Here is a 68794-nt window from a genome sequence, read left to right as displayed (position 1 = left end):
AGCTCCTCCAGTTCCAAGCCCTGCCACGGGCAGGGACACCTTCCCCTAGAGCAGCTTGCTCCAAGCCCCTGTGTCCAACCTGGCCTTGAACACTGCCAGGGATGGGGCAGCCACAGCTTCTCTGGGCACCCTGTGCCAGCGCCTCAGCACCCTCACAGGGAAGAGCTCCTGCCTAAGAGCTCATCTCAGTCTCCCCTCTGGCAGGTTCAAGCCATTCCCCTTGGCCTGACACCATTACTGAGCCAGTCGCAGCTTTAGCTGGTATTGCCAAGCTTGGCTTTAGCTATTGGCTTTGCAAGAGGTCTCCAATGCTCCCTGTGGGTGCCTGAGAAGTGTGGTTGTTTCTCATTTCCCCACCTCGGCCCTGGTGAAACCCATCTGCACCTCTCACACCAGCTCTGAGGTCTGGTGCTCCTCTCTCTGTAACCTGCCACATCTGTGTCTCAGTAGGTTCCCAGTCCCTGGCCAGGCTGCTTGTCCTGAGGCAGCCCCAGCTGCAGACACTGGTGGAAGGACAATGAACTTTAAGGTGAGCGGAGCTTGCAATTGGCCCAGTACAAAGAGGGGGAGGCTTTTTTTGGTGGGGGGGGTGCTGCTAAAGGGGAGGCTGCTCCACTCAGACCCTGCCTCTACCCTTGGCTGTGGCCAGCTGAGCACTCTCATTTCTATTTTAACCTCCCCTTCTCCCTGTGCCCAGCAGGTTCTCTATTCTCATGCACGTGGTTCCTCAGTGCAGTGCCAGGTTCTTGTAGGGTCCCATCACATGTCACATTCTGCATGCAGTAACTTGAGTTAAAAGCAACTTGAAGTTGGGCACATGAGCAGGACATGTGAAAAGGAACAGCCCTGTCCCCTCCATGGAAGTAGCACATTTCTTGGGTAGCCCTTGGCAGCTGCAATGGATGGACCACTGTGCAACAGCAGCATTCAGAGTAAGCATTCACTCAAAGGTGTCTTCAGAAAGACACTGAAGGATGAAGCTTTGGCTCTCCAGGCTCATAGTTCACTTGCTTGCAGGCAGGATGAGGTGGCATAGATGAGTGCTGCCCACCCACCATGTTGCCATCACCCATGTCCCCCTCTTAATTTGACTGCGCCAAGGAGCAGTTGTATCAGTCAGGCCCCTCCAGCCACGTTAATCCTTCCAGGTTGCTGGAAGGAAACTCTAAAACCATGTTCCCTCTGAATCTCAGAAGAGCTCCAAGCCAGACCAGGGCAGGTTCCTGCTCCTGGTTAACTCCACACAAGTATATTAAAAGCTTTTCTGGCTCTTGTGTTGCTCCTTCTGAGGGGCCGGGAGAGCCCAAAGAAGAGAGCAAGCAGCACCAACCTGCCCACAGCAGCTGCCAGGAAGCGTTTGCTCGCCCGCTGCTTGGGGCCAGCGGCTTCTTGTGGCTGGGGAGAGGTGAGAGGAGCAGGTGACCGTCAGCAGACGTGAAGGAAGCTGATGAGCAGGAGCCCTTCTCTCTTCCCCCTCCCACACTGCTGCAGCCCCTGAGTGTCTCCCACCTCTTCCCAGAGCTTACCAGGAGCGGTCTCATGGTGCTGTCAGCTCCCTCAGCACTGAGGGGCACATCCCCTCAGGGCCCACTGGCATGTGCTGTGCTGCTCCTGACCTCATCCCGTCCCACTGATGTGGGTGCTCTCTGAAGGCCAGTCTTGCTGGTAAAATCCAATGTGAAGACACTGGGTGCCTTGACCGCGTCCTTTGTCAACTGGTCTCCCCCCTCCATTCAGCACTAGCTTCAAAGGATGATGTTCAGCCACCTGGGATGGGTGAAAATGTGGAGGAATAAACAATAACAAGCAGCAGAACCGGGGTGACACTTGAGGTCTCAGATACAAAGCTACACTTATCCAGAGAGGGAGATTGCTCTAAGTGCAGCCAGAGAAAGGGCCTGATCTCCACCAGCACTGAGCCATTTGCAGCCACAGGGAAAACCACACTGACTTCTAAGAGCTCCAAAGAGCAAAGAAGGGGCAGGGACGGGGCAAGCTCTGCAAGGAGCTGCTCAGAGAAGGCAGTGACAGAGCAGAGGCAGCTGGTATGGCTGCAGCGTGGGTTAAACACACAGGTGAGGGCACAGTGTAGGTGAAGGAGACATCTTTAGTGGGGGCCTGGGGTGGGGGGGGGCAGAGAAGTGGAGAAGACAAGGTAGAAGCAGGAGGGACCAGAGAGCACTGTGGAGCACATGGGGCCAGCCTGGGCTCCTCTCACCTCTTCCATCCAGATTAAGCCCTGCAGGTTCCTCCCTGCTTCGTGCACAGGGAGGTGAGAGCCCGGCTGCAGCTGTGCGAGAGCTGCTGCTCCCCAGGCTGAACCACAGCCCCAAGTGCAGCATTCTGAGATCATGGTGCTCCCAACGCTGCCAGCTGGAGCACAGGTTGGCCCAGCCCCTGTCCAGCAGGATCTCAACAGCGTCCAGTTCCCCTGGGAATTTCACCACCTCCCGGGGGAGATGATTCAATGGCTGATAGTTCTCATGGTGAAACATGTTCCTCTTGTGTCCAGTTGGGATCTCCCCAGGAGGAAGCTGTGCCCGTTGATGCAGAGGGTTGACCAATGTACAGGGGGGTTGTACAAGGGGGTTGTACAAGGGGGTTAGAGGAATTCACTTGCTTAAACAAAGGTATTGTCTGCACCTATCATGCCTACTAATCAGAACAAAGGCACTAGCTATTGATAAGGAAAAGCAGACACCTGGTTCTATTGACAAGGAAAAGCAGATGTCTGATTCTACTGATAAGCAGTTATTGATAAGGAAAAGCAGACCCCTGAATCTACTGATAAGGGGGAGAAGCAGATGGTTTATGGCTGGGACACCAACCAAACCCTAAGGCCATACATAAGGACTAAAAGGTGAAAAGTTCAAGAAGAGGAAGACTCATTGACTTCATCTTGAGGACCCCTGCCCACAAGAGGAAGACTCATTTACTTCATCTTGAGACCCCTGCCCATGACCAGAGGGAGCACTGCACAGGTGCAAAGGACCTTCTAGCTCATTGTAATACAAAGCGGGGATAGGACATGAATATGTATAGGCGTATGGTGCAACCTTATAAATGTAGTGGGAAACAACACTGAGGCACGCATGACTTTGAGGAATTATCCCCGTGCGTCTCAGTGCTGAATAAAAGCGTACCTACTTTACAGCTTCAGCGAGTCGTGGAGTCAATCTGCACATCACCCATCACCCCTCTCCATCGCAGTATGTGCCAAGAGCAACTGTGGTCAGGACGTGCCCAAGGCTCTCACCCTTCCATAGCATGCAGGGTACATACTGCCTGGCTTTCCCTGAAAGCCAGACAGAAACAGAACTCCATGTGTGCCCTCCCTGCATTTTTAAAGATGCCTGAAAATCCTGCTGCTGCTGAGGGAGATGCAGCCCTTTAAACTGGAATTACGTGGCTCAGCTGCCTTCCACACGTGCATCCCCCCCTTCTGAGCAAGTGGCATTTTGTGCCAGAACTCCACTGCACAGAAAGCCCCTGCTCCTTGTGCTACAATGGGGACATTTCAGAACAACAGAGGAGCTGTTGCCCTGGGATTGTGAATTCAAGCGAACTGCATTACTCAGCAATTACTTACAAACATACGGACAACTTCTCAGGACAAAGGATCTTCATGTATCCTTTTAATGACAAGACTTTGGGTAATGAACCCGGGACTCATGATTAAAATCCATGCAATGTTCTCTGTTACCCTGTAACTAAGGGGAGTCCGTGGCAGCAAGCTCCCACTGATTTGCTTTCAGCATCTTTCTTTTCCTTCAGTGACTGTATTCCCAGGAAGTCTCAAGGAGAAGCTGAAACCAGCTCATCCTTCAAATTCAAGAGGGACTTTCCAGGCAAACTAATGCATTCCCGTTGCTCTAAATCATTTCCAGCCAAGGCTTAGCATGGGTAGCTGCTGGAGGGGGAGCCCTGGGGGTGCAGCATCAGCAACAAAGACATCCTCTCTGCTTGGAGGCACAGTGATGCTCTGCAAGGCTCCTGCTCGAGGCAGCTCCACAGTCACAGCAGGAGGTGGGAGGTCCAGTGACTGGTTCTGGTGGATCAGGATGCCTTGATGCGTGCATACATGACCTCTGGTGTCAGCCTCACCTGCAGCTGGTCAACGCTGCCTCCAATTTGGAAGCAAATGCTCACTACATCCTCCACGTCCATGAGACTCCTCCACCATGTGAGACTCCTTCACATGCAAGGCCTAGAGAAGTACAAAGAAAACACCAAAGGTGGGACTTCTCCAGAGGTCGTATTGGGATCAAGAGGGGTCCAGAGCTGCTGATCATCAGCACGCAACAAAGAGCTGGCAGAGGCAGCAGCTGCGTAAAGCCCAGATGGCTTTACCCACCATAGTGGTGGGGGAGCATTGGTTCCAGCACCAATGGGTGCAAAACTGGCTCAGCCCATCAGGTACACCCAGCCCTGAGGGAGTGCACACGAATGCATGAGACTGGGAAGCAGGGAGGGATGAGCTCTTAGGCAGGAGCTCTCCCCTGTGAGGGTGCTGAGGCGCTGGCACAGGGTGCCCAGAGAAGCTGTGGCTGCCCCATCCCTGGCAGTGCTCAAGGCCAGGTTGGACACAGGGGGTTGGAGCAAGCTGCTCCAGTGGAAGGGGTCCCTGCCCGTGGCAGGGGTTGGAGCTGGAGGAGCTTTAAGATCCCTTTCAACACAAACCACCCTGGGGTTTGATGCTTTATAGGGGATCCAAGCTCTGGCAGCAAAGGGGTCTGCCTCTCCAGGGCTTGCAGGGAGCTGGCTGTGAACCACGGCAGTGCCCCAGAGAAGGCTGAGAGATGAACTCTGATCACTCAACACTCAGTGTTATCTGTCCCCTGGCACTGCACTGCACTGCACCATTTCACAGCCAGGTTTGCTCCTCTGGCCACCTACACCAGAAGGAGCTCCCAGTCCCTGTGCTCCAACAGGAAGTGGGAAGGCAAAAGCAAACCCCACTCCTGCTCTTCATCTACCAGCTGATGGAGCAGCAGCCTCCACCATGACCCTGCTGGCACTGAAGCCAGGGCAAGTCCCCAAGGGCACATGTCATGGGAATGGCAGTCTTGGGGCCACCACTGAGCTGTCACTGTCACCCAGCCAAGGAGCCCCACCAGCATCACCCCTCCACTGGGCTGCTCCCGGCAGCACAGCCCATCCCATGGGATCCCCAGCCCAGCCCAGCCTCACCAAGGAGCGGCAGGATGGAGCTGAGGCTCTGCCAGCGCCGGCCGGACGACAGCATCTCTGGGTCACAGCAGAGGAGCTGAAGCTGGGGCTGATGGTCACCACGGCTCCGCTCAGTGCCAGGGCTGTCAGCTCAGCCAGGGAGGAAGCTGGCGACTCCTCCTCGGGCCCCGGTGCAGCACAGGGGTTCACTGTGGGCCCAGGTTTTCTTCCTGCCTCAGCTCACAGACTGCTCCAGCTGCTGGTGGTGGGACCTGGGCAAGAGGGGGAGTGTCTGGGACCCTTCTGTGATCCTGTTTTAGAGCCTCGAGTGACGCCAGGGCAGAAGGTGAGAGCACCAGGGCTCAGCGCTGCTAAAGCAGCATCACCCAGCAACAGCAGGGGAAGCCTCCCCCCAGCTCTGAGATGGGGACCTTGAGCACCCGCAGCAAAGGCAGGACAAGGCTCATTGGGAAATGGAAGATGAAGGATTTAAGCTTTCCTCCAGCTCCAGCAGGGCTTGAGAAGCCCTGAGAGAACTGTGATAAGGATTTGCAAAGCACCAAGAGTAACAAACAGGGATTAAAAGTGTACAAATGCTAAAATGCGACTATGTAAGCAATGCCCACGACACCGTGAAGCACCAACCTTCATGGCAGAGCCCATCACCTACAGGGGAACACAACACGTCCCAGCTCTCACCCCATCCTTCCTGCCCACCAGCATGGCCAAGGCCATCACTGTCAGCCCAATTACTGCTGCCCCCACTCACATCGCCTGCACTTGCCTGGGTGATGTGTCCTGGCTGGGTCTGCACCTGGAGGTGACACTGTCAGTGAGCAGCAGCAGCAGGAACGTGCTCTCAGGGAAGAGCTTTGCATGGCCAAAATCAATCCTCATCTTTCCTCCAGCTCAGGGGAACCACACATTTCTCTAATACCTAAAGGCAAACAGCCAGTGAGGTGCTTGCTTTCATGAAAGCACAGCACAAGAGAACTCTTCCCAGCAGGAAATGCCTCCTTTCACATGCCCAGGAATAGCCCCAGGGCATGGGTGCTGCAGAGAGCCCTCTTTGAACACCCTCTTCTCAGCATTTGGTCCCCAGCCCTGTGCTCAGATCCTCCTGGACTTACTGGGGAGGACTGGGATGGAGCAAGTGGCCATCTCCGTGGGAAGTGCCTGCGCCTCCTGGCCCAGGGCATGGTCACAGGGGTGGAAGCTGCTGGTCACAAACCTCTGCAGGGCCCAGGAAGGAGCTGGGAGCCAGCACCAGGCATCTTCCTCTCTCAGGATGCAGACTTGCAGCTCAGGGTGGGCAGAACAACCCCTGGACACCTCCATGGCTCCATAGGATTGTCCCTGCTCAGGGAAAGCTGAAAGTCTCAAAAACCACCCAGTTTTGGAGAAGGACAAATTGGAAAGAGGAAAGTTCCTTCCTTTTAGCCTGGAAACAGCCAGCAATCAAAGATAACAATGGTACCTTCGCCTATGAGGATCATGTAAATGGGACAGGCAGCAGGCTCCTGCTGGCTTCCTCCTCACAAATCCCCCACCCCGTCAGAGAGCCCAGTGAGTTCTCACTGCTCCCAAAGACACCCCTTCCCAACGCCCTCACCTCCCATTCCTTTTGTGCACAGCCCCTGTGCTTCTCTTCCCCATGGAAAGCCTCCAGTGGGACCCAAGTGCTAACATGGAGGACTGAGGTGGGGGATGCACCAGTGCAGCCCTGTGACCTGCAGGTGAGCTGGGGGCTCTGGGGTACACTGTGGGGGGAACAGGAAGCTCTGAGGTGTACTGGGGGCAAATGGGGTTCCTGGTGTGACCAGCAGGTAAATGGGGGGGCTCCGGTTTCACCACATTGAGCACTCTGAGAGCACCGAGAGCTGAATGAGGGGCTGTGCTGCACAGCCAAGACGGAGGGGACTGATCCCAAGGGCACCCGGAGGACACAAAACACCAGTGCTGGGTCTCAACTGGATGGGCCCTAAGGTCCCCTCTTCCCAAATCAGGCCGGGATGCAAAGGGGCACCGCTAATCCTAAACCCACGTCGAGAGGGACGATTCCTTGCCTCTTCTGCCACCTTGTGGCCGACAGAAGAACGAACGATGAGAATGCAACCGAGCCGCCTTGGTTACTGCTCCTCACGTTTATTCCACGTTGATGGGCAATACAGTTTCAAGCTCCTGATTGCTTGAAATGGGTATTTTGTTAAGATGATCACATTATAAATAATTTATCTAGAGACTTGGGGCTTAGCTTTGGAAAAGGCCTTAAACACACCCATTGGATCACTAGGGAAGGGGAAGGAGAAGGAAGCAGTTCATCATTTATTGGCTGAAATAACTCGATTATGAAACCTGATCCAGTAGCATTACAGCAGAGAGCCTGTTCCCTGACACGCACAGCAAGTGCTTGGCTCGCCAGGCACTGACTGCCAAAAAGCCCTGGTCCTCCAGATAAAGCTGCACAAGAAGAATTTAGCCCTCATGGGAAGCAGGGGGAGATGAAGCTCAGGATTTAAACAAAGCCCTCTCCACTCCATGGTTTATTGCTACATTAGAGTAACACCGATGAGGAAATGTGTTTCTTCTACATTCGCCATAAGCAATTCCCCCCAGAGAGGTTACTCAGGCCCCCGGAGGAATGTGCTGGCCTGGCGTTGGCTCTTAAGAGGAGGCTGATGTCTGAAGAGCACAGCCCTTGGCAGCAGCAGGGTGAGCAGTGACAGCCACCACGTTCCCAGGCAGGAAGGCACCTACGTCACCATGACCTGTCACCAACACACCTGTGCCAGCCCCAGCTCAGGGCAGCGGCAGGTAAAGCTGACGTCCACAGTATTCCCCACATCCTGGAGGCACAGGGAGGCAAAAAGAGCTCAGGAACCCTTGGTATCACCAAATAATTTGTGAGAGGACCCCACCACTCCAGGCGTTCAAATACTGATCCTTTGGTTCAGAACACAGAGATGGTTTGCTGTCACCACCACACTCCCAGCCATGGTTTCACCCAGCAGCACAGGGGAAAGCCACCCCCGGAGCACCAGAGTGGGACTGTGTATGGAACCACTGGGGTTTGCTACTTCCACACCATCAATGAAGATGTGTGAAACTCCCCAGCTACGTTGTGCCGGTGAAACTGGCACTCAAGGAGGAACTGCCAAAGCCAGTAACAGACTGGATGCTGCAGGCTGCTCGGGGAATTCACTGCCTCAGCCTAGAGCAATACTCAATTCCTGCCTGTGCCTGAGGCTGCTGTTCACAGCAATGGGAACCCATCCTGGAGAGATGAACCTGACAGAACCAGCTCACTTTGGGCTGCTGTTACCTGCCAACATGGCTCGTGTTTCCGCCCCTCACTCCCCTCCCCTCTGATCCACAGCTCCCTGCCAAGCCTTCCCTGGGAAGCTCCTGGTGCCTGCGGCAGTGGGAAATACTGTGGAAGTCAGCCTCAGGCAGCTCAGGCCACACTTGCAGGAGTCTCTCAGCGCTAGAATCCATACAGTCAGTGTTTAGATTAAATGAAGGCAGCAAATGTAGCACTTGTACCCTGGACACAAGAGCACCCTGCTTGCACAGGAGGGCCAGGGGTGAAAGGGACTAGCCCTGGTTTAAGGTCTAGTATAGAAGAGCAGACACCTCCAAAGACACAAATCCTAAAATCCCCTCTTTATCCCCTCTTAAATACCCACGTTTCTAGCATTCCAGTGTTTCTAGTAACAACAGGATTTGCCTTTGTTCTTTACACTGCATCCCTTTGATGTGCCAGACCAGTTTATCCCCCAGCTAGCCGGAGCTGAAAGGCACCTCTGTGTTCACTGCCTCCATACGCAGGAGGATCTGGGGAAACCACCCCCCAGACTGGTCATCCCCATCCAGCAGCTGGTGAAATGACAACCTTACACAAAGCCCTTCTTCAGGAAAGGAGCAGGCACAGGTGGAGAAAATCCTGTGGCTGCTGAGCCTTCGCCCTCAATTCAAACACAAGAACACACACGTGGCATTACTGGAAGTCAAGGAAACACGAGACCTACATCCCTCATGTAACACAGCTCTCCTTCCCAACATGCAGCTCTTGCTACTTCTGTTCCTTCTAACCTAAAGCTCTTCAGAAAAACCCTCCCAAGAGGGGGTTCTCCCTTTGCAGGCCACCTCTCCACCAGCACAGCTTGTATCAGTCACTGCTCTCGGGGTACGTGGTACGTTTAAGAAGCCGCTGAAATTTGCCAACAGCCCTCAGTTTGAGTAGTGGCATGTTCACATCAAACGGGGGCCGGATTTTCCTTTTCTCTAGAAGGGAAGAAGTCCAGACTGGGGTGAGACAAAGCCCCAAAGATTTCCACTGTGCTCTGCTGAAGAAAACAACCCAAAAACCTGGAACTACAGCTGGCAGTAGGCTGAACAGCAGGAATAAATGCAAAGAGTCCAAATCCTGAAGGCACTTGGTTGGAGGAGCACTTCCCATGGAGCAATTAGCCCTTTCTGGGCAGAGCCAAGACAGTCTGAGGGGCTGGAGCAACCAGGCTGGGTGCAGACAGCAAGAGGTGGCTGTGCTCAAAGGCAGAAAGAACAAGGTCCCACAGAGCTCCCACAAGTTTCTTTGGCTTGCTCCCTCTCCTGAGCAGGCACCGGGAATGGCTCAGAGAGGGTGGAGGGGTTTGAGGTATGTGCAACATCATCGGGGTGACACCAGCAGGTCCCCGTGCACGTGGCCGGGCTAAGCCTGGAGTCCCAGCAGGCGCGCGGTGTTGAGCACATCGTCCCTCGTCAGGTAGCAGCCGCAGAGCTGGCGGTACCCGGTGAACGCCTCCCGCCCGTGCAGGACACGCCAGTTGTCTATGAACAGGGCCTGCAGGAGCAGAGAGGAGGCCATCAGCAGGGCAGCCACCATGGCCAGGACCCTCTGGCAGGACAGCTCTGAAAGCTGGAGGTCCCTCAAGACTGGAAGAGCAGGGGAGGGTTTGCCAGGGGGGGCATGAGCACTCCTGCTCCCCACTGTCACACAGCACGAGAACACAGCCAGATGTTTCATGTGATCTAGCACAGCTGCTCTACCTGAAGCAGCAGTTCTGCTCTGCCGCTCACCAGGAGTTAAAACATGAAGGCTAGCAAAGCACAGGGATGCATGCTGGGCTGTTTCTTGGCTTTTCTACTGGAGAGCCTGGGCAATAGTTCATCAGAAGCAAAGGGGCCATCTCCTGCCTCTAGAGCATCACTTCCCCCCGGCATCCTCAGGAACACAAGGGTTGGGGGGCTCTAAGATCATCCTTTTCCCCCCTGGACCCTTTCATTTCTGGGGCCCTGGGCTCAAGCTGAATCTAGCCCCTGAAGGAATAAAACCCCTTCAAGCAGACACAGCTGAAGGAAGAAGCTATGCACTGCAACACCTTCAGGTCTGCAACTGTGGCTCCAGCTCTTCAAGCTCCTCCAATGCTGAACCCAGCATCAGCCTTTCAGAGCACAGGGCAGAGCTTTTTCCTTCCAATACCAAGGTGTGCTAAGGCATCTCAGCTGCTTCTGGGACACTGCCCAGGTCTCCTGTGAGTCACTGGCAATGTGAGGGTTCAAAGATAAACCTCAGAGCAGAAGTAAATTCTGCTTCCTACACCTGTGTATTTCAATCACACTGGAAGTTTCTTCTGGAAGAAGCTAGAGGTCGAACACCAGGTGTTCCCAGCCCCTCTGCTTCCGAGGATCCTCACTGCAGCCACTGAGAAGATCTTTCTCCTCTCCTCTAACCTAGGCAGGGTTTCAACTAAACATTTCTGCCTTACCTGGAAGCTCATATTCTGTTAGAACAGGAGGAACACATCCCCCCCACAAGAGATGCCAGTACTGTAATACAGGCCACCTTAGAAGAGCTGCGAAGCAAGCTGCAGTATGTGGAGCTTGCCTGAAGCAGCCACCTCAGTGGCAGCAAGCACATCCAAAGGACCTTGCTTCCCTCCCTGCACAAAACCCAGGCCAGTCTCCCAGCTCCAAGCCCTACCTTGCCTGGCTTCAGTTTGACCCAGAGCTCATTCTCTGGTCTCCGGAGCTCAGTGGTGAGAGTGCGGTGAGCAGCGTACCAGCGGTGCACAACGTCGTACGGCACCGTGTTGATGACAGCACGATCGTAGTTGTTGTATCTACAAGCAAAGAAGAGGTCAGAGACTGCCCACGTGGCTCCAGGAGCACAGCCAGGTATTCCCACAGGGAACCGCAGGAGCCTGGGGGACTAGGCAGCGTTTAAGGGACTCCAGAGAGAGGACATGAGAGGTTACACTGCAAGTGCAGGACTGTCAGGACAATACCCAGCACTGGGAGCAAGGAGTATGCTACCAAGTGTAAAACTGTTCTTGCTGGTGTACTATGGAAGGATTTGCCACAGCAAAGGGCAAGGCCACAGGCTGTCAGAGTAAGAGTGCAAAGCAGTGCTGGACAGGCTCCTGCACTCAGCCAGGCTGGAGTTGCAGCAAGCAGCCCAAATTTCCTTTGGAAATCCACACTCTGCCTGTATGCCAGGCTGCTTCCTAGAGGCTTTTTCAAAGAAGGGCTGAATCCTACTGCCTCTCAAATGAAAGGAGATGGGGGCATGGAGCTGAAGTGAGGATGAGAGGAGTGAAAAGCCAGAGCTCAGCACTGACACCCATCCTTGTATAGGTGGTTCTGACACCTTCTCTAAAGCAGCAGTGCACAGCCCAGGAGGAAACACGGGCTGCTCCTGTGGCTTCACCACTGCCCCTCAGATATAGATTGCTTATTCATAGAACCACAGGCTGGTTTGGGTTGGAAAGGACCTTCAATTTCATCCAGTTCCAAGCCCTGTCCCAGGCAGGGACACCTCCCATTAGGTGTCAGTTCAGGATACCTCCTGAAAACCTTCCCTGGTCTATCACAATCCCCTCTCCTTCCCATTAGCAAGAGGCCTCACATGGGTGTTACCTGATGAGATAAAGCTCGTTGTTCCAGGGGTAGACATTGAGAACTGGCCCAATTCCAATCATGTGGTTGTGGCAGTCTCCCACATTCTCGACATACTCGTGCTTCAGCGGGACCTTGGTGAGCAACTCAAATTGGTCTGGGGCGCACTGGAGAACCCGCTCTGCCGCATAGAAACCATCCACCAGCAGCGTCCGCCCACCCGTGCCCTCGTGCTTCAGGCAGTGGAACACTTGGATGCTGCATGGGCAAGAGAAACCAGAGCATGAAGACACTTGGGCTGCCTGTCCCATGGCCAGAAGGTGCTCCCCATCAGGCGCAGGTGCATGCAACCACCCTTCTGGTTTCACTGAGGCCTGCCAGGGAATGGAGACAGACCAGCAGTTAACAGCTCTGCCTGCCACCTCTTAAGGCCTAATCTACACCATCTCAGAACAAGAGGACAGTAAAGAAATGCTGGTTGTACTGTTGAAGTTGTCAAGAAGTATGAGGGTGTCCAGGGTGGCTCTCATTCAAAGGCACATACATTATTGTCTCCCATAAGGCAACACATTAAAGGCCCTTTGGAAAGCCTGGAGGAGTCCCCAGCGAGCATCTTACCTACAGGCACATCCCTCCCTAGTGGGAAACCATCCAACTCAGCTCCTGTCCTACCATTACTGCTCGGAAGCTTCTCTTCCCCTCTGTCCAAGCAAGGCAGGCATTGCGCTGTTAGAAGCAAACACCCAGGAGCTGCCTCCAGCCACCTTCCCTTGTTAGAAAATGAACTGTTACCTTCTGCTCTCCCTTCAGGGCCTCTGAACCCAGTTCCACAGCAGGCGATGGGGCAGCACCTCCCAGCTGCACACTCACCAGCACCTTTTCACCTGGGTGCTCTATTCACCCTTTATAAAGTCAGTGCAGGAGCACTGGAGCAAAGGCCACTCTGTGCCTCCAAGGCAACAACCTCCTCCTGCAGCTCAGGGCTCTGAAGAAGCCTCTTCTCTGGGCAGGCTCTTTGGCACCTGAGGAGCTGGATAATGTTGCAGTCTTTCCCATAGCTTGGGGGTTTTCTATCTACCCTTTGTAATAACTTAAGCTGAGACTTGTCAGGTCTCAGCCAAAGCAGCAGGGAGGAAGCACATTGAAATGAACACATCTTTCTTGAAAAACGCCTCATTTCGCTTAGAAGCAGGTCAAAGACTCAAGCGGTTTGGAAGCAAGTCTTGAAGAGGCTGGGAAGAAAGGATTTCTGGCAGAGATGATGGCTCAGGAAAGCCAGAAATTCATGCTCTTCCTGCACAACTCTGGCTTTGCAGAACTACAGGCACTAATGGTTAGCCCTATCAATTAAGCCCATGTTGCCTTTGCTTGATGCACTTCAGCCGGCTGCAGATGGAAGGTTCCCTACCTGAAGGGAACCCTTCCAAGTGGAAAAGAAAGATACAAAAAGAGATAATGAGCTCTATAGTTCTGGCACCGAGCAGTTACATCAAAGCCCCTTTGAAGGCTGAAGTTCTGATCTTATCTGATGTTGGGGAAGATTTTGTGAGCTCCTAAACCAAGTCAGCCAAGCAGGTCACACCAGGCAGGTCACTGCAAACCATGGCCTCTGCACTCAGCTGTTAACTAACAGAGAAGCCAACTACATCCAGTGTGGGGCAGGACCTGTGCTCTGTGCTCTGTATACTTCAGCTGCGCAGCGCACAGTCAAATCCGCTGACTTCGCTCCTGACATCGAGCTGATTCCCAAAAGCTTCCTGCCCAGCAGGGCACAGACAGGGCTCGGCTGCTCTGAGATCCACCTGCAGTCAACAGATCTCCCCCCTTGGTCCCCCTCTGCTTTTCCAGCTCCGCACTGCAGACCTTTCCCATTCAGGTGTTTAGCAAGTTACAGCCTCACTTGGGAAGAGCTGATCCTGCCCCGGGGCAGGAGGTGTGGACTGGGTGACTTCTCTTTGTAGCCTCATTTGCAGGAGATCACAGTACCTCCACACATCTCCCCTAGGCTATTTCCCCTCTTGACTGAGATAAAAACAGATAAAACCACTACTTAGGTTAGAAATTAAGCCTAAAGTCTCTTGCACTTCCCCCTGAGCCATGATCTGCTGCCTTTGCACCTCCAGCTGGATATCAAACTCACACCCTAGAGGCTGTACCAGAAGAGCAGTTTGCAAATCAGCATTTGTGAACCAATGCTACAGCTATAAAATGCTTTTTAAAGCACAGAGCGGTGTGAGCTGGGGGAGCCTGGCTTCTGCCTACCTGCAGGGCTGCACCCCTGCCAAAATGCAGCCCCCAACCTGCATAAACTGGTGCAGAGCAAGGTGAGCAGGGCCTCTGAGGTATCTCTCCACGGTGTGCCAAGGGGAGCTGCTCTCCCTCCTCTCCCGAAGCTCCTTGGCCCACATAGCTGGCCCGGTGAGGGTGAGGAGGGTTCGCCCCACTTGACAGGGGTAAGGCAAAGCAAACTTTTGCAGCAGCAGCTTTGTGCAACAGCTCAGGAGGGGTACTTGCTGCAGGGGAAGCTGTGCTTTGCCAGATGCACCCAAAAGACACCTCAACCCAGCTGCTCACCCCCACGAATGCTGTGTGGCACCTCAGAGACTGAGAATACTGGGAGAGAAGCTTCAGGGTAGCACAGGAACGACCACAGAGTTGAGCCGCCTTTGGGACTACAAGGACTACTTGAACCACAGCAATACCAAGCTGCAGTCACTAACAGCCAAGTCCTTCACTGCCTGCATTCTGGAATCCCCAGAAGTCCCAAGCATAGGGAAAAGTGACCTACAGACTCCCCCCTACTGCACAGGGATCAGACAGGACCTGGAATTGCTGAGTGACCAGCACAAGTACATCCCAGCATCAGCACTGGAGACAACACAGCCCCAGAAGAAGCACTCACCCACAGGGCTCCTGGAAGTAGGTTGTGTCTGTGTGACGATCCAGTGCCAGCTTGGTGTAGGCAGTGTCTCCCCGGGAGAAGTCCGAGGTGAAGTACCACATCCTGCCATAAATGGTCTCCCTGCAAAAGGGACGGGCAGTTATAGCATGGGCTGAGGGAGCAGGGGGTGGGAAAGCAGGTCCTCTCCTGCTTTGAGGTCACTCCCCTCTAGCCTCTGTACAGAAGAAATGAAAGCAGAACAACATTCACATTGCTTCTTGTGCCTCCTCCAGTGTTCAACTTGTCACTCTCCTCCCCAGCAGACTGATGGCAACCGTCAAACCAAGGAAGCCCCTGAGCGGCACGAGGAGCTGCCAGGGCACAACCAGCCTGTCTGCAGCCAACAAACACCAAACCCACTTCTGTTCTCAGGATCTTGCGTTTTCAGCCATCTTCCCCCCTACAACATGCACAGGAGACAGACAGAGGACAAACAGTGCTCAGGTACTAAGGGGGAGGGTACCTGGAGCAAAAAGCTGCCTGGATATTCCTTGGAACCCCTCATTTCTATTTATTTCTACTCATTAGAAGCAATCCCTCCTCTCCCAGCAGCATAAGGCAAGTTAAAGGGTTTATGCAGCTTGGACAAGAGCTGAAACACAAACCCTGTCCTGCCATGCTGTTGGGCTGTTTGAAACACAGCAGAAACATTTCTCACTGTTTTTCTTTGGTGAGAGCTACAAACTGGTTCTGATCTCCCTGGCTCCCATGGCCAGGGCTGCCCTCCTAACCTTCCAAGCCATAACAGGAAATGCCTCTCTTTGCAAAGCTCTGCTCTTCCCAGACAGGCCACTTCCTCCAGTTCCTCCTCTCTGCGCACAGCCCCACTGTCACAAAAGTTACCACATGCTCCCGAGGCAGCTCCACAGCCTCATGATCCAGACTCTCACCTAGGAAGGGGCAGATCCCACAGTGCAACACTCCAGCTCGGATCAAGCACAGTGGCCAGAGGCTGCGGAAGACCCAGACCTTTGCTTTGCAAACCAGGCCACAGGCAGGACGCACAGGACAAGGCAGCAGCACCTTCCCAAAGAACTGAGCAGTCTGCCCTTCCCAGCTCCTGACAAAGCTGTCAGTGCCATTCCCAGGGCAGCCCCTGTTACCTGATCAAGCTGATCCTTTCTGCCACCATTTCTGTGTCCTCTTTGGTGGGTGCAACGTTCTCCACAAAAGCGATGCCATAAAGCAGGAAGTTCTGCAGGAATTCCTTCAGCCCTGCATCTGTCTCCAGGAAGCTCCGGCAGTCCACGGAGGGCACCTGGGCCTGGCGGTAGATGTCAGCATTCCAGAGGATGCGCGGGTGCATCACCTGCTGCTTCTGCCCCTCATAGCTGTTCTTCACCAGCCACTCCAGCCCATAGCGCGTCACGTGCCCATCCGGCCCTGAAGGGAGGACCAGAGTCACAGTCACCACCAGTGCCTGCCACAGCCCCAGGGCACGATCAGCACAACCACCACTCTCAGACAGTCCTCACCCTAATTTTGCCTGGTGACAGACTCTTTGCACCCTGATGCCACCCACACTAATGTCTGGTTCAGGCTACAAGTCCTGAAAGCATCATTGCTGCTGCAAGGAGCCAAATTCAGAGCCAAGGGCCTCAACTTCAGTGGTTCTGGTTTCTACTGACAGAACTCCATGAGGAAGTTGAGCACTGAAGACCAGCCCGTAACTAAGGGTAAGTTACAACAGAAGGGAGAGAGCAACTGAGAAGAAAGGACAGAAAATGCGAGTTCTGACCAGGGATACCAGCTCAAACAGCAGGGAAAAGGAACCCAACCATTTCTTGACCAGTCTGTTCACTCCCTGCATTGCTGCTGGGTTCAAACCAACCTGTGAAACACCAGACACTGAAGATACATCTCTACCCAAAAAGGACTGGCAAGGAGGGGGAGGAAAACACAGCACACATTTAAGACCAAGACACGATACAGCAACAGCAACTGTTTAAAATCTGCTTAGGGCCAGATCTCTTCCCAAAACAGCTACTGATTTAGAGACAAGGCTGCCCTCTCCCAGCACACCTAAGACAAGGATCCACCACTGAGCCTCCCTCCAAGCATGGCTGGTGGCCCAGAAACCATGGAACAGGCGCTTTGCTACCTACAGGTGAGGAAGAGCGTGGTCTCATCCACTCGCACAGCCTTAGGTTTGATGGCCAGGTCCACGCTGGCTGTGTCCAGGCTGCGCTGGTTGGTCTTGGCATTGTAGCAGGAGGCGGAGCGGCAGTGGTCCCGCAGCCACACGAAGTCCAACCGCATCAGCGTGTTGGCGTACCTGAGCTCTGCAGAGGAGGCCGGGCTCAGAGCTGCACTGGTGCCAACAGGCAGAACCACCACCCAGAACTGAGCCCAGACGTTAGGATCCCAATGACAGGGGATGCACAGCTGGTTTGTCACACTAAGCAGTGTCTTCATGGAAGGTCTGGCTGTCACTGAGCTCACCATGGGCTCCCTCCTTACCTAGCTCACCCTGCAGCAGGAAGGAGTAGAGCTAACATGCTGCTCACATAATTACCTCTTTCATTTCTCTTCAAGTAGTAAATTCAGAGCTGTACATAACCTAGCTGCAGACCCCAGTACAGTAATACAGGTAACAGTCAAACAAATAATCACCCCAACATCCACGCTACACAAAGATTACAAACCCCACCAAGAACTTGAGGCAAGGCCTTGATATCCATTTAGTGTTAAAGCCTCTCCTCCTTGCTCCATTCCAGGACAGCTGGGGAATGCTCAAAGCCCTTCAGAAGGGGGAGCCAGCAGAGAAAAGAGGAGAGCGCTTCCTGCTCTAGTCCCACTCAGCTTTGAATCCAAGTATCCAAGGTCACTTTGCAATGGGAAAGGAACAATATCATTTCTTGGGGCCACTGTGTTGGATAAAGGAACAAGTAATTCCCCTTGCTTCTGAGTGACCCAAGTACCAACATCTAACTGGCCTCAGGAGACAGAGGCTGGACCAGACCAAACAGGTCCTGGGGAAACCTGTGCCTCAGTTGCCAAGTGACCTCCAAACCCAGGACAAAAGTCAGTCCTGCCTTTGGGAATTCCCGGGGGAACATGGAGACCAGCGTGCACCCCTCTAGCACAGCCCATTTCAGAAGAGCACAGGTAACTGAAATCACTCTCAGGGACTGCCTGGGAGCAGGGACACGGGAGCCAGCACATACCGAGGTGGTCGTGGTGTAACTGCCAGGCACACTTGAGGGACTCCGGCACCGTGTGGTGGCAGCGAGTGGCAGCAGCGAGGACGGGCCTGGTGTCACCGGGCGGCCACAGCAAGGCAGGGCTGGAGCTGCCACACAGCCGGAGAAGCCCCACCAGCCTCTGACGCCACATCCTGAGCTGCTGGGAGAGACAGGACAGAACTGGTGACACTGGTGACACACACAAGGACACACACACGGGGGTTGCTGCTGCTGCCCAGCCTGGCCCCCAGCCCTGCATCCCCACACCAAGCACTGGCAGCACTCTGGGAAAGCCGGACTCATCCCCACAGTCATCACTGATGGACACAAGAGGTGAGAGAGAGCACAAGCACTGAGGAGGGGAGAAGCGAGTGGGATCAAAGAAAAGGCTGAAGAGGGCTGGGAGGCCCATTTTCAGGCTCTTCTCTCTTGTTGGCATCCTGCTGTTTCTGGGATAAGGGCAGGAGAGGAGCAGGAGGGAAGACGGTGCTGCACGTGAGCCCTGCTTGCCCCCAGCTCCTGCCCATCATTCACTGACAGCAACGAACTGTCAGGAGCTCAGGGAGCTTTCTTACCAACCTCAGCCCATCCAATGCAGCAGCACCAGACACAGGGTGTCTCCTGCTTTGTGACTTCCACAAATCACAGCAGAAAACAGTCCTGGGAAACAAGTGAATGCCCAGGATTTATCAGGCAAAGCAACTCCAGAAGGGACTGCAACATGTTGCCAAAGCCTCATCTGCTGCAGGTCTCAGCCTCGCTCGGGCCTCCCCACTTTGAATTCCCCATTCCTGGGCAGAACTACAGAGCTATGGGACAGAGAGAAAAGTGACCTTGGGTAGAGGCACAGGAACTGGGGGAATCCAGGGATTAGGTCAGTTGTAGAAGAGCATCAAAACACTGAGGAGGAGGACAAGGAGGATCTCTGCTGCTGCTGAAGGACACCACCAGCATGGAAGAGAGTCCAACCAGGGTTAATCTTAGCCTGGAGATCATGGGACCATTTCTCAGAGGGAGATCTGTAACGACTCCTCAGTTAAAGGGCAAAACCTTCCAAGCATTAAGATGTGAAGCCACACAGAGCACTCTGTCCTGGTTATCCATTCCTGGAGGGCAGGTCTCAATCCAGCAGGATTTAACAGCACTTTGGTCTCAAATGCACAGAAATGTGGCACCACTGGGGAGACACAGACTCGAGGAGCTTTTCTTATTGAAGACTTGTGATTTTCCTCCATGCTTTCTCAACACTGGAGCTGTGGCTGCCCCACCTACTTCTCCGCTCCAGAGCTGAAGATTGCAGAGCTCTCGAAGTTGGCAGTAACAATAAAATCAGCTATCCCACGTTCTCAGACAACAACTCACTGGGCAGGAACAAACTAAACCAGAGGCAGCGCTGGGGGAAAAGCCTGGAAACAGTTTTCTACCAGAACATGGTCTGAGGTGGGGACGTGCCCCCGGGGCTCCCGGCCTCGAGTCACCAGCAGCTTCAGCGCTGCCCAAAGATTCCAACTTGGAAGTGCCGGACCCGCAGCTGCCAAAATGCAACCCTGGCTCCTGGCAGCTGCAGGAATCAGCCACCAAGTCACGGACATGGACCTTTGAGATCATCAAGCCCAACATTAACCCAGTGCTGCGGAGGCCACCGCTAAACCCTGTCCCCAGGTGCCACATCTACACATCTGTTTAACCCCTGCAGGGATGGTGACTCCACCACTGCCCTGGGCAGCCTGTTCCAGGCTTGACAACCCCCTTAGTGAACAAACTGCTCCTAATCTCCAGTCTAACCCTGCCCTGGTGCAACCTGAAGCTGTTTCCTCTTGTTCTGTCACTTGTTTCTTGTGAGAAGAGACCAAACACTGCTGTGAAGCCCATGAAACTCCTTAGAGATGCTGACTGAGCAGCAACACCCTGAAAGACTCCCGGATTCTTGCTACAGACAGAGGAACTGGGGCACCAGAGAGCTTACACAGCCCAAGGCAGAGTTACCAGGCACCTGAAGACACACCACAGCACTTGCTCTTCCCTTTGGTGGTCTCCAGACAGGCAGAAGACAAGGTTTTGTAGAACAGCCAATGCTCAGTCCTGGAAGAACACTTTCCAGCACACACACTGAAAATTCAATACAGGGAAAGGAACTCTCCACTTCTGATGTGCAAGCTCAACCAAGTGAAGAAAAGCCACAGCTAGAGAAAAGCAGAACTTGACTATGATGTGTATTGGCTTTAGAACTTAAAGAAACGACTTAAGTCCCTGAACCAAGCACTACGGCTCACAAAGCATCAGCCTGTTCTTTAGGATGCACAGGAGGGGAGGCTCTGCCCAGGTTCTGGTATCAAGAAATGCCAACAGGGAAAGGAAAAGAGCAGCCACCCTGTTTGCCCATGCCTGGTGTCCTCACACAGGACCCAGAGTTCACCTCCAAATCCCTTTCGCAAGTGGCCTCTGCCCGGGCCAGCTCAGCCCTGGTTCTATCTTTCTGCACATGTTCCTTTTATCTCATCTTCTCCCAGTATCAAAACTCACCAGAGAACACACAGGGGCAATGGTGAGTGACCCAGATACTGAACCTCATCACTGAGACCTCCTGCTCCTCTGCTGTCCTTGCTGGAAACAGGCACCACCATCAGAGAACAGAGAAGCCTTGAATGAAAAGCTCCCAAGAGATCCTAAACCTGAGAGGAGCTGCAGCAACCCCTATGATCATAGAGGGTTTACCTTCTGCCTTTGTGTTCAGTCAGAGCCAAGAGCTCTCCTGGCTGGAATCAGGTATGGGAACAGCCAGCTCTTCCCCTCACCTTTATGCTTTTATCACCTTTATCCTGCCCCAGAGCCCACCAGGCAGTGGATGAAAGCCAGGAACAGGATCAGAGCCCCCGTGAGCAGGAGGAAACATTCCAATGTGTTGTGAGCTGAGGAGTTCCCTTGAGAGGGAGGCCAAGAGACAGGTTGTGATGGGAGGAGGAAGGGAGGCCTCAGGAGGGGCTCATGTCCAGGGGACTTCCTGCCTGCCCTTCAGCAGCATCCCACTGCTGCCACAAGTGCTGGGTCCTCAAGCTCTGCTAAACCCCACAATTCCCCCTGTGAGCAAAGGAAAACACTGAGCTGGAAAACCCAGGAACCAGCTGGTTCAGCAATGCCAACACACATGGAAGGAGAAGCCCCACACCTCTGTGGTCTGGGGCCAGCTTGTAGCCAAAGCCTGCCAGGAACCAGGCAGCTGGTGCTGGGGACGCTGCTCTGAGGCCCGACCTGTGCTTGTGCTATGAACAGACCTGACCTGTGGCAGCACAGCCAGCCTGGCTTCCACACTCCTTCAGCATCCCAGAAAGAATTCCCTGTTTCTCACTGAGCATTCCTGAGCGCTCAGCTGCTGACACTCACGCACCCTTGTCCACGGCCGGAGCCTTTGGCTAAAGCAAAGGGTTCTGATCCACCAGCAGCATGAGATTTCAGCAGCACAACAGCCTTGGGCTTCTGAGAGAGAGAGAGAAGGGAAATCCACCGTTTTATGGAGGCAGCCTGAGGAATAGCATGCAACCGTCAGGCAGGGCAGCTCGGAAAAGACCTTTAAGATCCTCAGCCTGAACAGATCCCAGCACTGCCGAGGCCACGGCTGACACCAGCGAGCGCCGCTACTGCAGCAACGGGGAAAGCAGCTGAAAAGCGGAGCGCTGCAGGGGCTGGGACAGAGCTGCTGCCCCGGGAGGAGCAAAGGGGCCGAGCCAGGGGCTGAGCCCCGCGCTGGGAAGCAGCTCCTGGGCAGCCACCGCGTTAGGGCTGAGCGCTCAGGACCCAGAGACCCCTCCAGCCCTCCCCCGCGGGCACCGCTCGGAAACTCAGAAGCCCTTAAAGGCACCCCAGACCCGGCAGCTCCATCCACAGCGGCTGCGCTGCTCTGGCAGCCAAGGGAAGAACCTGCTCGCCCCACGCTCAGCAGCGAGCGCCGGCTCCAGACCCCGTTTCCCACCGCTTCCCGCAGCCTCCTGCTCCGAGCTCCTCCGCTGCCTCCAGCGAAGCCTTCGTGGGCGCAGCCGAACGCGAGCAACCTACGCGTCGTTTCCAGCCCCACAAAGAGCCGGCTCTCGGGACACCTCCCCCGGACACCTCCCGCAGCTCGCTCCTGTTCGCGGCCGCGGCCACTGCCCCCGCCCGGCCCGGCCCGGCCCCGCCCCGCCCCGCCGGGGTTGTCTTTGCTGCGGGCGGGAGCGCACGGGCTCTGCCGGAGCTGCCGCGGCCGAAAGCTCCGGTCCGTGCCCGGCTGTTACCTGCCGTTACCTGCGCTGCGGCGGGGAGAGGTGGAGTGAGGCCGCGGCGGGGACGAGCTCCGGCCCCTGCGGCGGCTGCGAGCCCCGGGTGCGACACGCGCGGCTACCCGACACGAGCCGCGGAAGGCCGCGGGGCTGGGCCGGAGCGGGCCCGCCCCGGGGAGGAGCCGCCACGGATCACGAGCGGCATCGCCCGCCGGAAGAGGAGCGTTGGGCACCAGAGACAGGGGAGCCGAGCGCGGCAGCTGCCGCCGGGCCCGCCCGGGACAGTTACGCGCTGCAAAACACCGCCCGGCAGCCGTAGAGAGCGGGGCGGCGTGTAACATAGAGTGGAGGCCAGAGCGACTGCCGAGAACAAAAAGGAGGCTAGAGCGTCCTGGAAACCAGAAGCACCCCGTGTAGCAGAGACTCAGGCCTGTGGCCACAGCATCGCACATGTAAGATACAGCGGCCTCCAGAGCGCTCGTTGTACCAGAGAGGCAGGCCTGTGGCTAGAGCGTCCCACGTGTACGTCAGAACAGCGGCTAGAGTGCCCCGTCTACCACAGAGATGCAAACCTCTGGCTACAGCGTCGCAGCTGTACCATAGAGAGGTGGCTATAGCACTTCTTGTACCATAGAGATTTAGGCCTATAGCCAGAGCGCCGCACATGTACCATAGAGGGCAGGCTAGAGCATCCCGTCTACCATATAGACGCAGGCCTGTGGCCAGAGTGGCGCATGTGCACCATAGAGAGGAGGCTAGAATGGCAGACATAGCATAGAGACTCAGGCGTGTGGCCAGAGCGTCGCACGTCTACCACAGAGAGGTGGCTAGAGTGGCAGACACACCACAGAGATGCTGGCCTGCGGCCAGATACCACAGAGAGCCGGCCCTAGAGCCGCACGTACCTCCGAGCCGGGCGCTGTGCTGGCAGCGCGGTGTCTCCGCGGTGTCTCCGCTCGGGGCCGCTCTGTCCCGCGGGATCGTGTCGCCACTGCCCGGGGGTGTTTCCATAGCGAGGAGCACTGCCCCCTGCTCACCTGCGGGCGGCGCACGCGCACTGCGCCGGGCAGGGCCGGGCGGTGCTTCCCGGCCGCCGGTCCCCAGCTCGGGCGGAGCCGCTCGCCCCGCCCCGCCCCGCCCCGCGCCGCCCCGCGCCGCCCTTCCTTACCTGTCCGCTGCTTCTCCGCCGCTCTCTGCCGGCCGAGTTCCTGGCGCTGAGGAGCAGGCCGCGCTTTTGGGCTGTAACGGCTGGGTCCATCCAGAGGCACCGGACCCGTTCGTGCCGCGGGGCTGAGGCGCGGCGCTCCCTGCCCCGGTCCGAGCCAGCGGCAGCTCCGCTGCCGCTCCAGCACCCTCGGGGCCCGTTGCCTTTGGGCGCCGACCCCTCGGGGCCGCAGCGGGAGCGGTGGTGCGGGCCCGAGCGCGGCGGTGCCACCCCTTGGAGTGTGGAGCGTGGTCTTAGAACCCCGGACTGGTTCGGGTTGAAGGGATTTTAAAGCTCCTCAAGTTCAACCCCTGCCACAGGCAGGGACACCTTCCACTAGAGCAGCTTGCTCCAAGCCCCTGTGTCCAGCCTGGCCTTGAGCACTGGCAGGGGTGGGGTCTGTGGGGCTCACTAGGGTTTATGGCCTGTGCCCCGCTTTCGGGGCTGGGGCAGACAGCCCTCATCTTCCAGCGCCCGGCGCGTTTTGCTCGCACCCGCAGCCTGGCTCAGCACGGAGGAGCCCGTGTGCTGGGGAAGAGCCGGGATCGCGGCGGTTTAAACAAGCAGCTGCCGCTCAGTGCTCCTCCCGTGCCCGGGGGTGGTGGGGACGGGGTCCCGCACCCGGCTGGAGGAGCGGCATCAGCACATGCCCGGCAGCGGCTGCCCGGGAGGATCCCGTGCCCGTGTCCCCGGCCCGGGGTCTCGTCGGGGCCGGTTCCGGGGCCGGGGGGCGCTCGCTCCGCACACGCGGGGTTCTCTCTTCCTGCGGCTCCTGCTCGGGCAGAGAGCGGGAGATGTTCCCACAGGGAATCCGCAGAAACCCCTCCCTGTGAGGGTGCTGAGGCGCTGGCACAGGGTGCCCAGGGAAGCTGTGGCTGCCCCATCCCTGGCAGTGCTCAAGGCCAGGTTGGACACAGGGGCTTGGAGCAAGCTGCTCTAGTGGAAGGGGTCCCTGCCCATGGCAGGGGTTGGAGCTGGAGGAGCTTTAAGGTCCCTTCCAACCCAAACCAGGCTGGGATTCTGTGAACATCGGAGGAAAATCCAGAGGATCTAAATCCTGGAGTGGCTCTGATCCTCGCTGTGGCTGTGCACAGCTTGATCTAAGGGCTGTTGAAGCTGGGGGACCTGTGCTGGGTGCCCATGGTGCTGCTGGCTCTATTGCTGGCTTCCCTGCTCCAGTGTTACTCTTCCCTGAGGCCACGCTCCCACTCCCAAGTATTCGTCACCTCCCCATGGAAACACAAATGCTTCTTTATGTCACTTGTTTAATTATTATATTTTAAATTTTTAATTCCCCCTCTGTCTCTTTTTTCTCTGGTTACTCAAAAGAAGGAAAGAAGCAAGCCCGGACTCAGATGTTTGTTTGCTGTGTCCTGGCCGCTGCTCCCTTGGTCGCACTCCAGTGGCCGATCCACTGGCAGGGAGTGGGAGCAGGAGCACAGCAGAGCCTGGGAAAGGCCGGGACCCACTTCCCTCTCCCTTGCGTCACCGTGAGCCCAGTCTGGAGCCACAGCTGCTCCGCTCCAGCGCTGCCCTCAGAGCAGCAGCATCTGCCCCTGTCCCAGCTCGTGGGGACACCTGCATCGAGCCACAGCCTGGGTTGGGTTGGAGGGGCCTTAAAGCTCCTCCAGCTCCAATGCCTGCCATGGGCAGGGACCCCTTCCACTGGAGCAGCTTGCTCCAAGCCCCTGTGTCCAACCTGGCCTTGAGCACTGCCAGGGATGGGGCAGCCACAGCTTCTCTGGGCACCTTGTGCCAGCCCCTGGAGCATTTGTTCCCAGTGGCCTTTGGCTTACAGCAAATTCCCTCATCTGTTCCAGCATCTCAGTGTTGTGGGAAGCAAGAGTGAATTGCTCAAATGATGCATAACACCCCTGTGGGCACCTGGGTCCAGTGAGAAGAGCACGAGTGGCCAAGGAGGAGGATCTGTCTGCCCATTCCTCAGCACAATGTCTCCTGCCTTTTCACAGTCCCAGTGCCAATTGGTTGGCTCTAGCTCTGGCTCCCTTCTCCCAGCCCTGGGTGTTTGGCACAGCCTTCCCATGATCTGGGCAGACTCCCCTGTGGAGTTGAGTGCTGGAGTTGGGTGCGTGGGGGGTCCCTGGGCTCTGCTTGATGCCATGTCCCTCCCAGCACCCTGCATGCAGCAGCCCAGTGCGTCCAATATTGAGGCGCTGGATCATCGCCCTCCCTCCAGTCTGCTCAGTGATGCCACCCCATGAACATGCTTTGGATCATGGTCTTGGATCACCTCCTCCTCTGGCCATTCCTGGGGGGTCTTCCCCATGTCCCACAGCATGGAAGCAGAAAGGATCCTTCCCAATTCACTGCAGACTGAGATTAAGCCATTGCACTGATCAGAAGAGGTGAACTGAGTCAGGAACTGTGAGCTGGTGTCCATGAATGTGTGCTTGGGGATGTCCTCCAAGAAGGGAGGAAGTGGCCAGTGTGGGCAAGACAAGCCCTTCCTTTGGCTTCTTCATTTGCTGTAGGGCAGCGGGGGCTGTCCCAGCCTCCTCTCCCACCCTCCACTCCTGGGAATGATAAAATCTCCAGCCTCATATTACCTTCCCCTGGGAAAATGGGAATGGGGTGTCCCTGGAGGGACAGACACCCTGTGCTGGGGCAGGGATGGGGCAGCATCTACACCTTCCCCTGCCCTCCATGGGCACAGGGGCAGGTGAGCCTGGACACAGCCAACGCCTCCCCCCTGTGCTGGGTGAACGCTCCTCCTGCCCAGGGCAGCAATCTGGGAAGGGGGAGAGGAGAGTGGCTCCCTGGGATGAGCGGGAGGAGGTGGGTGATTCAGGTGGGAGACACACAGAGACTGGCCCATTCAACCCAGGACCTCAGTGGCTCCATGAGTCTGAGCTGAGGGCTAGAGTCTCACTGCGACCCATGTCTCATATCCCCCGCTCTGCCCCATCCTCCTTCATGGAGCAGGAATTCTGGAGCTCTGCCTGCCCCGAGCCCGTCCCCCTTGGGCATCCCTGGGGTCTCCCCTCAGCTCCTCCCTGCCCCAGGGATACCCTTCACCCCAGGGTCAGTGCTTTGGCTGCTGCACAGCCCCTTTCCCCTTCCAACCCGATTTTCCCACTGCCTGCAGCACAGCATGGCCCTGCCCCAGCCTTTCCGTGGCCCCTTGGGTCCTGCTTGGAGCAGAGGAATGTGGCTCAGCAGTCTGGGGGCTCTTTGTCTCAGTGAGTGACCCTGGAGGGGTGTTGGGGTCAGGATGCTTGGCACAAAGACACTGGGGTTGTCCCCATCTAGGCAAGCCCCTGTGCTCAGCCTACCCTGGCAGGGAAGCATGGACCAGCAGCATCTGTGGGGAGCATCCGTGGACTGCCGGGACATACCTGGCCACTCTGGGAATCACAGAACCCCAGCCTGGTTTGGGTTGAAGGGAGCTTAAAGCTCATCCAGTTCCAAACCCTGCCACGGGCAGGGACCCCTTCAACTGGAGCAGCTTGCTCCAAGCCCCTGTGTCCAACCTGGCCTTGAGCACTGCCAGGGATGGGGCAGCCACAGCTTCTCTGGGCACCCTGTGCCAGCGCCTCAGCACCCTCACAGGGAAGAGCTTCTGCCTAAGAGCTCAGCTCAGTCTCCCCTCTGGGCAGGTTCAAGCCATTCCCCTTGTGCTGCCCCTACAGGCCCTTGTCCCAAGCCCCTCTCCAGGTTTCTTGTCAGCTCTTTTAGGGGACCACGGCAAGGAATGGATGAGGGTTTGTGAGACCTGCAGCAGAGCATCTTCTCACCACTGGTCTGAGCATCACCCCCCCACCCTGCTGGCTCAGTCTGGGGAAACCCACTGGCTGTGCTGGAGCTGGGACCACACATGGAGTCCCTCCACCTCCAAGGCATCGCTTGCACCTTGGGGGCTTCATTTTGGGCATGTCTCCTGTGCCATGCACTGGGTGGCCGTGCAGAGCAAGCACTAATGGGGAGGTGGGATGTGCTGGGAGCAGTGAGGGGTGTTGGGGGGCTGCAGCCGTGGGGCAGAGCCTCTGCCTCAGCTGAGGAAGACAAGGAGGTGAGAGAAGGTCAGGGAAGTTTTAGCCTGGCCCAAAGCGCTGGGGCAGGAGGAGCTGAGCTCCACGTAACCACTGTTATTTAATTTGTTTTTTCTAAATAAAAAAAAGGAAGGAAGTTAATAAATAATGTAAAGTGGAGAATGCATTAATGAAAGAGAGAACGAGGGAGAGAGGGGGAGAGAGGAAGGGACAGGGCAGAGGGAGAGCGCGGGGCGGGGGAGAGATATTCCTGCCTGTATCGATTAGATATGATTACTTTAGCCCTATCAAATATTCATACTACATTCCACAAGAGGTCATTGTGTGTACTTCTCCAATTTGGCTCTGCCTTGACGCAGAGAGCAGGCTCTGAGTGGGAATAGGCTTGTGCAGACAGCTCCAGCCCCGGCTGCAGGGATGTCACCCACTGGGCTGGTGGCAGGATCTGGGTGGGATGTTGGGGCTGAGAATAAGTGGGGTGCTGAAGGGGACGTAGGGGGACGCTGAGCCCTGCGGGTCCTTTGCAAAGCCCCTGAGGGTTGTGGACTGTGTGCGGACACAGGAACCGCTGCTGAGATGGAGCCATGAGCACACGCGTGTTCCAGACGCCGCTCCTCCCTCAGGAGCATCCTACTCCCCTCTGGGCACTGCAGCGGTGTCACTGTCCCCTTCCTGCTCGAGGCTGTTCCTTACCCTGGAGCACCTGAATGGGGGGTTTTGACAGGGCCATCCCTTTGCCAGCTGGGAAGGGGTCAGCCCAGGCCACAGAGCCAGGCAGGAGATGGATGAGGTGCCATATGGAGGGCAGGCAGGAGCATGGGTCGGGTCCACACTGCAGTGTCCATCTCCCAGGTCTCCTCACACCCTGCTGCATCCCCATCCCCTGCAGCCCGCCTTCCCAAAGCCACCCGTGGTGGTTCTTTGTCTGGAGGCAAAGCCCCTTGGAACTGCTGTTCCATATGAGGCACTTCCCTTGCCCGTGCCTCAGTTTCCCCATCCCACCTCCAGCTCCCTGCAGCCCAAGCGAGGCACCGCTGTGGTCCCCATGAGCCAGCGCTGCTTCTCCCCTTACATTAATAACAACTTTAGAGCAGGGTGGCAGGAAATGCATTTCCAGTTCATCTGCTGCAGCTATTAGATTACCAGGAAATGGCTGCCTGGCCGCCGGCCAGCGCCTCCGAAGGGCCGGCGCGGGGCCGAGGGGAAGGCAGACGGAGCCCGTGGTGCTGGTGGGCACTGGGCTGAGCCGGTGAGACCGGTCCCGATCATCCTGCGTGTCCCCGTGGTGGGCCAGGCTGTGCCCCGCAGGGGTGCCCCGCAGGGGATGCTCCCAGATGCTCCATTCCCGACTGCTCTGGGAGCTGGGATGAGCCGGGAAGGAATCTATGGTTGAACCTCGCCTCCATTCTAAGAGCAGCAGAGCTCAGACTGGCTGCACCCTCTGCTGGGACTCAGCTGTGCTGGGACCAGAAAAGGGAAGATTTGGGACTGGGACATGGAGGGTGCATGCACAGAATGCGGCAGGGCTCTGCAGAGGCTGGTTATTCCGACTGGGCTGGAGTCAGGAGGAGCACGGGATGGAGGTAAATGTGTGTTGTCTCTCAAGTGCTGGGGGCATCTGCAGATGGGGCAGCTTTGTGCTGTACCCGTCCCGTCCCCCCCCCCCCCAAGCTGGGCATTGAGTACCAAAGCCTTTAGCGATGCCCGGGGCTGTGCTGGCTGGTTCTGCCCCTCACCCTTCCTGGGGTGCTGTGGGTGGTTGCCCCCTCCTTTGGGGGCACTCCAAGGAGCAGCCAGGAACGGGTTGGGCTCCAGGGGGATGCTCGAGGCTCCCTGCCTGTGCTGGCAGCAGCTCGGGGGCCTCAAGCTCTTGCTCTTTGCTTGGTCACCCCAAGCCCTGGAGCTGTGTGCAGGGTCAGGTGCCAAAGGGGAGACTGAGCTGAGCTCTTAGGCAGAAGCTCTTCCCTGTGAGGGTGCTGAGGCGCTGGCACAGGGTGCCCAGAGAAGCTGTGGCTGCCCCATCCCTGGCAGTGCTCAAGGCCAGGTTGGACACAGGGGCTTGGAGCAAGCTGCTCCAGTGGAAGGGGTCCCTGCCCGTGGCAGGGGTTGGAAGTGGAGGAGCTTTAAGGTCCCTTCCAACACAAACCAGGCTGGGACCCTCTGATACTGTGCTTGGCTCAGAGGGCACATTGCCCCTCTACTCCCCCACCTCTGCCATGGTGACATCTGCTCCGGCCCCTGCAGGCTGGGAAATGAGGGATGGCGAAGTGGGGAATCAAGGGGGGATGGAAGGGGATGGAGCAAAGTGTGGGGCGAAAGCAAGGTCTGAGCCTTGCTGGGGTTTGTTAAAGTTTAATAGAGAAGAAACCCTGCTTTGCGTGGAGGGGACCGGCTATTTTTAGCTGTGGGTAGGATGTCAGCTCTGAAAATAGCCTGCTACCAGATCCTAATGAAACCCTCTCTCTGGCTCTCACCCGGAGCGAGTTTGGAGGGGGAGGATCACTGTCACACCGAGGAGCTCCTGACATTCACAAGGACTCACCTTAGGCTTTTATTTATTTATTTCATTTCTTCCCCTCCTCCCCCCTGGTTTCTCCCATTTTTCGTGGCTCTGCCTTACGCTGAGCAGAGGAGTCACCAGCCAAAAAAGTGGCTGTGGGGGTGGTGCTGCTTAGCTACGGCCACATCCCGGCAGCATGTGATCAGATTGGCAATTTAATACAGAGCCTTTTATCCCTGCACACCCGCTCCAGTTAAAGTGACATTGAAACGGGAACCCAAACTGCCCATGGGGAGAGCTGACCCCTCCCCATCCGCCACCTCCATCCCCAGGGAATGGGTGATGCTCAGTGCACATGAGAGGGCTCGGGCGGGGGAAGGTGGTACCCAGGCAGGAGAGGATGCTCGGGTCAGGTACATTTGTTGCTGGGGGCATGGACTGGTTGGACTGTGAGGAGCTGAGCAGGAGAACACATGGTGGAGCTCAGGCTGGGACCTCTCTGGGAAGCCCAAGGAAGACATGGAACAGCAGTTGGTGACTGCTCCCAGGAAAGATCAGGGTGGTGGAGAAGCATCCCAGGGAGCATGGAGTATGGAAGCCAGGGAGAGAGATGGTTCTGAGGGTCTGGGGACAGAAGAGAGTGGTGGGAGCATCCCATCTCATTGTGCTGGGGGTTGGAGGTGCTCTACAGACAAAGGCTGGATGAAAAACCTTGTGTCCCATGGACTTAGGGTCAGGCCTGGCAAGAGGGACAGGTGCTCCACGGGCTTTCTGGGTGCAAACCCTTTGATACTTGGTTCCATGGTGGGTGCTGCAGTGTGGTTTGTGTGGGGAAATACACATCCCTACCCATGGCACCCTGCACAGACCCCAGGCTTTGGCTCACCAAAGGCAGCCTGCTCCTAATGGGAAGGAGAAGCTTTCAGCTCTGTGCCCTCTGCCTCCCAAAGGAAGGACTCCAGGCAGCTGGATGGCTGTGATGGATCCATCACCAGAGCTGTCTTCCTGTTCAAGGCCAGGCTGGATGGGGCCTGGAGCAAGCTGCTCCAGTGGAAGGTGTCCCTGTCTGTGGCAGGGGGCTGGAACAATATGAGCTGTAAGATCCCTTCAACCCAAACCAGCCTGTAGTTCTATGAAACACATTAATGGCAGGCCCTCAGTGCCCCATCCATCTTTATCTCCCTGCTCTAGTTCCCCAGGAGCTCAGGGCTGAGGTCTCCGCCTCATGTTTGGGGCCACACTTGCTGCTTGAGTCACACCTTTGCTCTGGTTCCTCTGCTGGGACATTGATGTGGGTTTGGGGAGGGCATCTTGCAGGGATAAACGTGTTTTGTCAAAGAAGAGCTGCCGCAGGAGCACAGGGAGCCTGTGGGTGCTCCTCAGCTTTGCCCAACGTCTGGTGCTCACTGTACTCAATGGGACATGGAGAATGAAGTGAAACCCGGTTTGATGTGCCCATCCATCGTGTTTACCGTGCTGGGGCAGCAGCTCAGCCCCTGTGCTGGATGCTGTCCCCCTCCTGGCTCGCGTGGGGCCGGAGCCATCTGCACCAGTGAGTCAGCAGGACCCACTTAACACTTCTCCAGCAGGATCTCCTCCTCCTGACAGAATGGGCAGCTCCTGGCAAGCTCCGTCAGCGTGTTACAATCTCAGCTCATTAAAGGGAAGCATCCTGAGCTCTTTATTGATGTTTTATGCTGCCTGGCTCCATCTTCAGAGAAACAACTCACACTGCAGTCAATGACTACACCTCCGCGGAGCTGCAGGCTGAGTGAGGAGCTCAGGATCTGGCTCAGGGCTGGGCTCAGCTCCCATTGCTGAAAGGCTGCAGGGCTGCAAACTGTGGTGTTCTACACCAAAGCAGCCAAGAGACACCCGGGGGCTGGGTTCCCCTTTCCAGGCAAGGTTCAAAAGGAAAACACAAGGGGTGACTTTTTTCCTCCGTGCTTCCTTATCCCTATTTGTTGGGCAGAGGAATTGCCTGGTACAGAAGGGAAATAATGTTTTCTTTCCCCCATTGCTGTTGTGTGTTCAGCTGGAGCCTGCTTGGGTGGATGTGTCTGGCCTCCTCTGTACCTGGGATGTGCTGGGATTCACACATCCCTCTACCTTGGGAGAATCACAGCCTTTATAAGTTCCCCAGTGCTTGCTGTTGCTGGTGGCACTGTCTGGCTTCAAGTGGCTTTTACATAATACAGACTGTCAGGCCAGATGAGCACCATGGTCCCCTCTGGCCCTCAAATGTGTGAATCTAAAAATTAGAGAGCACCAGCACCTCATTGCTTCTGGCTGATTGAATCAGGGGAATCACATGTTCTCTTTATCCTCCCCTTTTCTCTCTCCCCTGCCTGCATCATCTTTAACTGAAGGTGAATGCTCCCTCATCCAGTGCCCGGGGTTGACAGCATCGGAAGGAGCAGACATCTCCAGCCTCATGCTGGGATATTCTCCTCCCCATCCGCCGTGGTTCACTGGTGGGATCAGGGGTGCTCGGGCTTGGAGATGGCTGGAAAACAGTGCTGAGCTCTCCTGGTTGCTTAAAAAAGCAACGGAAGTTCTCCAGGCTCCAGAGTGAGCTCTTCTGGGTTTGTGAATGTGTGTGTGTATCTAGAGAAACACATGCTGAGGAGGGGAAGGAAGGTGGTGACTCCCCAGATGGCTTCTGCAGTGTTGGGGATGTGCAGGAGGAGAGGAAGGAGCAGGGCAGGGAGGAAGCGGTGGGGATTGCCAGGGATGAGGGTTCCCCAAGGCAGAGATCTGCAACAGGCAGGTGGGAGATGTGCAACAGGAGCTGGGAACACCAGGATGCTCTGCCCTCCCAGTACCTGTATCTCAGTGCTATCAGCAGCCCCAGGCAGATGTGCTGACAGCCCCTAAAGTGAGGGCAGAGAGTGGGACCCCTGGGAGCTGCTATGGATGGGACCCCAGGGGTGCTTGAGGGGTTAAGAAGTGGTGGATTCACACTGGGAAGAGGAGTGGAACAGGTTCAAAAGGCCAGTCCAGAGGAGCTGGCTCAGGTGGAGGTGGCTGGGAAGGGGCAGAGGCAGGATGGATGCCTGGAGGTGTCCCAGAGCTGCGGAAGGATGTTAAATCCCTGCTTAGGGCTGGATGATCACTCCTGCAGGGAGAGGTTATCAGGAATCTCATGTAGCCTCATGCCTTCCTTCAACATATACAGCTGTGCAGGACACCACATCCCTCTTCCAACAGCCCCAAACCCTCCAAACACGGGCTGGAGGCTCCATCCCAGACCCTTCCTTTGGGAGCGTCTCTGAACTTTTCTGCTTTGCAAATGCATTCAGGTTTCCAGCCCTCCTCCTCAGGGATGCTGCGGTCAATAACTCACCAGGAGGCTGCTATTCTCCCTCTGCTTCCCACCCTCCCACTTGTCTCAGTATCTCTGCATTCATGCCTTTCTGGCCCTCCCTCGGCAGCGGGTGAGGAATAAAGCAGCGGCGGCTGAGCACGACGCAGGCTGCGCCGGGGATGCTGTGAGCCCACCGAGGGAAGCCTGAATCACCGGCACCTCAAGGTGGGAGTGATGAATCTGGGCTGGGAATTGGGCTGGGATAAGGGGAGGACGTCACACATGGGTTTTGGGAGTCAGGTGCTCGTAGCCAGCTGGCAGCCACTGGGAATTGGGCAACTCGGCTCCTTTCTGCACCTTTAAAGATGAATCTGAAAGCGATGGGGAGAAGAGGAGGGGCTCGTGGGAGCACAGAGATGCGGCATGAAGGCTCTGGGCTGTAGCTGAGGCTGAGGCATGCTCTCAGGGATGTGTTCCTCTTGGAGAAACTGCTGGAGGAGCATCTGTGGTGGGATCCAAGGGAGAGGGATTGCTTCCCAGTCCAGAAATGCCTAAAAGATGAGCCTGGAAGGGCTCCGCTGGGCACTGTGCAGGAGAGCGGAGTTGCTGGCCCCTGCTGGGGACGCCTCCAGTGCTTCTGCTGGCACCGGCTGGGAGGGAGCTGCTGAGCCCAGTGGGATCGTCCTGGTTTGTACCCAGCCGGTGGAGCAAAAAGTGGCAGAACTGGTTTTGTCAACCTTGCTCAGGCTCCTCATCCGTTCCCTGCCCTCATGTACCCAGCCCCAGTGCTGCCCATCGGCAACCAACATTGACAATGGATGGCCAGGCCCTGAGGAGCCAGATCCTGTGCTGGGGGGGACTTGCTGGGGTGGGTGAGGGCTTGGATGGCTTCAGCTTCGCTTCTCAAGGCAGGTTCTGAACCTGTCCTGATCTGGTAACATTGCTTTGGTCACCCAGTGAATGCTGCCAGAAAGGATGGGTGACCAACCTGGAAATGCTGCCGGAAGTGAGGGTGGGAGCTTGAGTGGAGTCCATGCCAATGTACAGTGTCATCAAGGAGAGGCCTTGAGTCTTTGGGATCGTCAGACCAGGTCCCATTTATTTATGGATGGGGCTGAGGGAGGTCACAAGGATCCCTGGTGCTCCCAAGCAGCGGTTGTTGCCTTAGAGAAGAGAGAAAGCAGTGGAAGGTGGGAGTGCACAGCAGCACAGAGAGATGTCTGGATCAGAATATCCAGGTCCAGTTTGGACCTTGAGTCCAGGGAGTTTGTTTCTGGGAGAACGGGATGCGTGTGGGATGGTTCTGTGGGTCTCAGTGCAGAACAGCCCCTTTTCCACCTCAGCTTCCATCAGAGGAGGTGCTTCTGGTGTAAGTCAGGCTGTCTGGTCTCATGGGGGGGTGGGCAACATCTGAGTTCCCACTGATGTCTCTGGAGATGCTTGGGAAGGGTGAGAGGTGATGGTGGCTGCACCCATTTCCCACCCACGTGTGGATCAAATGATTTCTCAAGGTGACAGCTCCCAACAGCAGATGCTGACCCTGGGCACCCAAACCTGCTCCCCACACCCCTGCCCACCCCATCGGGCTGGACCAAGCTTCAATGCCCACGAAGCCTCCTGAGCCAGCGCTGGTCCCACGGGTGTCCCCAGGGGCCAGGGGGTGGCGGGTCCGGGGTGGGGGGAAGCGGAGCCCGAGGCAGACGGAAATGTTTAAATAGTGCCTGCAGGCTCCGCGCTGTTCCCGGCTCCGCTCAGCCATTATCTGGGGAGCGGATGCCGGGGCTCTGTGGGACTGCTAATGGGCCGGTGCCATTCCAGCGGGATGACGCCACTTAGGTAAGCGCTAAGAGCTCCGGCTCCGGGAAGGCAGCGGCGGAGCGAGGGAGAGATGTGGATCCCTCCCTCCGTCCCGTCCTCCGCGCTCCCCCGTTCGCAGCCGGCGCTGGGGACGAGCCAGAGCCGCCCGCCCGGGCTCTGCCGGCCCCGATCCCGGTGCCCGTGGAGCGGAGCTCGGCGCGGCGGAGGGGCCCCGAGCCCCCAGCCCTGAGCAGCCCCGTGGCTGCCCCGGCAGCGCTCGGCGCTCCGCTGGGGCATGGACCGGCGGCGGCCCCGGCGGCGGCAGCGGGGTGAGTTCGCCCGCGCGGACACGCGTGGGGCTGGGCACGGGCGGCCTGCGGTGGGCGCTGGAGCGGACACGAGTGGGGCTGTGGGGGTGAGGGGCAGGTGGGGGCACGGGGCACGAGTGGGGTGTCCGTGCTGGGGCTGGCAGCGAGCGTGGGTCGGAGTCACGCGTGGGTCGAGCGGAGAGCGGGGCTGGGGCGTCCCGAGCGCGAGTGGGGTGCGGGCACGGCGGAGACGGTGGTCCGGGGGCGGCGGGGGCTGCGTGAAAGGAGGGGCTGCTGGGGGCTGCGGGTCCGACTCCTGCGAGAGGTGGGCTGTGCTGAGCGGGGCTGTGCTGTGCGGGGCTGTGCTGAGCGGGGCTGTGCTGTGCGGGGCTGTGCTGTGCGGGGCTGTGCTGAGCGGGGCTGTGCTGAGCGGGGCTGTGCTGTGCGGGGCTGTGCTGAGCGGGGCTGTGCTGTGCGGGGCTGTGCTGAGCGGGGCTGTGCTGTGCGGGGCTGTGCTGTGCGGGGCTGTGCTGTGCGGGGCTGTGCTGAGCGGGGCTGTGCTGTGCGGGGCTGTGCTGAGCGGGGCTGTGCTGAGCTGGGCTGTGCTGAGCGGGGCTGTGCTGTGCGGGGCTGTGCTGAGCGGGGCTGTGCTGTGCGGGGCTGTGCTGAGCGGGGCTGTGCTGTGCGGGGCTGTGCTGTGCGGGGCTGTGCTGAGCGGGGCTGTGCTGAGCGGGGCTGTGCTGAGCTGGGCTGTGCTGTGCGGGGCTGCTCGGGGGGGCTGTGGGGCCCCCATACGGAGGGGCTGGGCGCGGGGGTTGCCGCCGGATACGACCCACGCATGGGCTGCTGCAAACCGGGGCTGGGGCATCATCCTCCTGCCACCACCCCGCTGCTCCCCGCAGCGCTGGGATGGTCCTGGCAGTACCTCCGGAGGGAAAACCCCCTTTCCTTTCCTCCCACCTGGGCGCCCTGTGCCCCTCATCGCCGGCTCGCAGCCACCCCAGCCTGTAAATCATTTGCTTTTACGATCTCTGCTTTGGCCACTATCACACGAACTTATTATATGTGTTGGGCTGCAGCGGCCATAAAGCTTGCCCGGTTTCCGGGCTGGCAAGACCCTGGCAGGCAGGGTGTGAGGAGGAGGAGGCTGGGGACACGCTGCCCTGGCCCCCTCAGATGGCAGAGAGGCAGCAGGGGATGCATCAGTGCCCCGGGGGTGGCCTTCCCACTGGGAACTGGGGTATGGACTGGTTGGAGCAGGGAGCGAGTGGGGACCGCCGGGCTCCCCGGGGTTGAGGGCAGCAGTGGGGTCCCAGCTCCGGTATTCAGTATGTCTTCCCTCCATTCCACTGGACTGGAGGACCCACAGATCCTCTGGTTCACGTCCCCTTGGGTTCCAGGGGGATTTTGCCTCCCCGAGACAGCAAATCTGGGTCCATGTTCAAACCTTGCACCTGGAAATTGGAGGTCCAGGAGCATTTGGGCCCTGGTTCAGCACTGGGGGTCCTCCCGGAACCTGTCTTGCCCAGGACCTGTCCAAGCCCAGATCATACGTGCTGGCAGACACTGCATGGCCCAACTGCCAGCTCTGTCTGCCTGCTGTTCCCAGACTCTGTTTCTCCCCACGGTGTCCCCTGTGCACTTCCTTCTGCCTAAGCCCAGCTCATGGATGTCCTCATGTCTCCTGAGCTCCAGGTTTTGCATAGAGGGCTGGGGGTGGCTGTGGTGGGTCTGCCCTTGGGCTGCTCTTTATCTTGGGACCCTCAGTCTTGCCCCTTGGGTTACACTTTGGTTCAGACCTAACATGGAAGCCTCATGGGGCTTTGCTGCCCGAGCCCTAATGCCCAAGTGCTACCAAATCTCATAGCACAGGTCAGAGGGGACGGACACCCAGCTGTGAGCAGCTCCTCTGTGGGTAGAATCAACATCTTCCTTCACAGGATCCCACCCCCAGGTGGGAGCTGGGTCATGAGGGACCTGGGAGCCCTTGGAGGCTGCTCTCTACTCCCTCCTGCATAGTCCTAGCTGCAGATGAAGATGGGTCATATCCCTCCAGGGATCCAGGGGACTTCAGGTCACCAGCCTGTGCTTTAGTAAGGACCAGGTGAGGAGCTCAATGGCAGCAGGCAGCAACTCACAGGAGGGTGTTTTTCCTCCATGGCCCATTCCCATCCTGTCAGTGTAATCACAACCCGGGTTAGCTCTGCCCTCCCAATTCACCTTGGTATTAGTGGTAAAGAAATCAGCATCCAAATCTATTGTGGGTGTCCCAGGAGACCTACTAATTCCCTGCCTGCCTCTCCTTGGATGGAGTGAACATCTCACTTGAATCACAAAGGGAGGGGCATAGGTGGGCTTCAGGCACAAGAAAATCCCAAATCTCAGCAGATCCATTGCTTTTTCTTTCCTGGGAGGGGAATGGGAGAGATGACATCTTGCTTGAACAGTCAAAGTAAGTTGCCTTTGCTTTCGCCTGCTTCTCAAGGTCAGCCTGGCTAATGAAAATCAATCTTCCCTCTGCCTCTCTCTGCTGCATGAGCAGATTCTACCTGTGGCCCCTCACCTACTTGAAAGGCTCGAGCACTGCCTGACCATGGGGAGCTTCCTCAGGGAAACAGCGTCACCCTGCAGGCCCGAGCACCAAAAGGTGTCTGTGTCACGGAGGTGTCTGATCTGCCAGAGGAGAATGGCTTTGTCCTGGGGAAACTGGCTGTGCCCGGGTGGCATCGAGATCTGGGCTGGAAGTGCTGGGGGGCTGGTCTGGAATGCAGAATGGCTCCATCCTCCGTGTGCTCTGCTTGCCTTGTTTTGTGGGCAGCACAAGCTTCTCCCTCCATCCATCCTAAGGGGAGAGAGCCCTGCTGCTGCCCCTCTCCTCACTCAGCCCCACTGAGGCTTCACCAGACGCCAGCGGAGAGGTCCGGTGGCAGCCCAGGTTTGGTGATGGGTCCGATGCCATCAGGTCAAACCTGCTGGGGGGGGGAGTTGTAGGACACGGGGGTGCTCCCTGCCCCAGCCCCACTGCCCTCGGGGAGTCTGGACCTTCCCTCTGGAATAAAGCAGGCGCCTGCCGGTGCCGCAGACTCAGGAAGTACCGTTTCCTGAGCACAGCAGCAGAGACACGGCAGCCTCGGGGCAGGGAGCAGGCTGGGGCTTGCCTGCTGACAGCGCTGCTTTCCCTGCTTCCCCTCTGCTTGTGCTGGGGTGAAGGAGAAACCGAACCCTGCCCTTCCCGGGGTCCCTGAGGGGGTGACTTGGCTCCTGGGTGTGCATGGGAAAGCGGGATGCTGCAGTGGGAACTGTGGGGTTGGCTTGTCTCTGTCCCAACACGTGTCACATGAGTTGCAATTTGTTGCTGATACTGCCTGAAATTAGCGTCCAGCTCCTCTCCAACCCTATGCCCATGTTACAGCACTGGGAGGCCGCCCTGGGTGCACTGGGAAACTCCAAAAGAATCTCTTGCTCTGGAGGCGACGCTGTTCCCAGTTCTGTCACTGGCTCTGGATAAGTCACATCTTCAAGTTTTCCTCCTCCAGAGAGGGCTGGCATTTCCCCTGGGAAGGAGAGGAAGGATGGATGGGGTCCATCAGTGCTGGCAAGGGGGGGCAAATCCTCTGGAAGGACATGAGAAGCCTGAGGAGATGCTGCGACCACCTGGGTCAAGGGACAGATTTTGGCTGTGTCCAGCCTGAGTGTCCCCAGGCACAGAAGTACTTGGAGTCTGACTGTTGGAAATAACTTCATTAGGAGCTCTCCAGCCGGCCTTTGCTTCCTGCTTTATGCAGATGGATCTGTTATAGAATGTAACACAAATGTTTTCTCTGTCTTCCTGCCCCATCCTTTAGGATTTGTAGATGTGCCCTGATGCCGCAGGGTCTCCTCACTCCTGGAAATGCAGCTCTCTTCCAGTGTGGCTGAACTCAGCTGTGACGAGACGATGGACCCACCCGTGGAGGACTTCCAGCAGGTCCTGTCCATCGACCAAATCCGCTCCATCCGTGCCAGCAACAACTACGTGGAGAGACCGGCTGTGTGCTTCCAGCAAGCCCGCTCCAACCCATCCCTGTCCCAGCTTCCGCACAAGCAAGAGTGGTCCCAGGACCGCCTGGTGTCTTCCACCTTCCAGGACCTGCACCGCAGCCACAGCCAACAGCACCAGATACCACCTTTGCAACAGCACATGAGCCACTCCAGCACGGCCAGCTCTGTCTCCCAAAGCACCACGGCCTCCGACCAGCGCCTCCTGAGCAGCCTCACGCCTTCCCACTCTGGGCACTCCCTGATCCGGACGCAGTCGCGGGCCGGCGAGCTGAAAGCGGAGGAGTCTCCGCTGAAGGGGGTGGTGGAGAAGCCCCCCCTGCATCCTGGGCACCTCTTCCTCTGCGAGGAGTGCGGGCGCTGCAAGTGTGGGCGCTGCACGGCCGCCCGCAGCCTGCCCTCCTGCTGGCTCTGCAACCAGCGCTGCCTCTGCTCCCCGGAGAGCCTCCTCGACTACGGGACTTGCCTCTGCTGCGTCAAGGGTCTCTTCTACCACTGCTCCACTGACGACGAGGACACCTGCGCCGACGACCCCTGCTCCTGCGGGCCGGGGTCCTGCTGCGCCCGCTGGGCTGCCATGAGCTTCCTCTCCATCCTCATGCCCTGCCTCTGCTGCTACTTTCCTACCCTAGGGTGCCTCAAACTTTGCCAGCGGGGTTATGACAGCCTGAAACGACCCGGCTGCCGCTGCCAGAGCCACACTAACACGGTCTGCAGGAAGATCTCTTCCTCCAGCAGCACACCTTTCCCCAAGACGCTGGATAAGCCGGTATGACCCTCCTGGGGAGGAGAAGCAGGCTTTTTTCCTCTTCCTCCTCATCCTTCTTCTCTCCTTGCCATCCCCCTCCTCTTCCAGCACCCCTTCGTTCTGCAGCGCTCCCCCCCTACCCACCATAACCCCTTGGGAATAAGACAGGTGAGCTGGGGGTCCCACAGAGGAGTGCCTGGGGGAGGTGGCACCTGCTGGGGAGTAGTGGTGGTTTTGCACATGCAGGTGGAGGGGCCAGGAAAGGAAAAGAGGAGGAAGACTGAGGGTGATTGGGAGTGTGTCTTCAGGACTCTGCTCTGGGAGGGTTTTCAGAGCTGCCACTGCCCCATGGTGAGGTCCTTCCTGATGGGAGGACAAGTCAGGTCAATGCATCCCCTGTGCAAGAGTCCTCCAGGAGCCAGACCTCTTCTCTGTTCTTTGGGTGGCCTCTCTGCTGTCATGGCTATAGATCTGCTTTCCCCAAGGGCTGGGGTGAGGCAGGGTCCTGCCAATGGCAGCCACTTCCATCTGGGCTTGGAAGCCTCTGGGAGAAGGAAGCTAGCTTCAAAATGAGGTGGCATCGTATTTTTCTGTCTCAAAGAGGAAGGGAAGGTGTGGGAAGCTTTAGAAACCTTCTGGCAGGAGAAGGAGCTATAGGAGGCAGCCCAGCCCACTCGCTTCTGCCCGACTGCAGCGAGGGAAAGGTCCCCTCTGGGATTTGGTGGAGAACAAGAGGCTGGGTTGAAATTGCCATTCATTTCTCAATGCCTTGAAGGGCTGTCTCCAGGGTGCAAACCCCGGCGGGGTGGGAGCTGCTGCCCGGCTCCATCGATGCCACAGGCACCAAGAGCCCCGATCTGGTACCTTCCACCAGCACTGAATTCACTTTAAACAAAATCAAGACCACAAACACAAATGTGCACCCTGTGCTTGCACTGCCAGCCCCACTGGATAGCACCCACCCTGGGGGACAGCCTGCGGGGGACTCGTGCACCTCCTGCTTTGGGCTGGAGGGAAGCAGAGGGTAAAAAGGGGGCCTGGAAGATGGGAGCCTGACTTTCCCTCTCTGAAGTTGCCTTTTAGTCCTCCCCTCGCTTTCATTGCTGCACAGTGTCACACCAAAACCAACACCAGTGTGATGCTGGTGGGCAAACCCTGGAGGCATTGTTGAGGGTGTTCCCGTGGCAAACCGGAGATGGGTCTGAACTAAGTCCTGGGACTGGGCCATCTGCAGACCAGGAGGAAACCTGGCTCAGTGTCAGTGCTTTGTGCTTTGCTTGCTGTGAGGATAAGAAGCCCAACCCGTTGCTGCAGTTACAGGGAGCTCCTCCTGGTCTGGACTCCAAGGCTGATCCAAGCCCCGTCTCTGATTGCCAGCTGTTGGAAGTGACCCTGCTGCCACCAGCCCATTGGCCAGGGGAGCTGGAGCTGGGAGGATGTTCCAGTGATCAGCTATTCCTTCTAGTCCCTCCTCCAAAGGGTGTGAGAGCAGAGGGGAAGCAAACGAATCCCCTGGAGAAATATATGCAACATGTCCCTTGGCTTCCTCCAAGTCCTTGCCACCCAGGGCTCATCTGTTGCCTTCCCTCAGCCACCTCTTCACGTAGAGTTCTGTGGATCTATTTTTGTATATAGAAATATAACGTTAGGATGGCTAGGTCTATTACTAATAATATTCATGATACTGCTGTGAATGGTGACAGATGCAAGGGTTGGCTTCCTGGTACACTTGTGCATGCTGAAAGGTGATTTCCCAGTATGGTTCTTGCTAATACTAGACCTCTAGTTCCCAGGTAGTTGGGACAGGGGGAAAAGGAGGTTTACAGCTTGTCCTGGGGGGGCTCTGCTTTGCAGGGAGAGGGTAGGATTTAGTGCTGGCTCTGGGGTGAGGAGAGGAGGTAGGCGCTCATCATGAGATTTCTCTTCCCATACATTTGCTATCTAAAAATTGTGGCTAATCCAAGCTTTCTCCATTGCAGAGAAAAGCAGATTCAGAGAGTGATTCATCCCCCTTGAAAACACTATTCATTAAATGATGTTCTGATGGCGCCTGTCTCCCTCAACTCAAACAGGACCCAAATACTGGAAGTTGAGGTTCCCTGTGGAAGGAGAGATGAATCCCAGCCCTGGTGTGAGGTTGTGTCTGAGGCATGTTGGGGACTTGACTGAGATCCTCACCCTGCTTTCACCTGGAGCCCAAGGGGGACATTGAAAGATGCTTCCTTTGGCCAAAGATGGAGAAAGACCACTTCCATAAGCTGTAGGAAATTCAGGATGATGCTCTAGGTTGTAGTGAGGATCTTCTGGCATGAAGAACAGAGAGGGTCACATCTGTGTGGTTTGTATGCCCTCTGTGGCCAGCCCTGAACTCTGCAATGGGTTGGGGTTTAGGGCAATGACCTTCTCAGAGGATGCCCTGTACATGTGTGACCCCCATAAGCTCAGTCCATGTCCCTGTGGCAGCACTTATATATTGCGGTCATATTTATCCATATGCCAATAATTGCTTGGCTCTTCACTTCCAAGTGATGTCTGGGGGAGAGACTTCCACCAAGAGGCACCCTTCCTCCTGAACACTCAGTTCCCTTCTCTGCTTGTGCTGATACAAGTCCTTCTTCCTAGAAGAATTAAACCTTTTGTTTTTTGGGAAATAAAAGGTCCCCTTTTCACTGAGGGTTTGAGGAATTGTCTCACTCCAATGAGAATGTGAAATGGTTCATTGAAACTTTCTGAAGAAAACTAATGAACAGAATTTTCCAACTTGCTCTACTTTGATATAGGGTTGGGGTTTTTTTTTTCCTCCTCCTTTTTAAATGGATCCTACTTGTAAATTTAGTTACCACCTCTGTATCTCTGCAATTCATTGCTTCCTCTCCTGATGGTGCAATGACTCAACATGTGAAGCTGCATCATTTTCATGGCCTCCCAAGTCATTCAGGCACGGGGTGACCTCCCCCAGGTGCTGGAGCTGTTGGATGAGGAGATGGGTGTCCACACACCTGCTCCCCAGAGCTTTGCTCAGCCAAGCCCTGTGCTGCTCCTGCAGCACATTCACCTTCAGGCCAGGACTCCTGCAGTATCCTTCTACATAATGGGCCTTTCCTGGGCCAGTGCAGGAGCCCCAGTTCTCCTAGGGGATGGTGCCATAGCGGGGTGCAGGGCTGAGCAGTCCAACCACATCTCCCGAGTGTCTCATCTAAAAGAAATGAAAAACCTGTGAGATATTATGAAATAGGGGACATGTAGGAGGGGAATTGGAGAGGAGGAGAGCCCAAGATGGGCACTGAGGGCTGTCAGACCAGTGCAGGGCTTTGGTTTAGCTGTGTTGAGCTCAAAATGCAAAGCCACATCCAGGATTTGTGGTTGCATGGGCTAGAGAGGTTTAGGGATGTTGGCCTCTACCCTGCTCACAGGGGTGAGGGTGGCTTCACGGGGGGTTACTGCTTCCCACTCCATCTGGAGGGGTCTCATCCAGCTCCCATTCCTTGCTCTTGGCAGAAAGGGCAAGTTAGGATTTTCCAGAAGCTCTCCATGGAGGCCAGCTCTGGTTCACGGAGCTCATTTGGTGTCAGGAATGCTGTGGGTAGCCTCTCATCATGCTTTTTTTCCTGAACTTTTCCTAACACCTCCAGAAGAGATCCATCCCACTCTCTCCCCATCTCCAGCTGCCAGAGTCTGGTTTCCCTTCAGAGAGGACTCCAGCTCTGGTTAGGGTTGTGAGCCCCTTTCCTGCCCCACCCTGCAGTGAGTCACATCACATCTGCTCTGGCTGTTTGTTTGCAGCTGCCTGTCCCGGCAGCTTGGGTCTGTCTCTGTCCTGACGTGTCTTTCTTGGTTTTCTTCTGGGAGAGTTGTGTGTCGAGTCCTCCCATTTCCCTGGGAGCTGACAGGGATGGATCCACTGTGCCAGGGAATGGCTCGTGTTGTGTGTGTCTCTAATGGATGGGGGCTCTTCTGCTGGGAAACATGCAGGGATGTAGGGAGGATTTAGGTGGGGAAAGGGACACTCAGGTGCCAAAGGAGCAGGAGGTAGGAGGTGCTGAGCAGGACCTGCGCTTCCCCTGCTCTGCTCCCCAAACAGGAGCTTCCTTTTCCTGCCCAGACCTCCAAAGCTCCATCCACACAAGAAGTCCTGCTGGTGCTTGCTTTCTCTGAGGCTTCCCTTGGTCTCTCTTCCCTCCTTCCCTACTGGCCCCTGCACTGGTGATGACGACCAAGGGGAGTCTGCACTGGGGACCAAGGTGGAGTCTCCTTTCCTTTTGAGCTCCTAAACCCTCCTAGTCGAAGGGCTGAAATGGTCCTTGGGCTGCTGTCCACCCATCCCTGAGAAACACTGGTGCCAGCCAAGTACCTCAAAGAACAGGGGGGAAGTTCTTCGGGACTCTACTCTCAGATTCCCATAAAATCCCACTGAGTTCACTCTTCCACATCCCCATGTGTGAACCCCAAACTATGGGCAAGTGTCATTGACCAAAAGATGCCAAAGCACAGAATAGCCATTTAGGAATGGATGCTTGAGTGCAATAGAAGGATGAGTGAAGAGGTGAGGAGTTTGCACAGGGGAGGAGCACACTGTGCCCTCAACTTGCTGTCTGCAGCACACACTTCACTAGTTTGCTTCATCTCTGGCCCTTGGGTGGAGGAACTGGAAGCTCTTCAGATACTGGAAGGTTTAACTTCTTGTGATCAGCATGTGAGGAAAGTAGATGGGGGATGAACCCCACCCCAACACCCGTTTGTGGTAGGAGGGACATGGATGGATGGATGGATGGATGGATGGATGGATGGATGGATGGGAAGAGATCACACACCTCATGGGGCAGGGTGAATGTGCGAGTACCAAGTAAGGGGAAGCAGTGCCAAGCCTCTCGCTAGGTCTCTGTCCTGCTGCACCTTTCTGCAGCACCCCAAAGGGCTCCAGCACAAGCAGGACCGAACTGCCCATGTTGAGCTGGCCTGGGCATGGGGAGAGGAGGTTTCGTATACCCTTTGTTCCAGCCAGGAGGTGTGTGGTCATCCCAGAGCTGGCCCAGCAGAGCCCTTTCCCCTTCCCATCCCATTCCCCTCTGCCCATCATCTCCCAGCAGCTCCCTCAGCCCTTTCTGATACTCTGTGGACCAGCAGCGGCCGAGCTGCCTCCTGCCTCCCTAGGTGTCCTCAGCACAAAGCTCTCCTTAGAAGATGTATCACCCTTGGCTTCAAGGAAGAGTCTTGTACCAAGAACCGAAGTGTCTAATCCTCCGCTGAACTGGTACAAAGGCATTCTGTACAGTGTATAAAGAGATCCCTCTCTGCTGTCTTCACTTGGGTTCCTTTCATAATATATGTTTATAACCTGATGGCTGTTTTTTGACAATACTCTTGTACCTTCTAAGGAAAAAAAAGGCAAAAAAAAAAAAAAAAACACCCCACAACCCCAAACAACCCAAAGTATTTATTTGAAAAGTTTATTTTAAAGACAAGAAAAAATAACCTATTTATTTTAATGCACCCTCTTCTGTTTGGTTTTCTTCTCTCGCAAAGCTGATAACTGTTACTGAACCACTGCTGAGATGACAGAAGTAATTCTATGGTGGCTTCACAAGCCCACTTAGAGCAACTGTTCAATAAAAATACATATTAATTTTGAACGTGGTCTCCTTCTTGTGTCTGCGATGGCAGGGGCAGGACCCAGGCTCCTGCTTTGGCTGGGCTCTTCTTGGCTGCAGGATGCTGCTGGCAGGGATGGGGTGTGAACTCCTAGCCCTCTCCTAATGCTTCCAGAAAGCCTCAAACATCTCAGTGTGTGCTTCCCTGCTGCAGCGGTCCCGGATCCTGAAGGAAGAGCAGGCTTCTGGAACGGAAGGCAGGAGCAAACAGGGAGCGGCTGACATAAGAAATCCCAGAGATCTGGGGGATTCCAGTCTCTCCAGAGATTCCAACACATTCCCAAATCCTCTGCTTGTGCCAGAAGTGGTGGGGTGATGCCACAAGCAAATGGACACAGTCCGCAGGAGGAGCTGCAGGGTGGGCACTGCTGCCTCTTCCCTCCACGTCTGCCATGTGCTTAGTCCGAGAAGGGTGAACTTGGGCCATGGCACCGTAGGTCCTGGATCAGGCTGGTGCCTCTGATCTCCCAGTGCATAACACAGGGCAGTTTGATGCATTTCTGCACATACAGAGCCCAGTAACAACTTCTCGGCTTGAGGTTGTCTTCTGTTCACCTAAAGCTCTTCCCTCACGATAAGGGTTCTGTATTAGAGCACTTCCAGAGCATTAAGTCTTTTCACACACCTTCGGTGGCCAATGAACCCCATGGTTAGTGGTACATCCCTTGTTCCCGTTTGAATTTGATGCCTGCACCTTCGAACCCTTTGGCTCTGTCTGAACTCATTGTCTCCAGCTGCATCATAGGCTGTTTTTTCTAGGCTAGACCTGTACTCAGGAGCCCTCTCAACCTTTGTGCTTGGTTACAAACACCCATTCTCCTTGTCTCTCACCATCAAACCCTTTCTCAGGCTGTTTTTACTGGTTCTGGCATCCTATTTGTGCCATTGCTGGTAGCAGCGCATGCTTTCCAAAATGTGTTCCAGTGCTCAGGATCTGCCTCAGGGTTGTGGAGTACAGATGTGAGTCCAACCCCTGCTGTGACTCACTCTTCCCCTCCTTTTCAAACAAAAGATGACTTTAGGCCATTTGTCACCCACTGGCTCTTCTCAGTGCCAAAGTCCCTCTCTCTTGGACACAGCCAATCAGTTTCATGCCCAGATGCACAGCCTTCTAACTATGTTGGAGGCCTTTTGGTCTGTGTCATACCACCTCCCAGGCCTTCCTTGTTCTCATCAGTTCATGCCACTGAATCTTACATCTATGGATATTTATCAGCTGTGGCTCTGTAAGAGGAAGGTTGAGCTCAGGAGCTGAACTATTTTGTGGGATTAGCAGAGAAGCACAGGTAGGTGGCCTATGGACCATGATTACCTAAAAGAGATGGTAATTGATTGCTTAGACATTTTCCTTCTATGTAAAAAATGTTATTACGGTGCCAGGAATCTCAGAAAGAGACAGTAACTGGGCTTTCTCCTAAGGTCTCAGGCACAAGGTCTTCCCTGTGAGGGTGCTGAGGCACTGGCACAGGGTGCCCAGAGAAGCTGTGGCTGCCCCATCCCTGGCAGTGTTCAAGTCCAGGTTGGACACAGGGGCTTGGAGCAAGCTGCTCCAGTGGAAGGTGTTGGAAGTGGAGGAGCTTTAAGGTCCCTTCAGCACAACCCAGTCGGGGATTTTGTACTTTTATGAAGACCAGGCAGAGGTGTCAGAGGCTGTAGCACACTGTGCCCCCATGCCAAAGCACGAAGCCTCATGGAAGCCAGTGACAGCACTAGGATAACAATCCCTGTTCCCTTTTGGCTAACACAGCCAGATGTTATTCAGAGCATCCTGTCCTAGGGCCAGCATGATCAGGGCAAGCTCAGCTCCACAAAACCCTCCCATAGTGGCAGAGAAGGTTGTCCAGAATTGTATTTCCACTCTTACGGTGCTGAGATCTTCCCTTGCCTTCAGAGCAAGCATTCCTCTCAGGATATCTAGGTATGATTCAACCCTGGGCCTGTCCTGGAAGCCCACCAGAAGCCATCACCCCTCAGCAGCCTGGGAAGGGTGCTTGGTGTGCTCCAGCTCGAGAGCAGGGGTAGGTGTTTGCAGTCGAGAGGTTGGCTGTCTAGACAGTGGAAAGAAACAAGCCCTCTCAAGGACTCATTCATCTCTCCCTAAGATGTCTAAATAGGTCAGATGACTCATGCCCTGAAAGTGCCTATTTCTCCTCACTGACTACAAAGAGGGAAGGAAGGAGCTTGACAGCCCTCCACACTGGAGACATCTGAAGGTAGCAGATCTGAACCCAGCTGCTGCAGGATCAGCAAGGAAATTCAGCCTACCCTGAGGATCCAAAGTGCTCTTTGGTCAGTGACTTCATCAATGACAGTGACAAGGAGATGAAGGAATGATTAAATGCCAGCAGCTTTTGAGCCCACACTGAAGACGATATGGATGAACCTGGGAGTGCAAATTTGGGTAGCACCAGGTAGAAGAAAGTCAAATCTAGTTCCCTGCTGTCACTGTAGGGACTATAGAGCAGGAGTTTAGGCTTGAGGGATTTGCAGAATGATTTTTCCACCACCATAAACACTTCCTCCCTTGGCCATAGTCATCCCTCCGTAGTGCTGAGGGCAGCTTACTGCTCTGCAGACCACTGATGTGGCCTGAAGGAGCCAATGCTGCTCTGCTCCGGGCAGACACAAGAGCACAGTCCAGTATTACCCCAGGGTCTGCTTTGCTACCTCTGTTCTGAGGTGCTCAGTGATGTTTGGGAAATGGGGCCCTGGAGGGATTCACCCGGGCCAGTGAGGGGGCAGATGTGAGGGTGGCCTTTGAGGAGCCTTTGAACTACCCCAAACAAGAAATGACACCTGCGAAAGGTTTATCCATGCTGTGGCTGCAGCCCTGGAGATGAAGGAGCTTGGTTCCTGCAGGCAAGAGGCTCCCCATGACCCCAGCAATATCTCCTTTTGCGAGATGGACAATTTGCTCCAATCCCCCAGGAATGCCTGGAGTTCCTGGGGCTGCCCTGGTCTTACAGCCCCATGCTTTGGCCCTGCAAAACATCATGAGAATGGCTAAGAAATCAAAATGCAGCTCACAGCAGGTCCTTGTTTTTCATGGCTGCTTTTGGAGGCTGACTGAGTCATGCTCACAAGCCTCCTTTGCCAGACACCAGGGCTAGCAGCCGCGCTCAAGTAATGCAACGAACGTGGGGGTTCTCATGTGAGCCCAGGAGATGGTGGTTCAACCGCAGACATCACAGCCTGGGGACCAGGACCCAGCCTGGACACCCTGATATGTGCCAGAGAGGGCAGAAAGCTGCAATGGGCAGAAAGGATCTTGAAGTGGGGATGAGGCACAGGGAGCAGGAGGCACAGGAGATCCATTCCAGTGTTAGGACCTTGGGAAGCAGCTGATGTTGAGGGTATTTCTTTGCAGAGCAAAATTTTTTTCCTGAAATGAAACTCAAGCTCCAAATCCTCCTGAGTGGCTTCTAGAGGATGTATTTCCTGTATCCCCTTCCCCTGTGCCTGGCTGTTATTCATAAGGACATTTGCATGAAACAGTAGGATCTCAGTCTTTTGATGTGCAATTATCATCTGCAGAAATGACTAATCAATTAAGGACAGTCACTAGCAGGCTTTCTATTTATTTCTTTCTCATTGAAACCAGAGCAAATGTGCCCTTTTTCACAGGAAAAATGCTGGTTTTTTCCAGCCATCACTGCTGAAAACTTCCCGATGGATCTGAGAATGACATCATGCCCTTCTTGGTCCCTGCTGTTGTCACCAGCAGCACTGAGCTGGCCACGCTGCTGACAGGGAGCAGGCAGACGAGCAAGCCTGTGTCACCAGTCCTGCCAGCTCCACAGTGCCAGCAGGAGCAGGGACATGCCAGGGCACACTTGAGAGCAGCTCAGACAGGTAAAAAGGTGCTCAGAAGTGGAAGCATGGATACTTCATCCTAAAGGTGCTCCTCCGTGAGAGGGTGCAGCTAGAGGAGAGACCAGACTTACACTGCACGTCTGGACTTGACCTAGGCATAGGGGGATTTGGATTTGAAGGGTTCAACCCGTTGTGTTGCTTCTTCAGACATCAATGGAGAGCTTTAAAATGCAGTTGGCTGCAGAACCAGGGGCTGACACATTGCTGGTTGTGCTTGTAAAGGGATGGTAGTAACCCCAGGAAGACCAGCAGCCCTGCAGCTTGGGGCATCAGCACCCAGTAGCTGCAAAGGATGAAGTGAGATGTCCAGCAGGATGAGCATGTCGGTGGCTGGACTAAAGCTGGACGATGAAGGTCCTGTCCCTCCTACTCTCTGTGCATCATCCCCAGGTTAAGATCCTTTATGCACATCGAAGCTTTCTGCCTTCTCTGGCACATGTCTGGGGTGTCCAGATGGATAAAATCACAAAGCACTGGGTGGGATCCTCTGGCAAGAGGCAGGAGGGTGGGGCAGTCTCTCCCAGACACATCTGGTGCCACTGGAGTCTCCTGTCAGGAGTGTCCCCATTTCTCTGCATGGTGCTGTCTGTCTCAGCAGTTGTCCCCACTCTGTTACAGGGAGCCAGGATTGGGGTGGGCATGGATGGAGGGGCAGGAAGCCAGCAGACAGCCCTGGGTGGGCTGTGGGGAGAGCTCCTGGAGGGGCAGAGCATGGTGGTAGTGCTGGGATGGAGAAAAAAGGTGACAGCAGAGTCCACAGTAGGAATGAGATGAGCCAGCACAAACCACCTTATCCGAATGCTTGTCCGGACTCTTGTGCTCCAGTGATTACAGGGTTCTGTTGGCCTGGATCTATGGGTGCATCTCCAGCAGGACATTGCTGTCCCAGACAAAAGGGTGACCACAGGTCTTGTCCAGGAGAAGCAGGTTCTGCAGTAGGGGACTGAGGCATTCCTGTGTGTGCACAGAGAACAGGGAAACTGAAATGAGTGTCCAGGAGGTTCTGGATTCCCACATGTACACATGTAGACACCCAAACTGCCCCTATGTTCAGCAGCTGAGGGGGAAAATGAGCTTGAGAGCAATGAGCCAAGGGACAGAGGAGCTCAAGAGGCCTTGCACTTGCCAGATGCTCTTGGGAAGGAGGTGTGCAGGAAACCTTTGTGGCTGAGCATGCCAGGCACTGCTGCTACCTATGCTTGTCACTGCAATGGGCATCCCAAGGAGCAGATCCCACCCCAAAGCCTGGTATTCTCCTTTGCCTTCTCACACCATGTCTGCTTCCAGGGACTCTGTGTGACTCTGATGAGGAGCACGAAGCTAGGGGTGTCCCGGGGAGACAAGGACAAGATGGAGCTGAAGAAGAAGCAGAGCTGTTGTGTAACAGCCTGCCCTTGGGGAGAGATCACACCACAGTGGAGACGGGCCCCAGAGAGGAGCGGCAGGACGGAGGTGACCAAATGAATTGACACCAGGCAGCTCAGGAGACACGGTAATTGGAAATAAATGAGGAACGTGACACCTGGCTGTGGATCAGTTATCTATAGCGTTCCCTTCCTGAAATAACCACCTCTGAGCAGCCGCCGCACAGCCAAGGAGATGCAAGTGTAAAATAGGCCACTCCAGCAGGGACCTGAGGCCCCTTTATTTTTAATGGGAGCTGTCAGAAGGGTTAATTAATTGGTGCTCAGCAGTGGCCTCTGTATAGGCTATGGGCTCCCCTCGCCACCAGCGGGTACTGCTGCAAGGGTAAGGTGACCCATCACACTTGCCCTTGGGCAAACACTTGGGTTGCGGATTACATAAGTGGGAGCTTTCCTGACTCTCCAGCCTCAGGGAGAAACCCGGACAAACTGGGGATATCCAGGATGTGGTGCTGTCACTCCATGGAGCTTTGGGTGGCTGGGGTAAGGGGTGGGGGCAGCAACTCATCCCAGCTCAAAAATGCCCCCAAAAGTCCTCTAAGAGGGTCATATGCAAGCCACTGACTCCACACTGGCAGCGGGCAAGGATCATTCTCAAGTGCTTTTGTTCCTGATGGCATATAAAGCTCACAGAGCCTGGCATGGACTGTGCCTCTCCCTGGAGAGAGGTGAAAGTAAAGGTGAGGAGAAAGAAAGGTCTGCATGGGACTGGCTTGGGTTTGGTGCTGACACCAGGAATTAAACTCTTCAGCCAGCAGCCAAAGCCACATCAACCAAAGTACCCCTATGGCCCTTTCCATTCCTTATGGATGCTGTGGGTTGATCACACCCTCCCCCCTGCAGACACCTGGGAAGCACTCAGCACCTTGGGCAATCAGGATGTTTAACAGGAACTGGCTGATGAGGTGATACCTGGCTTGCACAGCAGTGGCTGATGACTTGGCCATGCTCTGTCCTGCACCCCTTGGAGGTCTGGTGCTTGTGTTGGGGTGTAGCTTTCTCCCAGCGATGGGTATGACACCGTGCATGATCTCTGCTCAAGGACACAGTGTGTTGGTGTGTCCGGAAGGGGAGATAGAACATCTGCCTGGCTCTGCCACGGGGTCCCTGGCAGCCTTGCTGTGCCAGGATTAAGCACCAAATGCTATGGAGGTAGGACCCTCAGAAGCAAGCCAAGCAGATCCTGCAGATCCTTGTTAGCTGGTCAGTACTGGGGAAAGAGTCTGGGCTTAGACTTAACTGCAGGCTTTTCCTCTCTGCTGAAGCTATGCTGAGTTAAATCTGCCTTTGGAAGCAGTACCAGCAAAGCCCTGCTGTCCCAAGGAGACACCACAAGCTTTTCCCTTTTCACCTGTTCTTCTCCTAGCTCTAAAAATGAAAGCAACCAGGGCAGAAAGCTCTTTTGCGCAGAGGAGAGGAGAAAAAGCCAATACATGCCCAAGAGGCAGGTCTGTGCATGGGAAGAGTGGCTTTAGATCCAGTGGCCTTTAGCTGGTGAAGGCACAGCTCACACAGCCCCTCAGTGTGGTGGGTGTGGGATCTCAGCACTGTGCCTGCGACGTGGGGTGCGAGGCAGGGATGTGCACCCATCCATGGGTCTGCAGCATCTTCCCAGGCACTCCTTCCCCAGGGAAGAGGCTCAGCCATTCCAGAGGCTTGAGGTTTGGGGGAGAGAAACCAGGTCTCTCAGGACAGGCATGAGCAATTCGTCTCATACTGAGCTGTGCTGCTGCTCTATGTTACCTTTTGGGCATCCCAATTCTTAGTGGTTCTGTTGCTCCCACTCATTAACAGAGGCAGAGGAGTGGACAGGCAGATGGAGCTCTGCTGTCCCCCTGGACTGAGCTGCATGAAAAGAAAGCAAGAGAGAAAAGCAAAAAAGAAAAGCTCTCCCTCCCCCTCCAGCCCATGCAGCTGAAATCTCACACTGAAAACATGGCCAAGGCTCTGCTCTGCCCTGCCCTTTGCAGTGCAGGTTGCGGGGTCGCAGGGACGTGGTCCCCCGGCATCGATCACGGCTCTTTGGGGCTTGCATATGGCACCAGCTTCCAAAAGGCGAGCAGCTAAAAAAGAATTAAGTGGGGGCAAAGAGTGGAACGTACCAGATTGAACTGCTGACACACGGGGGTCAAAGAGCACCACAGATAAAGGGATGCTGGAATGGCCTGTGCCGTGTCAGAGACAAATAAGCACTAAAAATCAAACACCCTGCAATGCTCAGGCTAAACCTTACCGCGTTTCAGAGGGAGAGAAATGGGCTGGATGAGCCTGACATGGAGAATAACTGACAGGGAAAATATCCCTGTTTGTGTCTAGGGCTGAGGGCAAGAGTGCCTTACCTGGAGAGTGCCCTATGGGCTTTGTCAACTGTCCCAAAGAGGGGCAGGTTCCTGAGAGGAGAGGTTCTGTGCCCCTCTCACTTCCCTTCTTCCTCATAGTGTTTCCTGGGTTTCATCCCTTGACTCTGTGTAGCGTGTGTGGGACATGGGTCCTCAGCTCCAGACATGCTGAAGGAGTCACAGATGGAGACTAGCTGTCTCCCAGAGTAACAAGGCGGCTGTCAGAAGTCCAAGCCACAGCAAGCTGAAGATCTTAAACTGGATTTTCAAACTCCCTCACCATCTCCACATGGAATGGCATCCTCTGTGATCTCCAGAATGGTACTGAGAGTGAAAGGTACATGGCCTGCAGGAAAAAGGTATGAAAAGGAAGAAGCGTCTTGGTTAATGGATTTACCCAGGGCATCCTGTGCTTGTTCCAGCTCTTCCCAGCAATGCAATGCTCTGTGGGACTCCACTTGGCAGTAGTGCAGCTTTGTTCCTCTCTCCTGCGTGGGCCATGTAAGGAGAGAAGGACACATGGTGGTCTCACCTCTGTCTTTACTAAACCCGCCCTCCAAATCCATACAGTTGAGTGATGGGAGCCTGTGGCTCTATGGACAAATCCATGAGCTTGTTTTCCCACCTGTTTTTCGTTGACTCCTTCTTTTCCTTTGTTCTGCTGGAGCCTTTCATACCCAGCCAAGGTGCTCTATCTTCTTCCCCAGCTCTGCCTGCGGGGACATGTGCCTCTCTGCAGTTTAATGTGTCTCCTCTGTTTGCTTCCTGATAGAATTAATTGCTTGGTGTGGTTTGCAGCAGGGCCGGGTGTGCTTCCAAATGCAGACTATGCATCCAGAGCCTCGTCTCCATGTGGTTCCACACAAACACTTCCACTATGGACACCAAAGCATCTGACTGGGAATGTCCAACAGCAATTTCTGAACATCTCCTCTGACCATTTCTAGCTGCTTACTAAGAACAAAGACCTCCTGTAACACTGATCACCTTCCAGACACTGTCGTTTCCCTGGCTGCCAGGGTTAAAAGCATCCAGAATTCAAGTGGGCTGAGAGACAGCTCAGCATCTGAGATAGAAGAGAGCGAGCTGCTGAATGCTTGGAAGAGCAGGGAAGCGCCTGGCTGTGGAGCCCAGTGACATATCTAGCAGGTTATGCTACATGTGCCCTCTGCACTAACCTCTCCAGTGTGCCAGCCAGGATGAGCAGCCTGGGATTTTGTGACTTCATCTGTTTTCTTCTACATCTGTGGAGGTGGAACACACTAAGTGGCAATTTATCCCTTCCACTCTGCGCTTCCCCCTGGGTTTGTACTGCTCATGAATGCCAGTGAATGTGTTCTAGCACTGCTGTACCATGAGCAGTCAGTGCTCAGGAATGTTGCCTTCTCTTTTTTCATGGGAAATTTAGTAGCAGATGGAGCCTCACAGCCCTGAGAATGAAGTGCTCAGAACTGACAGCACAACATGACTAGCAGCAGTGTGATCCTCCTCCCCTCTTCTCCACCTCTGAGGCTCTGCTGGTGCTGAGTGAATAATTCAGCATCCCTCTGCCATTCAGCAAACCCTGCCCGTGAGCTGGGCCAGAATCATTTTTATTCACTGGATGCCTGGATGCAGTTTTCCAGCAAACCCTGTGTGCAAACAAATTGGAGCTGACTGCTGGGCAAGTGCCAGTGCTTATGACTGTCTACTGGTACGGCACGATGAGATGCCCACATCCTGTTGCACCATCTCCTCTGCTCAGGAGCTGTTTCCCAAGCCCACAAGTGACTTTGATGCTGAACAATCATGGTTTCCTATCGGAGAGGCTGTTTTCAGCAGGATACTTGCTCTCATGACGTTTTGCTGTTCCCTGGGAACACTTGAAAGACATGAGGCTGCCCAGCCTGGTCTGTAAAAGCCATTGTGGATATTGCTGATGAGGCTCGTGGGATCTGACCAAGAAAAACATTTATGAACCCTTTTGGTTTTGCTCCATTTGTCTATTTCTGCCTCATTCCAGCACCAGGGTGACAGTGTCAGGAGGCGAGAGTAGCATCTGGTTGGGTCCCTTCATTGTCATCTCCCATCTGTGCCACCCAGGGACTATACTGGAGCAGTGGCTGCAGTCAAAGCTGGGCAGATGCCACCAGCCAGAGCCAGGCTGCTTTGGCTGCAGGTGAACTGGTCTTGCCATTGCTTCCCCAAGACCACTGATTGCTTTCAACCCACTGCAGATGCCTGCAAAGGAGTTGCAGTGGGGATGGAAGGTCCTGCTCACCACTGTCCCTTCTGCACAGATGTGGCAGTTTTTCTGGGTCTGCAGACAGATGTGGCAGCTTTTTTGTGTCTTCCAGAGCCTTGCAGTTTTGCAGTGGATCATCCAGCCATCCATTGGGAAGTGTGATGGATACGAATGCTGCAGTGGACAGGTAAGAAACCTCTGAGTGTGTTGGACAGATGCCTGGAACATTAGGCTATTATTGGAAGCATGAGGCTCTTATGGTAAGTAATTGTAATGTTATTGGGCGTATTCCTTAAATAGTCCACTTCACTCCCATATGCTGCAGCTGATACTGGAGGAAGTGGTGTGTGTGAGACCAGACCAAGAGGAGGGTGAAGTGTCTTTGCTTAGATGGGATGTAAAACAGAGATCCAGGGCAGCCGTGAGGATGAAAGTCTCTCTGGCTGCTTTCCTGAGCACAGGGGTGTGTGTCCTGCTGCCCTGCAGCCTGTCCAGCCCAGAGAGCTCTTTTCCAGCTCTCTCCAAGTTCCTGTGTGCTTGCAGATGGATGTGGTGTTCCTCTCCTCTTCCTGCCCCTGGTCGGAGCAGGGAAGCGCTTGAGGAGATGCAGAAGATAGTGGTCCCTTCAACATGGAGGAGTATTGTGGGCCCAGAACTTGTTTGTAGCATGAGTGGAGAACACCACAGCCTTAGGTCACATTAGGAATGGGCTGGTGCTCATCCTCATGGCTGGCAGCACAGCTCCACAAAGACCTCATGGCATGTGGAGATCATCAGTGCCTAGTCATTCCCAGCAGCTTTGTACATGTGGACTTCTGTAGGAATGCAAGAGTCCTGGTCTCTCAAACTTTGAAATGCGGCTGTATCCTCATGAATATCAGTGATGTGGGATATGGACCTTTGGCAGGGAAAACCAACACACCAGGAATGTCCTGATCCATTTCTCCCTTTCCGGACCTTTCAGAGTCAGGATGGTCACCATGGAAAGACAAAGGTCTAGTCTGAAGTCCCGTTTGGTTTCTCCCCACAGCCTGGCCAGACTTCACCACCAGACGACCGAGTGCTGGAGACCATGCTTTGTTCTTCCACTGCAATGGAGGCTCAGAGCTTGCCTGGATCGATGGCTCATCTGGTCAACACTGGCGCTGTTGGTGTCTCTGGGAAAACTCAGCCATGCCATGTGCTGGTGGGGATGCGAGAAGGAACGCTCTTGGCTCTTAGTGATGGATCACTGGATGCTGTTTTCCCAAATCCCGGCCAGTAGAAACCTCTTTGCAGCCTGGGAGCTGGGTATGGATGTCCAAAGGAGTCGTGGTCCTGCATGTTGCGGAGGCATCCAGGTCAGAACAGGCAGGGATTAGAGATCAATATGATATTTTTCCTCTCCTGAGCACCTAAGGAAGAATAAGAGCATCTCCAGATCTAGAACCAGCAAGGGCAGCTATGGCAACTAGGCCACCCTGGCCTGAAATAGCCCATGGGGCAGGATTAGCGTCACTTTCCCCCAGGGATGTGCCAAGCGTTAGCAGAACTCCTCAGCAAACTGGGTATTTGCCTTTTTTCTCCTATTCAGCCTAAAGAAGCTTCTCTGCTCTTCACTATCCATCCTCTCTGGCTCTCCTAGGCAATACCCTGTCACTCCTCAGGCTTGTGGCTCGTCCTGGAGTTACTCACAAGAACTGAGCCATTTCCACATCATCCCCTTACAGCTGATTATGAGCACTGGGCTGCCAACATCTGACAGCTATGAATAGTCCAGAGCTTGTAGGAGGCAGGAAAATGCCTTTGAACTCCCCGGAAATCAGATGGAACTGGATAGCTGCAGAGGGACAAACTGGAGTTATTTGGCTAAAAACGTACCTGAGCTCTGTTTGCTCGGTGGGATGGTAGGGGGAGGTTGGAGGTGGTGTGAGTAAGTAGCTCGAGTGGGCAAGTAGCCATTGGGATGCACTGTCTCCAATGCAAGCTCAGATGGTGATGTGCTCTGTGAGAGGGAGACGGGGAAGGTCTGATCTGAGATCAGGAGATGAGAGCAGAAAGGCCCCCATCGTGTTTGATGTGGAACACAGCCATGTCAGACCCACGGGCTGCATCCTGCCCCTCTCGCCCACCCCACAGCTGGTATAGGTTTGGCTCAGCTTCGTCACCTCCCCTTCCAGCAAGAAGGTGTCTTGATGAAACTGTGAAGCCGCTTTTGGGGACTCACTTGTGCCCGCTCTGCCCATCCCTTCTTGCTGCCATCCCTCACCTTCCTCCCCATCAGCCCAGCCTCCTCCTCCTCCTGTCGTCCTGGAAACCAGAGCCCGGGACGCCTCTGCCCCGGCTGACAGCCCCACAACAAAGGCGGCTTTCACAGTGCCGGTGGGACGGGGTCGTCCCCCGCTCGCCCTGCACAATGTGGGGTGGCGAGTGCTGGGGGTGGCCCAAAGTCCCGGGGGGATGCCGGGGCCTCGACGGGTCCCCGAGTCCCCCTTCGCTGCCTCCTCCCTCCAGGGGACAGGGTTCACAGGCTCCTCTCGGCGACAGGGCGAAGGTGGATTAAGGAGGGGGCAAGGCTCATTCTTGTCACTGGTGCAGGGTGCAGAGCGGGTCAGCCGTCCTCGAAAGCGCTCACACTGCCTGGTGGGTCCCCGTGTGTCATTCAGCGTGAAGGAAGTTGTCCATCAAAGTTGGGGGAGAATGTGGGAACACCCGAATCCCGGAGCATCGCAGGAAGCGGATCAGAGGGACAGCAAAACGACTTCTACACAGCTGCTTTTCCCTTCTCTCTCTTCTCCCTCAAATAAGATGCAATTTCCCAGGCCCATCAGGCCCAATGAAGTCACTGGGGTGAGGAAACTGTGTCCCTGCAGCAAGACTTTGCATTTGCTTGGGTGAAGCAAAGGGCTGGAAAGCTATTTCGGGTAAGAATATGACTGCAGGTAAAGGTTGCTCTGCTGGTTCTTTTTGCCTCAACCAAAAGTAAATCTGCCTCAAAGTGCCAGCAGTGTCAGACACAAAGTGAGGATGAGCACAGGATTTTGGAGGCAGGCAGAGCATGGAGGCAAAAAAAGCTTTCCCCAGAATACGAAGCAAGAAAGAAGAAACTCTCCTCAAATACATACCGGTCCTATGGGACACATACTGCTGGGCAGGTTGCTGCAGGATGCTTTAGGGAATACACACCAACAGGTTTGCCCCTAATTGTCACATTTGTCACATCTGATTATGGGCATTGATGAGGGAATGGGCTGCTCACATTTTTGCAGTCATGGCTGGGATTCTGCCATGTCCCTTTTTGCTGCTGTTCCCTCCAGCACGGGACGGAGCATCTTCTATTTGGGTAATCTGATCTGATTTCTAGCCTGCTGATCATAGAATCACAGAATCCCAGACTGGTTTGGGTTGGAAGACACCTTCAAGCTTATCCAGTTCCCGTGCCACAGGCAGGGACCCCTTCCACTGGAGCAGCTTGCTCCAAGCCCCTGTGTCCAACCTGGCCTTGAGCACTGCCAGGGATGGGGCAGCCACAGCTTCTCTGGGCACCCTGTGCCAGCGCCTCAGCACCCTCACAGGGAAGAGCTTCTGCCTAAGAGCTCATCTCAGTCTCCCCACAGTCAGGTTAAAGCCATCCCCCTTTTCCTGTCCCTGGTATGGCCTCTGCGGGGATAACCCCCACAGCTGGAATCTCATGGGATGCTCTTGGAATCTCCTCTCCTCCAACTGTCCTCTGTCTGCTCCTGTCTTGCCCCTGGCTCAGCACAGGGCCCCTTCACCATCCACGTGTGTAGGGACAGCAAGTGAGTATCTGCCGCTTGGGTGGCTGTTTCTGGGAAGCCACTGGTGTGCGACAGAGGAAGGAGCCGCGGTGGCTGCAGGCAGAGAGTGCTCCTCGGATCCACCCTCCTGCTCCTTCCTGCCTTGCTGAGCTCCACTTTCCTGCAGCCGGGGCCAAGCTCTTCTTGTCCCCTGCCTCTGCCTGCAGCGCCTAAAAATAACCCCCGGGTGCAGCTCTGGGGAAGAGCTTCTGGGCTGGAGGTCAGCCCTGGGAGAGGAATGACACAAGGAAGCTGCAGTCAGTGCCCCCTGGACAAGGTGACCTACGGTGTGCTGAGCTTGGTGCTGCTGAGCTGTGCTGCTCCATCAGCCTGAGAGCAAACAGTACCTTCTCACCAGGGATGGAGGGGCCCGAGCCATCAGGTCACTCCATGTTCCAGGACACAGTGGGAGAAAGTTCTCTCATTGCTTCCTCCCGATCAAAACGACGCCCTTGGCTGCGGCCAGCAGTGGAGCTGAAGTTAGCTTTCCCTAGGAGTGCAATTTGGGTCCTGCTGGGACAATGATTCAGATCCCATCGGTGGATGGTGGGAGCTCTATGGCAATTGGGGTGCTAAGGCTCTAGAAAACCCCTACTACTCCTTTCCCCCCAACCAGGTTGTGCTTGAGGGGTTTTTGCCTGCCGAGCTATGGCTTGGACCTGCAACCCTGCCAGACCCAGGAGGCTCTGTCTACTTATTATGGAAAATCAAACGTTTGAAGGCTCTTCCTTGCAGAAACAGCCTGTTATTTCATGTCCCTGGGCTTCATCCCACTGTGGGTGAGGATGCAGATGCCTCTGTCTGCTGGCGGGCTTCCACTGCTCATAGCAAAGATTGGATGGTAGCAGAGCTGTCCCACTCCATGCAGGCTGGCCCTGCCAACGTGCCCATTTTGGGTGGGCTGGTGGCCCAGGTGGATGTCCCAGGACCCTGGCAAGTCCCAGGTCCTGCCCTTCTGCCTCCTGACACAGCCCTCATCTTTATATAGAATCCTGGAATCATGGAATGTGGCTGCTGCTTCCTGTTTGTGGGGTGTGTGGGGAGGATTCTCGCTCCCTCACTTGTTCTTTTCCCTCTTGGCCAAGGGCAAGAGGGAGCCAGTGTCCTGGGAAAAGTAAGACTTGAAAGCAGATTCGGTCTCCTGGTTTCCAGGAGGCTCTGGGGGGTTGATGAGTTTCCTTTTGGTTGTTTCCTTTCCATTCGAGTGTGGGTTAAAATTATGCTTCCGCTGACATCACCCCTGTCCCTTTTCGGAAGGGATCTGGTGACTCCAGCCTCCCTGAGCACCCCAGGGCTTTGCATTCCATGAGAAACACGCCTGGAATGAGCAGCCGGGGCAGACCAGGCCAGCTGCTGCCGACTGGGAAGGAGCAGCAGGGAAATGGGACTCTTGGACTTCTTGGTGTGGAGGAGGGGGAGCATGTAATGTAATGAGGCTGTTTGGTGTTGCTCTTTGTACAGGGGGAATTCAGCCTCGCTTGCTACCCAAGAAGCGAGGGAAGCTTGGGAAAACTCAGCTCTTCCACATCCCAAGCAGTGGTTCCCATGGAGGAAGAGGATGAGAGGCCATGTGCTCCCAGGCTGCTGCTTGTGGCTGTTGTGTGCTCTGGATCTAGGCAATCCTATGCAGGTGCCATGGGACAAGCAGGTATTCCTGTCCCCCTGTCTCCACCCAGGCCCCATTAGCACAGGTCTCAGTTGGGTGGGACTGAAGGCTTGACCCATAAACATTAATAGGCTCAAGCAAAGTGGTCACACGCTCTTCCTCTTCCAAGGCTGGCAAGCCCTGTGGGGCCAGCACCTCGCTGTCTCACATGGATCCAGCCCAGAGTGTCTCCAGCTTTACAGGACTCCCCTTTTCACATCCCTGGTGCCTACACTGCACATGAGATGACCCAGCACCTTCCCCACACACCAACCTTACGGTGGTGACACCCCAATTACCGCCTGGCAGCGGGGCGATGGGGCAGGTTGGAGATGTGTGGAGGCATGAACATAGGGTTGCTTGAAAAACAAGACCTTTGCTGCACCCCAGCTACGGCGCCCTGGGAGAGAAGCTGGAGCTCTTTCTCCTCTGGAGCCCATGGGGATGTGGATGGGGCTCAAGCACTTCTTCCTCGGTTGCCACACACATGCTGAGAGGTCCCAGGGATCCCAGAGGAAGGATTGTGGCTGGTGGCCCCAGATGTTTATCCAGCTGTGGCTTCATGCTGTTTGCTTTGTGCTGGGTGGCCCTGAGCTTCCACCAAGTATTTGGTGTGTGGGGCAAAGGGTCCATGCAGCCATGCCCTATGCTACAGCTTGGATGGGGAACAAGGGAAGTATCTGCCCTGGTATCTGGTGGATGAAGCTGCTGAGGAAGGGTTTCTCCCCGAGCTCTCGCAGTTTTCCCATCCTGAGGAAAGCTTTTGGGAAGTGAGAGGTCAAATGGCTGTTTTGGAGCTGCTGTCTCCAAAGAGGCCATTCTGTTGTGCCAGTCAGCTCCAGAGTGAGCTTCGGGAGGAAAAAGCTGTCCTAAGAAAAATGTGTCTGTGGAAAAATGGGGTGTTCCAACTCCTTCAACACTGCCAAGGATGGGGCAGCCACAGCTGCTCTGTGCCAGCCCCCCAGCACCCTCACAGGGAAGAACTTCTGCCTCAGATCCCATCTCAGCCTCCCCTCTGACAGGTTAAAGCCATCCCCTGTAGCCTTGAAGTCACTTGAACTCTGTGTATAGAGACCTGGTGGATGCAGACAGCCCAGTGGTGGGGCAGAAGATGGGGCAGGGTGCGATGTGGGCTCCGGAAGGCAGGACGGGGTGGCCGGTTGCTGGTGCAGGGAATGGGGTGCCGCAGAGGGAACCTGAGAAGCAGGTTTGTCCGGAGGGACAGGGACCCGGGACCTGAGCAAAGGAAAACCCCCTGGTCCAGGTGGCAAACACCGCCCCTCCTCTCAAAGGCAGCCGCGGGGACACCGGGGGGAATCACAAGTTGTGCAATCGCCCCATCTTGTGACCTAATCTGCAATTGCAGCAGAACTGCCGGGAATAATAACGGGAGTAAGCAGGGTATTCGGCTTCCTCTCCATTGCCAGCTCCATCAGAGACCCCCGCGTCGCATTGCTCGGGCAATGAGTTGGTAAAGGGGCACGACCAGGGAGCCCTGTGTTTTTGCTGGGTCAGTTTAACTGGATCCATTCCTGACCTGTCTCACGGTGTGTAGAAACCACCAGGAAACCCGTGTGGGACAGGAGACAGGGCCTCTGCAAGCCTCAGGGGCACCCTCTGGCCTTTCCTTATGTGTTCAGTGACCTCAGCTTTTGTCTCACTGGATCCCAAGAACTTTAGAAGAGTGAGAAAGCTCTGGTGACTTGCAGAAAGAAGTGTGTTTGCACTCAAAGGTACCACGGAGGAGAGGTCCTCAAACTAGTGCTGCCCTGGTCAGACCTCATCATATTCAGCCTTGCCTTGGCTAACTCAAACTAGGTGTATGCCATTAGCTCCCACCTGGATCCCTGCATGCTTGTGACCTGATGGTAGTGTGTCTTCCAAGGATGGGAGCCATGGCATTGCAGCTGGGAAAGCAGGAAATTCCATACTCCCACAACTCTCCCCACCAGCAGCCTTTCGGCTCTGTCCTTACTCTCCCCAGAGCCTGTCCTCATTTCAGAAGGGTGGGATCCAACAAATTCTGTTGGAATTCTAGCTCTGCAGGGATGCTCTCCATGAGTGTCAGAGCACAAAGCACCTCTGCTAGGAGGGCTGAGTCTGGAAGAGGTGTTGGAGCAAGAACCCATAAACCAGGGATGCCCCAGCAGGCGCAGCAGCATCTCCCTATAAGACCTCACACACCTCCTGCCTCCTACCAGTGAGAAATGCTCACGTGCAAGAGGCAACCACATCTGTCCATCTCTGGCTCAGGCCTGGGGATGACCTTGACCTACAATGAACCTCCTTTGTTCACTTGGCTTTAGGACTGCCCAGTAATGGGAAAGCAGCACAAAAGAGGCTGAGAGCAGCCTGGGAGCTGGGGGAGTACGAGTAGAGACTGCTGTGCCGTCGATCACAGTCCCCCTCTGCACACAAACCCAGGAGTTAAAACCACTTAGGAGAAAAGCGCCTTCCTGGTGATTTACAGCCCCCAGCTCCGGAGCGGCTCCAGGCTGGGGAGCACAGGGCTGCGGTGCAGGGGGCTGGCACTTTTCCCCTTTTCCTCCTTCCTGTAGTATTTTAACTTGGGAAAGGTGCTGCCATTTAGATCAATCCCCAGATTCCCATCGCAGAGGGAACCTTCCCGGTGAAAGGGTTTGTAAGAGTCATTCACAAGTCATTTGAATTTGTATGGTTGGAGCTTCCTGGAGCACTCCCACTTGCTTTGATAACAGGAATAGCCTTGAATTAACCCTGCTCCTTGTGCCTCTGAATGGTTTGAGTGTCATTTCAGGCCCCTGGATGCTCCGTTGGTGGCTTGGGCTGGGTGACACACTGAGAGCAAGGGGCGGTTGCTGATTTACCGGTGAGTCTCCAGCCTGAGAGTAAGGCTATAGAGTCAGAGAATGGTTTGGGTTGAAGGGGCCTTAAAGCTCCTCCAGCTCCAATGACTGCCACGGCATAGAGCAGCTTGCTCCAAGCCCCTGTGTCCAACCTGGCCTTGAACACTGCCAGGGATGGGGCAGCCACAGCTTCTCTGGGCACCCTGTGCCAGCGCCTCAGCACCCTCACAGGGAAGAGCTCCTGCCTAAGAGCTCATCTCAGTCTCCCCTCTGGCAGGTTAGGACAAGGAGTCATTCCTCTTGTCCCTGAAAGGAGCAAACCAGAACATTTGGAAGCAGCCACTTGCACTTCAGTAGCATCCATGTATGATTTCACCCCTATTTTTAAAGCAGAGCGGTGTGTTTTCTCCCTGCAAGCATTGCTGGCTGCCTGCTGGAGTGCAGGAGCTGTCACCTCACAGTGATGGGTGTCTCATGGGAGAGGCAGCAAAGCAGAACCCCTTGAGATGTCACAGTGCAGAGGAAGGTGGCATGTCTCATGCATCACCATCCGGGATGTCACCGAGCTCATTGAGATAAATGGGGACATGGCCCCAGGAGTGCTCAGGAGTCACTTCCATTTAGCAGCTCACAGGAGCCGGCTGGAGACAGGTCAGCAGGAGACAAATCGCAGAGCTGCTCCAGCCCTTGCAGCATCTCCATGGCCTCCTCTGGACTCACTACAGCAGCTCCACATCCCTCTTGTGCTGCTGCCCCAGAGCTGGATCAGGACTGCAGGGGGGTCTCCCCAAAGCACAGCAGAGGGGGAGAATCCTCTCCCTGACCCTGCTACTCACACTCTGCGGGTGTAGCCCTGCACGCAGGAGGGTTCTGGGCCATTGCTCTGAATGGGGAATTGTTTCCCAGCAAAATGGGTGTGCAGGGAGGGGAGAACATGTCAGGGCATAAAGGGAACACAGCAAAGAAGAATGGGGCTTTTAATTTAAAATGAAATGCCCAGGGAAATGTCTTGACAGAGATGTGTCAGGTCATGGAGGACTTCGAGGGAAGTGCTGCAGGTCCCTGGGCAGGCATTGGAAATCAGATTAGAGAGAAGTGCTCTGGAGACATCCAGCATAGCCACGAGCAGGGAGAGGTGGGAAGCTTGGCCCCTTCCAGGCTCAGTCGCTGCTGGTGCCTCCACTGGGAGTGGGGATTCTATTCCAGCATCTTTGTCACTACTTTAGGCTGAGCAGACCAGGCTCTTTCATCTTCAGACTGAGCTCAGAGATTCTCCACTTCACAGGGAAACTCCTGAACTTAGGAGCTGCCTGTCCCCAGGGAGGTGCTTTCTTGAACATGAAGGAGAAAAGTCCATCACTGGAGGATCCCCTAGGAAAAGGAGGTGCCGCTTCCCCAACTCCCAGGGAACAGATCCACCGGGATCCTGCCAATGTGTGGACCTGAGCTATGTTTAAGGCCTGGATTTTTCTGTGCCTCCTTTGATTTGACTAATTGGCCAGTGAGCTGCAGGGAGACCCAAGAGCCAGGATAGGATGAGATGAAATAAGAGTGCAGAATAAATCATGAGGCAATTCCCAGCATTTTCTTGGCTGAACTGGAATGGCTCAGCAGTGTGATGGCAGAATTAACATAATTACTCTACCCACTGACCCAGGCCAGGCTAAGAGTGAGAAAGCCAGGCTGCTGTTTCGAAGGGAGATGCTTATGGAAGTGATTGAGTGAGTCCTGGGACTTGGATCTAGGAAGAGTGGCTTGGTCATGGGAAGCCACAACTTCCGTGCTGGACCCAAGTGTCCTCTTCGCTCTGCTCAGCTGCTGCCACACAGATTTCCCATTCAACATTGCCACCTTTCTTACACGCTGTACTCCCAGAGAAATCAAACCCAGAAATCCCTCTTGGACCCAATCTTACAGACTACTTCATACCTACATCTGCTTTCTCTATTCTTTAACTTGGATTCACTGCAGGCAGGTATTGTCTTGGTTTTCTTCTCTTTGCTCATGCCACACTCATATTTTTATATGCTTCTGTGCCAAACCTTCATGGACTCCCCACATAAAATTTGGTTCTTATCATGGCTTTTGGCAGAGGTGGAGCTTGTAAGACTTTGACTTACCTGAATTAGGAGCGTTCAGATTCCGAGCGACTTTGGCTTTTAATTAGGTTCCATTGTAGGATCAGTGGCTAAAAACTGATAGCTATAATTCTGATTTTATTTCTCTCCCAGTCTTTTTGCAGTGAGTGTTTTATAGTGAAATCCTACTTCTTGCATCTTTCCAGATCTCCCATTTGAGGATCTGTCCTCTGCAAGCAGACAAACTGGATAAGAGCTTTTAAGAGCTCTTCTCTCCTTTAACTCAAGCAGTAGAAGACAATGTGCAGAGATACAGGAGCTCCTGGCTTCATCTCCCTTCCCAAGCAGGGATGTCAGGACACCAGTCAGGATAATTGCAATCCTTGCTGCTGCTTCTTTCCTTGCTCTTCACTAAGACCATTTAAAGCATTGAATCTATAGTCAGCTTTGCCTCTTGATTCTATAGCCTTGGTGCCAAATTATAGTCTTAGGGATGAAAATGACAACGTGAGTGAATGCAGTAACAGAGCCTCCAGCCACCGGGGTTTCCTATGAGGTTATTGATTGTAGAACACTTGTAGATTGTGTTAACATTGTTCATAAGGAGGACAGTCCTTGTTTACTTGTTTTGTTAACACTGGGAGACTCTATGGCCTTCCCACAGATATTCATTTGCATGTTTCTTCCAATGAAATGTAATAAAATATTAATATCATTAAAGGAAGGGGGAAAGAAAAAGGCCTTGGTCTGCTTCTCTGAACGAGTGGGTAAGCTGCATGTTCTCTGCTGAACATCAAGAGAGGATGGAGGGTGGAGGGTGCACATAAGTTGCAACCATGTGGCTGCATCAAGGACTGGCCCAGCATCCTGCAGCATCTCACCTGCTACAGCAGACCTGGCTCAAACAAGGTGAGGTTTATCAAAAGGTTCCCCTTCCCTGAGCCATACGTCAAGACAGTGGCTGTCAGAGGTGGAAGGAATCATCTAAACCAGCTCTTCAGGGTCTTTTTGGTCCCTGCTGATCTCTCCTCCTTCTCATTCTATTTCTCACCCTGGATAGGTTGGACCTGGTTTTCACCCTGCAACAAGGCATTGGCTCGTGTCCATGCCCACTGCCCCATACACATGTACTCAGGGCTCCATGGGGTCATGGTCATCCTGTGCTAACGCACAGGGCCCTGGCTGCCCACTGGGATGAACCACCACCTGCTTTGATTTCCTTGGCGAGAAGCAGGAACACCCTGGACTCCAGGAGCTGAAGTCATGGCTAATCAGGATGTATAGCCAGCCACTGAGGCCATGTATATTTAATGAGCCCTGTTAAAGGATTTCAGAAGTGCTCTCCCCATGGACATCACGATGACTTCTTTGTTTATAATTTTCCCCCCTTTCCTGTTGCCACTAATCACCAACTCTCTGCTCCTTAATGGCACCTTTGGGGAGCTCTGGGGATGGCTTAGTTAGTTAATTTGCTTGCTCCAGATGGGAGAAAAGCAACTTCCCTCCCCGCCACAGGTCTCAGGGTCCATCTACACAGGAACCTTAACCAGGGCAGTGACCCCAGGCTGTGCCGTGCTGGAACAAGTAGGATCTGGATCCATCCTCTCCCTGGCTGACAGCCTGAGAAGGGCTGAAGAGATGAATGGAGAGGAAGAGGAAGGGAGAGCCTTACACTGGAAGGGGGCTGAAGGAAAACAAGCCCCTTCCTCCTGGGCAGCTCAGCTGTGGAGCGCAGGTGATGGCTCCAGAGCACGGGTGGGTGCTCACAGTTTATAGCTGGTGCCTGTAAGATGCTAAGCACCACTGGTGCAGCAGAGCTGCTCCACCAGCCTCCTCTCTCCCACCAGCTGGGGTACCGGCCACTGCATGGCCATGGGGAGGGGATCCCCTCTAACCCCACTCTGCTGGGGTTTGGGAACCCTTCTCCAGGGTCTAGCTCCTGCCTCCTCCTCGTGCCTCCCACAGCTGAAGGCAGTGAAGCCCCATCCCCTCTCGGGGGGGTGTCAATTCCCCCCTTCTCTGCACAGCACGAGGGTTGGATTCTCTGAGTCTCTTCCTGGGGCCTTTTTCCTTCTTCAAGCCAGGTCCAGGGGGACCCCGGGGGAGGAGCAAGAGGCTCATAATGTTAATGTTGATGCAACACCAGCACATCCCGTTTCACTCAGCCAGCCTCTTGGCATGACCTACATTGCTGCAGATAGACCAGAGCACTTAGTGCTGCGTGTGTGAACGTGTCAACTCACGTCCTCCTTGACCACATCTTCGAGCCCAGGGAACCATGCTCTGTTGATCACCTCAGTGCAATCCACCAGGGTTATGCTTTGATGCTCAGCTTCAGACTTCAAGGGTATGTCCCAAAGGGGACCCAAGGGTGTGTCACGGGGCACCATTGTCCTCAAGCCTCCTAGGAAGCTCTTAGGAAGCTGCTGTCCATGTCCCAGTGCAGACCATTGTAACCATCATTGAGGTGGGATACCACAGGAGCGACTGCTGGGAGGCTGGTTATCCTAAGGCTCCTCCTCTGAGCTGAAAGTCCCAGTTCCTTAATCCTGAATCTGAAACCTTGGGGAAAAGCTGGAATTTAAAG

At 55.3% G+C, this 68794-nt stretch overlaps 2 protein-coding genes across 6 annotated transcripts; one reads left to right on the top strand and one right to left on the bottom strand.

The window, feature by feature from the left end:
* Positions 1 to 9122: 9122 nt before the first annotated feature.
* TMLHE (trimethyllysine hydroxylase, epsilon) lies at positions 9123 to 22508 on the bottom strand. 4 transcript variants are annotated; one of them, XM_061362000.1, is made up of 8 exons: positions 22468 to 22508; positions 18175 to 18349; positions 17113 to 17289; positions 16111 to 16390; positions 14969 to 15088; positions 12088 to 12324; positions 11153 to 11291; positions 9123 to 10012 (listed from the first exon to the last, which is right to left on the bottom strand). In XM_061362000.1, the coding sequence occupies exons 2-8, from the start codon at positions 18341 to 18343 to the stop codon at positions 9881 to 9883; spliced, it is 1254 nt and encodes a 417-aa protein (XP_061217984.1). In that variant the 5' UTR covers positions 18344 to 18349; positions 22468 to 22508; the 3' UTR covers positions 9123 to 9880. The 4 variants fall into 4 exon arrangements, with proteins under 4 accessions (XP_061217984.1, XP_061217985.1, XP_061217983.1 ...); XM_061362001.1 differs by having other exon boundaries at positions 18175 to 18352; positions 22468 to 22503; XM_061361999.1 differs by lacking the exon at positions 22468 to 22508 and having other exon boundaries at positions 9124 to 10012; positions 18175 to 18743.
* Positions 22509 to 33534: 11026 nt separating this feature from the next.
* SPRY3 (sprouty RTK signaling antagonist 3) lies at positions 33535 to 40779 on the top strand. 2 transcript variants are annotated; one of them, XM_061361998.1, is made up of 2 exons: positions 33535 to 33688; positions 39414 to 40779. In XM_061361998.1, the coding sequence occupies exon 2, from the start codon at positions 39461 to 39463 to the stop codon at positions 40379 to 40381; it is 921 nt and encodes a 306-aa protein (XP_061217982.1). In that variant the 5' UTR covers positions 33535 to 33688; positions 39414 to 39460; the 3' UTR covers positions 40382 to 40779. The 2 variants fall into 2 exon arrangements, with proteins under 2 accessions (XP_061217982.1, XP_061217981.1); XM_061361997.1 differs by lacking the exon at positions 33535 to 33688 and adding an exon at positions 34889 to 35299.
* Positions 40780 to 68794: the final 28015 nt, after the last annotated feature.

Source organism: Neopsephotus bourkii, unplaced genomic scaffold (genome assembly GCF_033783945.1).
Source record: "Neopsephotus bourkii isolate Nb327-2 ecotype Australia unplaced genomic scaffold, CSIRO-AGI_Nbou_v1 NB_1067, whole genome shotgun sequence".
NCBI classification, from domain to species: Eukaryota; Metazoa; Chordata; class Aves; order Psittaciformes; family Psittacidae; genus Neopsephotus; species Neopsephotus bourkii.
Note: the sequence above shows the minus strand (reverse complement) of the source record. Positions and strands in the feature narration are given on the sequence as shown.

Bases quoted from the DNA above. Each gene is read 5' to 3' on its own strand.
- TMLHE (XM_061361999.1), bottom strand. From the start codon at position 18,631: ATGCCAACAAGAGAGAAGAGCCTGAAAATGGGCCTCCCAGCCCTCTTC. The intron at 15,089-16,110 runs GTAACAGGGGCT...TCCCTTTTGCAG, and splicing joins GAAAGGATCAGCTTGATCAG to GGAGACCATTTATGGCAGGA. The intron at 12,325-14,968 runs GTGAGTGCTTCT...TTGCCCATGCAG, and splicing joins TACTTCCAGGAGCCCTGTGG to CATCCAAGTGTTCCACTGCC.
- SPRY3 (XM_061361998.1), top strand. From the start codon at position 39,461: ATGCAGCTCTCTTCCAGTGTGGCTGAACTCAGCTGTGACGAGACGATG.